The sequence below is a fragment of the Periophthalmus magnuspinnatus genome, chromosome 8 (genome assembly GCF_009829125.3).
Source record: "Periophthalmus magnuspinnatus isolate fPerMag1 chromosome 8, fPerMag1.2.pri, whole genome shotgun sequence".
In the NCBI taxonomy this organism is placed as follows: domain Eukaryota; kingdom Metazoa; phylum Chordata; class Actinopteri; order Gobiiformes; family Gobiidae; genus Periophthalmus; species Periophthalmus magnuspinnatus.
The window spans coordinates 641,047-700,972 of NC_047133.1; the positions used below are offsets into that span (position 1 = coordinate 641,047).

At 44.9% G+C, this 59,926-nt stretch overlaps 3 protein-coding genes and 2 non-coding genes across 5 annotated transcripts; 2 read left to right on the top strand and 3 right to left on the bottom strand.

The window, feature by feature from the left end:
- Nucleotides 1-237: 237 nt before the first annotated feature.
- On the bottom strand, nt 238-16,857 carry LOC129456429 (scavenger receptor cysteine-rich type 1 protein M130-like). Its single transcript, XM_055223479.1, has 7 exons — nt 16,789-16,857; nt 9,594-9,881; nt 9,142-9,420; nt 8,712-9,011; nt 8,219-8,497; nt 7,843-8,142; nt 238-3,110 (listed from the first exon to the last, which is right to left on the bottom strand). The coding sequence occupies exons 1-7, from the start codon at nt 16,853-16,855 to the stop codon at nt 2,758-2,760; spliced, it is 1,866 nt and encodes a 621-aa protein (XP_055079454.1). The 5' UTR covers nt 16,856-16,857; the 3' UTR covers nt 238-2,757.
- On the bottom strand, nt 15,274-15,347 carry trnan-guu (transfer RNA asparagine (anticodon GUU)). The gene has a single exon. It is a non-coding gene; the product is annotated as a tRNA-Asn (tRNA).
- Nucleotides 15,470-15,542, bottom strand: trnaa-ugc (transfer RNA alanine (anticodon UGC)). Its single transcript has one exon. It is a non-coding gene; the product is annotated as a tRNA-Ala (tRNA).
- Nucleotides 16,858-42,874: 26,017 nt separating the features above from the next.
- LOC129456461 (struthiocalcin-1-like) lies at nt 42,875-43,858 on the top strand. Its single transcript, XM_055223753.1, has 3 exons — nt 42,875-42,920; nt 43,351-43,604; nt 43,673-43,858. The coding sequence occupies exons 1-3, from the start codon at nt 42,875-42,877 to the stop codon at nt 43,856-43,858; spliced, it is 486 nt and encodes a 161-aa protein (XP_055079728.1).
- Nucleotides 43,859-47,244: 3,386 nt separating this feature from the next.
- Nucleotides 47,245-48,297, top strand: LOC129456462 (struthiocalcin-1-like). Its single transcript, XM_055223757.1, has 3 exons — nt 47,245-47,257; nt 47,790-48,043; nt 48,112-48,297. Exons 1-3 carry the CDS (start codon nt 47,245-47,247, stop codon nt 48,295-48,297), a joined length of 453 nt encoding a protein of 150 aa, XP_055079732.1.
- Nucleotides 48,298-59,926: the final 11,629 nt, after the last annotated feature.

The following is a 59,926-nucleotide window of genomic DNA, read 5'->3' on the forward strand; positions in this document are numbered from 1 at the left end:
TTACAAGGATAATATGGACACATGTATGTGTAATATCTGTATGGAACATGTACCGGGCCGGTTTAACAAAAGTACCAGAGTAACTCCAGGACAAGTTTAAATACACAGAAGTGTCTCTAAAAACATGAACATTCAAACAGGCAATAGAATTGTTATAAAACTGGTAACTAACTCTAGGGTGTGACTAAAACTAGAGTGTGAATAACATTAGAGTGTGACTAACACACACACACACACACACACACACACACAAAAACAAAACAAAAAAAACTGTTTGACCATTTCAAATTTTACTTCCTGGTTGGAAATCATGACATCACTCTAGGGAATTCCATAACTATTACTGATAAATGAATATGGAAGAAAACACCTTTATTTTGTTGGAATCATTTTCAAAGTGTTAGGGAAAAATATGTTTGTTCAAATTGGGACGAACTTTTGTACAGGATTCTTCCAGTGTGATGTCATCAGTGTGATGTCATCAGTGTGATGTCATCAATGTAAGATTCTCTAAATAAAACTTTACTTCCTGTAATTTTCAACACATTTTTCATGTTTTTTTTTCACAAATTGCTGCTTGATTTGTGTAAAAGTATAATTTATATTTAAACATGTTTTATTCTCCAGATAAAGTGGAAATGAGAGAATCATCCAAACCTGTTGGACACTTTAAAGTCACTCTGTGTTTTCACAAATGTACTGAGCATCCAGGAGCTCACATCTGAACTGGTCTAAATCCAGGTCTCACATGGATTTGAAATGGTCCAGGTCTCAAATTTTTAGAGGAAGAAGAACAGCGATGGAAACATTTTCAATTTAGAACGTTTTTAAGAGCTTAGAATATTCAGAATATTTTCCTTGTTTTTGCCAGGTCTAAACCAGGGCTTTGTATGTCTCCTGACATACAAAGCCCTAAACGGTATGGCCCCATCCTATCTGCAAGATGCTATTGTCCCGTACCAGCCAAACAGAGCACTCCGCTCTCAGAATGCAGGACTATTAGTGGTTCCTAGAGTGTCCAAAAGTACAGTGGGAGGGAGAGCATTCAGTTACCAAGCTCCTGTGCTATGGAATCAACTCCCTGCTGATGTTAAACAGGCCCCCACAGTCTCTGTATTTAAGACCAGGCTTAAAACCTTCCTCTTCGGTATAGCGTATGACCAGGTTACTTAGTGAGGGAGTTAGGGTTATTAAAACCCGGGATAAGATAAGCTGCAGTAGGAGTAACTAGCTGGGGGAAGTATGGCAACCTGAGCACTATCCTCTACTTTGCCCTATTTTCTCATCAGCAATGCTATTCACATGTTGTCCCCTGTCCCACTCCCCCTGTGGAGTGTATCTCTTTCAGATGCCCCGATGACAGTTGGACCTCCTCCTTGCCTGGCTCTCCTCCTCCTCGCCCGGCTCTCCTCCTCCTCGTCTGGTCTCCTGGCCGATTTCTTATGTTGTCTGATTTTTCCTGTTGTGTCTGATTTTTCCTGTTGTGTCTGATTTTTCTTGTTGTGTCTGATTCTTCCTGTTGTTTTGTTTTTTGTGTCTTGGCGGCACGGTGACTGAGTGCCATCACTCATGTCTCACAGCAAGAAGGTTGGTTCGATCCCCGGGTCACCAGGCCTTTCTGTGTGGAGTTTTTCATGTTTCTCCCCGTGTCTGGATGGGTTTCCTCCGGGTACTCCGGTTTCCCCCATCAACCAAAACATGAACGCCCTTCGAGACAACTGTTGTTGTGATTTTGGGCGTTACAAAAATAAATGAATTGAATTGAATTGAATTAAATCAGGTCTAAACCAGGTCTAAGTCAGGTCTAAGCCAGGTCTAAACCAGGTCTAAACCAGGTCTAAACCAGGTCTAAGCCAGGTCTAAACCAGGTCTAAACCAGGTCTAAACCAGGTCTAAACCAGGTCTAAGTCAGTTCTAAGCCAGGTCTAAACCAGGTCTAAACCAGGTCTAATCCAGGTCTAAGCCAGGTATAAACCAGGTCTAAACCAGGTCTAAACCAGGTCTAATCCAGGTCTAAGCCAGGTATAAACCAGGTCTAAACCAGGTCTAAACCAGGTCTAAACCAGGTCTAAACCAGGTTTAAGTCAGGTCTAAGCCAGGTCTAAACCAGGTCTAAACCAGGTCTAAGCCAGGTCTAAACCAGGTCTAAACCAGGTCTAAGCCAGGTCTAAGCCAGGTCTAAACCAGGTCTAAACCAGGTCTAAACCAGGTCTAAGCCAGGTCTAAACCAGGTCTAAACCAGGTCTAAGACAGGTCTAAACCAGGTCTAAGCCAGGTCTAAACCAGGTCTAAACCAGGTCTAAACCAGGTCTAAGCCAGGTCTAAGCCAGGTCTAAACCAGTGCTCAAACAGGTCTAAACCAGGTCTAAACCAGGTCTAAGCCAGGTCTAAGCCAGGTCTAAGCCAGGTCTAAACCAGGTCTAAACCAGGTCTAAACCAGTGCTCAAACAATTCTAAACCAGGTCTGAACCAAGAATAAACCATGAGTCTGAAGCTGCAACACAAAAGACCCAGATCAGTTCAGGACCAAGACGAAGACCAAGACCAGGACTGAGAAAAGAACCAAGATCAAGACCAAGACCAGAACCAAGAAAAGAACCACGTTCAAGATCAGGACGAAGACGAAGACCATGACCGGGACTGAGACCAAGACCCCTGTATGACCCCTGACCCGCACATGACCCTGTGTGTTCCCTGACCCTCACATGACCCTGTATGACCCCTGACCCTCATATGACCCTGTGTGACCCCTGACCCTCACATGAGGCTGTTGCTGGATGTACCTCCCAGAGAGAGCTGGAGGCTGGGGCTCTGAGAGGAGAAGCTGTGGTTGAACACATGCAGGTGGTAAACACAGGTGTAGTTTCCTTTGTGGGCGGGGCCAGTGTCAGAGAACAGGAAGTGTGCGGAGTGATTGACAGCAGGCAGGGTGTGGTTTTGATCGAGGGGAGCAGTGGGAGAGAGGAGCTCGAAGACACCTCCTGGATACTGTGGCTCCACAGAGCATTTGACCTTGAACTTTGACCCCAGCAGCAACTGGACCCCCTGTGGCCGGGCCTCGGAATCCCCATCAGACACAGACAGAGAGATGACCGGACGATTCAGTAAGTCTGTGGAGAGAGATGATTGGACAGTTCAGTCTGTGGAGAGGAGTGTGTGATACAGAGGAGTGTGTGTGTCATGATCCGCATTTTTCCTGCTCCATGTTTTGTCTCCTACCCTGTTCCTTCCCTCCCCCACCTGCCGGAGCTGGGCGGAGCTCCTGGCTCCTCCCGCATGCACCTGCAGCTCGTCAGCTCAATCATCTCCACCTGCGGTGGATAAGAGGAGCCAGGACCAGACACTCGGTGCCAGATCGTCCACGTGTCCATGTGAATATTCTAGCTTGTCTTTGCATTTTGCTTTTTGTATCCTGCTTATTGGAATTTTTGTATGCCACCCTTCAGATCCTGTTCTCTTCACCATCCTGGCTCCCGCGCTCCCGGCTCTGCTCCAACCCTGCCTCCCAGTCCTGGTACAGTCTTGTCTCGTCTTGTTCCCCGCACTCTACGTCTCTGGACTGCGCTCCGCACCCTGCTCCTTGTTCTGGCTCTGGTCGCCCTGTCTCCGTCCCTGCACTTCACATTCCCGGACCCTGGCTCCCGCTTTCCTCCCCGCCCTGGCGCTGCCGGCACTGTCGGCCCTGCTGCACCCCCCCCTCTGCCCCTGGATCCTGGCCCGCACCCCGTCTCCTGTTCCCCGCCAGATCAACTCACTTTATTGTACTTTTATTCACTACTTGTAAATAAACACTGTAAACCTTCCCCGAGTCTTGCATCTGTTGGTCCTAATTGCCCGCATTACGACAGAACGATCTGGCCAACCATGGACCAAGCCGACCCGGACCTCTACTCAGGTCAGCCCAGCCTCTGTCAGGGCTTTTTGTTTCAGTGTATATCTGTTTTCCAGCAGTGCCCAGGTCGCTTTTTGTCAGACGCCACTAAGATTCGCTATGTCTGTGGACTTTTAAGAGGGTGAGCCCTCCAATGGGTGGAGGCTAAGTTTGCACAGACTGAGTTAAACCAGATGAGTTTTGTGGATTTCCTCAGAGACTTTAAGCTTGTGTTTGATCACCTGCATTACCAGACGGACGCTGCTTCCCGCCTGCTAAGCCTGTCCCAGGGATCTAAACCGTTAGCTGATTATACAATCGAATCTTGGACTTTTGCCGCTGAGGTGGACTGGACCGACAGCGCTTTAAAAGCGGTGTTTTTAAGGGACTAAACGACCGCCTAAAAGATGAACTTGTTTCCCGTGATGAGCCTCCTGATTTGAAAACTCTCATTGCCCGGACGAACAGAATCGATAACCGCTTGCAGACCCACCGGCGGGAGAGACGCCAATCCCCAATCCGGGCCGAGGGGTCCCCCTCACCACCCATCGCTGAGGAACCTATGCAGCTGGATCGTGCTCTCCTCTCGGCCGAGGAGCATCTGCATCGCCGCCTGGCGGGGAGTGCCTGTACTACGGCGAGAAGGGGCACTACATCGCCTCCTGTCCGGTTCGGCCAAAAGATCGAGCCCACCAGTAGCCCTGGGAGTACTGGTGGGTCAGCAGGCCATCCCAGAGAGAGAAAACAAACTGCTTCTCCAGGCCACGCTATGCTATCATTCACAGACTCTACCTATTTCCGCCCTCGTCGACTCCGGGGCCGAGGAGGATTTTATTGATCTGCAGTTGGCCGAGCAGTGGGGAATAACCTTGGAGCCCTTGGAGCGTCCCCTCACCGCACTAGCTCTCAACGGACAACTTTAGCTCAAGTCACGCATGTTCCGGAACCGGTCACACTGATTTTATTGGGCAACCACCATGAGTCCTATAGCTTCCACGTTATCCCCTCCCCTTCCGCCCCATTGGTCATGGGATATCCCTGGTTAAAAACCCACAACTCCACCATTGACTGGGTCCGGAAGGGGGTGTCGGGGTGGAGCCCCCTTTGCCGCTCCCACTGCCTCCAATCAGCTCTGTTGCCGCCCGGGGGGGCGTGCTCTGCTTCCAACCAGCCCCCTGAGGCACCGGACCTTTCCTAAATTCAGGACTACCACAACCTGAGAGAAGTGTTCAGCAAGAGCAGGGCGCTCTCACTTCCTCCTCACTGCCCATACGACTGTGCCATCGACCTGCTGCCTGGAGCCCCCTTACCCGCCAGTCGGTTATATAACCTCTCCAAGCCTGAACGTGAGACCATGGAACAATATATCCGGGATTCATTGGCTGCTGGCATCATCCGCCCGTACTCTTCCCCTGTAGGTGCTTTGGAATGCCTATCACCTGGTGAGTTTTAGGGAGGGGGATGAGTGGACGACCGAATTTAAGACCCCCCTGAGTCACTTTCTCAACCGTTTTGTGTTTGTCTGTCTCAACGACATCCTAATCTTCTCCCGGTCTCCGCAGGAATACCAGCATCACGTCTGATTAGTTCCCCAGCGCCTCCTTGAAAATAAGAAAGCAGAAAAGTGCGAATTCCACTCAGAGGAGGTCAGTTTCTTGAGGTTTATTGTAGGGAGGGGCCAGGTGAGAGCAGACCCGGAGAAAATCAAGGTGGTGACCAATTGGCCCACTCCCAATAATCGTAAACAGCTCCAACGTTTTATCGGGTTTGCTAATTTTACAGGAGGTTTATCCGAGATTTCAGCTGTGTTATTTCGCCTCTCACCAAACTTACCTCTCCTTCTCAGCAGTTCTTCTGGTCCCCTGAAGCCCAGGCAGCCTTCGACCGACTTAAGAGCCTGTTTACCTCCGCCCCCATCCTGCACCAGCCCGATCCCTCTCGCCAATTCATTGTGGAGGTAGACGCATCGGACACCGGCGGGGGCCATCCTCTCCCAAAGGTTTGAGCCAAAGAACTGCCTTTTTCCCTGTGCTTTCTTTTCCTGTCGTCTATCCTTGGCCGAAAGCAACTACAACGTGGGGGATCGTGAGCTGCTGGCGGTGAAGCTAGCCCTGGAAGAATCACGCCATTGGTTGGAGGGGGCGAAGCGACCATTTGTGGTATGGACTGACCACAAGAATCTGTCATACATTCAGTCAACTAAGCGCCTGAATTCCCGCCAGCCTCGTTGGTCCCTGTTTTTTAACCGCTTTGAGTTCACACTCACCTATCGTCCAGGGTCCCGCAACATTAAACCCGAGGCTCTGTCCCATCAATGTACCCAGGAGGAAGGCTCCACCGTCCGGGAGCTCATCGTTCCAGCCTTTCGAGTTGTGGTGGCCGTCAGGTGGGAGATCGAGAACCTGGTCTGGGAGGCCCAACAGAGCGACCCCGACCCAGGTAATGGCCCACTTGGCACTTTATTTGTCCCTGACTCTGTACGTTCCCAGGTCCTGAAGTGGGCCCACGGTTCCCGGTTCACCTGTCACCCCGGAACCAACCGCACTCTCTCTCTGCTGAAATGGTATTTCTGGTGGCCCACCATTGATAGGACACTAGGGCCTATGTCTCAGTGTGCCAGGTGTGTGCCAGGGGTAAGCCCTCACATTCACCACCGTCGGGGCTACTCCACCCGCTCCCTGTCCCGAGGTGTCCATGGTCCCACATGGCGGTGGATTTTCTCACCGGTCTTCCTCGATTTCAGAGCAACACGGTAATCCTTACTATCGTCAATCACTTTTCCAAGGCCACCCACTTTGTTGCCCTGCCGAAACTCCCCTCTGCCAAAGAGACAGCCGACCACCTCACCCGCCACGTGTTCCGTCTCCACGGGATCCCAGCCAATATAGTGTCGGATTGTGGGCCGCATCCAGGACTGTCCGCAGCCGTGAGCCTCATTTCAGGCTTCCATCCCAGACCAAGCGGGCTAATCAGGATCTGGAGATGGCCCTACGGTGCGTGGTATCCTCCAACCCGGTAGCCTGGAGCAATTTCCTACCCTGGATTGTGTACGCCCATAACTCCCTTGTCAGCTCGGCCACGGGCGTATTTCCATTCTAGGCTTCGTTGGGCTACCAGCCCCTGCTCTTCCCTTCGGAAGAAGAAGACCTGGCTGTCCCTTCTATCCAGCACCACCTCCAGCGCTGCCGGCGGGTCTGGGGAAAGATGAGAGTCGCACTCCTCCATAGAGGGGCACGCACTAAGATGCCCGCTGAGCGGCACCGTGTCCCCGCTGACCGGCCTGGTCAGTCGGTGTGGCTATCGTCCAGGACCATTCCCCTCAAAACAGACTCCCGTAAGCTGTCTCCCCGATTCCTAAGTCCCTTCACCATCACCAATATTATCAATCCATCTGCGGTGTAGCTCCAGCTCCCCCCATCTCTCCACATCCACACGACCTTCCATGTCTCCCAGCTCAAGCCTGTCCGGACCAGCGACCTGTGCCCTCCGTCCGATCCCCCGCGTCCCGCCCGGGTCGTGGACGGCCACCCGGCCTTTACTGTCCACCGCCTTATCGATGTCCGCCGGTGTGGTAGGGGTCTACAATACCTGGTGGATTGGGGTGGGTCTGATCCTGAGGAGCGTTCCTGGGTCCCCAGGGCATGGATTCTGGACCCTGACCTCATCAGAGAATTCCATCACACGCATCCGGACAAGCCTGGTGGTCCACCAGGAGGTGTCCCTTGTCATGATCTGCAGTATTCCTGCTCCATGTTTTGTCTCCTGCCCTGTTCCTTCCCTCCCCCACCTGCTGGAGCTGGAGCTGGGCTGAGCTCCTGGCTCCTCCCGCGCGCACCTGTAGCTCCTCAGCTCAATCATCTCCACCTGCCGTTTATAAGAGGTGTGTGAGTGTGTGTGTGTGATACAGAGGAGTGTGTGCTGAGAGAGAGAGTGACAAAAAAACATCTGACAGTCTAACATCAGACTTTTACCTGAACACTTCACCTCCAGACCCGAGGAAGAGGAAGAGAAGAAATCATCGACACATTCTCTCACTGCAGACTTCTTCACACAGTCATGTGAGACTCTCCACACTGGACTCTGTGGAAAATCAACTCTCTGTTCTCCATAAACAGCAGAGCCACAGTCCAGGTCTCTGCACACAGCAGCTGTGTGATCCAGGAACCAGGATCCAAAGAGTCTATAGGGCACCACCCGTCTCCACTCTCCTCTGTGTCTCACCTCCACAGTCCCAGCACAGCGACTGGCCCCTCCCACCAGCCTGATCGGCTCTGAACAGAAGAGGAAACAGAAGAGACAGAGTGAACCCCGCCCCTTTACCTGAGCCGTAAAGCTCCACCCCTTTACCTGAGCAGGTGAGGTTGACAGCGGCTCCAGAGGAGCAGGTCTCTGTGCCGGAGCGAGGACAGTCCATCAGAGCAGACTCATGGCCCTCACAGTGGAACGTCTGCTCCAGAGGAGAGAGCGCCCCCTGGAGGAGAGAAGGAGCCCCACAGCCCAGCTCCCTGCACAGCACCTCTGCCCCCTGCTGGTCCAAGGCCCCTTCACAGACCCAGGTCCAGGACTGGTCCCAGATCTGCACTGATCCTGAGCACAGACTAGGCCCCGAGACCAGACGCACCGAGTCTGTGGACACACATGTGTGACATCACCGCTCTGAGCCAATAGGACACACACAGGGCTGTGACATCACCGCTCTGAGCCAATAGGACACACACATGTGTGACATCACCGCTCTGAGCCAATAGGAATGTCTGTGTGTGTGTGTGTGTGTGCTGAGAGAGACTAAAAAAAACCAAAAACATGTGAGACACTTAAAAATGTAAGATCAGACTTTTACCTGAACATTTCACCTCCAGACCCGAGGAAGAGGAAGAGAAAGAGAAGGATGAACCATCGACACATTCTTTCACTGCAGACGTCTTCACACAGTCAGGTGAGACTTTCCACACTGGACTCAATGGAAAATCATGTCTCTTTTCTCCATAAACAGCAGAGCCACAGTCCAGGTCTCTGCACACAGCAGCTGTGTGCTCTAGGGCCCAGGGTCTATAGGGCTCCACCCGTCTCCACTCTCCTCTGTGTCTCACCTCCACAGTCCCAGCACAGCGACTGGCCCCTCCCACCAGCCTGAGCGGCTCTGAACAGAAGAGGAAACAGAAGAGACAGAGTGAACCCCGCCCCTTTACCTGAGCCGTAAAGCTCCGCCCCTTTACCTGAGCCGTAAAGCTCCGCCCCTTTACCTGAGGAGTGAGGCCCCGCCCCTTTACCTGAGCAGGTGAGGTTGACAGCGGCTCCAGAGGAGCAGGTCCCTGAGCTGGAGCGGGGACAGTCCATCAGAGCAGACTCATGGCCCTCACAGTGGAACGTCTGCCCCAGAGGAGAGAGCGCCCCCTGGAGGAGAGAAGGAGCCCCACAGCCCAGCTCCCTGCACAGCACCTCTGCCCCCTGCTGGTCCAAGGCCCCTTCACAGACCCAGGTCCAGGACTGGTCCCAGATCTGCACTGATCCCGAGCACAGACTGGGCCCCGAGACCAGACGCACCGAGTCTGTGGACACACATGTGTGACATCACCGCTCTGAGGCAATAGGACACACACAGGACTGTGACATCACCGCTCTGAGCCAATAGGAATGTCTCTGTGTGTGTGTGTGTGCTGAGAGAGACTAAAAAAAAACAAAAACATTTGAGAAACTTAAAAATGTAAGATCAGACTTTTACCTGAACACTTCACCTCCAGACCTGAGGAAGAGGAAGATGAACCATCGACACATTCTTTCACTGCAGACGTCTTCACACAGACAGATGTGACTCTCCACACTGGACTCAGTGGAAAATCATGTCTCTGTTCTCCATAAACAGCAGAGCCACAGTCCAGGTCTCTGCACACAGCAGCTGTGTGATCCAGGAACCAGGGTCCAGACTGCTCCACCCGTCTCCACTCTCCTCTGTGTCTCACCTCCACAGTCCCAGCACAGCGACTGGCCCCTCCCACCAGCCTGAGCGGCTCTGAACAGAAGAGGAAACAGAAGAGACAGAGTGAACCCCGCCCCTTTACCTGATCCATAAGCCCACCTCTTTATCTGAGTATATCCTTCTTTTGTTAGTGACAAACGTTTTAGTGCAGTGGTGCCCAAATTGACCCTCCAGGGGAGGTCTGTCAGGAGATGGAAGGAGGCCAGTCCTGTCAATTTCATCATTTTTAAAGTCAATATAATCTCATGTTTCTTATCAGAAGAAAATGTTTCTGTTCAAAATTTTTGGCTCTCAACCCGCTAATGCATATTCATTTTGGTCTGCCTTGGAAAATATTTTGGGCATTCCTGTGGGAAGAGATAACTACACTAGCAGGCTCCTCCCCTCAAACACATGTAAGGCAGAGTCCACCTGTAATCTGAGCAGAACTGAAGAAGCAATCTGACCAGAACTCCATCTTTTCATTTTCTCCCACTTATCGAGGGCCGGGTCGCATTGAAGTAATCTAACCAGGGACTCCCAGACTTCCCTCACTACAGACAGGTCCTCCAGCTCCTCCAGTGGGGCACCAAGAAGTTGCCAGGCCAGCTGAGATATTTAGTCCTTCTAACTTGCCCGGGACAGGCCCGGAACACCTCCCTAGCGAGGAGTCCATGGAGCATCCTGAACAGATGCCCGAGCCACCTCAGCTGGCTCCTCTCACCGTGGAGGAGCAGCAGATCTATTCCAAGCTCCTCCCATGTGACTGAGCTCCTCACCCTTTCTTTAAACAGGTTTGGGCACATTTGTATGCCTTTGCTTCCATGTAGACATGCTGTGGGATTAAACAGACAATAAAAAACAACTGCTGGGCTCCTGTTTAGTAGACATGCACTGTCATTTACTGCTCCATCTTTGCAGAATGATACAACTGTTAATATACATTCTTTCAAGCACTCCAATAATGGAAAGGGGAACCGTAAATGGTTAGATTTGACGGCTTTTTCATTTGAGCTAATTCCGTCAGGCACTTCTGTTTACTAGACCTATACTTTGGCCAAGCCCCTCCCCGAACCGCCACCTTAACGTGGTGGAGGGGTTTGAGCACCCGAATGATCCTGGGAGCTATGTTGTCGGGGGCTTCATGCCCCTGGTAGGGTCACCCATGGCAAACAGGTCCTCGGAGACGGGTCTGACTAAGAGCGGTTCAGAAGCCCTTCATGAAGAAAAATACAACAAGGCAGTTTACGTCGCCCGGACTGGCGTTACCGGGGCCCCACCCTGGAGCCAGGCCTGGGGTGGGTGCTCGGCAGCGAGCGCCTGGTGGCCGGGCCTTTCCCCACGGGGCCTCGGTCGGGCCCAGCCCGAAGAAACGACGTGGGGCCGTCCTCCCGTGGACCCACCACCTGCGGGAGGAGCCATGAGGGGCGGGTGCGGAGAGATCCGGGTAGCAGTCGAAGGCGGGGACCTCGACGACCGGATCTCCGGACATGGAGACTAGCTCTGGGGACATGGAATGTCACCTCGCTGGGGGGGAAGGAGCCTGAGCTTGTGCGGGAGGTTGAGCGTTACCGGCTAGATATAGTCGGCCTCACCTCCACGCACAGCTTGGGCTCTGGAACCCATCTTCTTGAGAGGGGTTGGACTCTCCATTTCTCTGGCGTTGCCCGCGGGGAGCGGCGGCGAGCTGGTGTGGGCTTGCTCATTGCCCCACAGCTCAGCCACTGCGTGTTGGGGTTCACTCCGGTGAACGAGAGGGTCGCGTCCCTGCGCCTTCGGGTCGGGGACAGGTCTCTCACTGTTGTGTCGGCCTACGGGCCAAACAGCAGTGCAGAGTACCCGGCCTTCTTGGAGTCCCTGGGAGGGGTACTAGACAGTGCACCAACCGGGGACTCCGTTGTTCTCCTGGGGGACTTCAACGCCCATGTGGGTAACGACAGTGACACTTGGAGGGGCGTGATTGGGAGGAACGGCCTCCCCGATCTGAACCCGAGCGGTGTTTTGTTATTGGACTTCTGTGCTAGTCACAGCTTGTCCATAACAAACACCATGTTCGAGCACAAGGGTGTCCATCGGTGCACATGGCACCAGGACACTCTAGGTCGGAGGTCGATGATCGACTTTGTTGTCGTGTCATCTGACCTCCGACCCGAGTGTCTTGGACACTCGGGTGAAGAGAGGGGCTGAGCTGTCAACTGATCACCACCTGGTGGTGAGTTGGATCCGCTGGCGGAGGAGGAAGCCGGACAGACCTGGCAGGCCCAAGCGCATTGTGAGGGTCTGCTGGGAACGTCTGGCGGAGCCCTCTGTCAGGGGGGTCTTCAACTCCCACCTCCGGGAGAGCTTCTCCCTGATCCCGGGGGAGGTTGGAGACATGGACTCCGAGTGGGCCATGTTCTCCACCTCTATTGTTGATGCGGCTGCTCGTAGCTGTGGTCGTAAGGTCTGTGGTGCTTGTCGCGGCGGCAATCCCCGAACCCGGTGGTGGACACCGGAAGTAAGGGATGCCGTCAAGCTGAAGAAGGAGTCCTATCGAGCCTTGTTGGCTCGTGGGACTCCTGAGGCAGCTGATGAGTACCGGCAGGCCAAGCGTGCCGCGGCTCGGGCAGTCACAGAGGCAAAAACTCGGGGTTGGGAGGAGTTCGGGGAGGCCATGGAGGAGGACTATCGGACGGCCTCAAAGAGATTCTGGCAAACCGTCCGACGCCTCAGGAGGGGAAAGCAGTGCTTCACCAACACTGTTTACAGTGCGGGTGGAGAGCTGCTGACCTCGACTGGGGATGTTGTCGGGCGGTGGAAGGAATACTTTGAGGATCTCCTCAATCCCACTGTCACGTCTTCCGAGGAGGAAGCAGAAACTGGGGACCCAGAGGCGGACTCGTCCATCACCCTGGCTGAAGTCACTGAGGTGGTTGGCAAGCTCCTCGGTGGCAAGGCTCCGGGGGTGGATGAGATCCGTCCTGAGTACCTCAAGTCTCTGGATGTTGTGGGACTGTCTTGGCTGACACGTCTCTGCAACATCGCGTGGCGGTCGGGGACAGTACCTGTGGAATGGCAGACCGAGGTGGTGGTCCCTCTGTATAAAAAGGGGGACCGGAGGGTGTGTTCCAATTACAGGGGAATCACACTCCTCAGCCTTCCCGGTAAGGTCTATTCCAGGGTGCTGGAGAGGAGAATCCGACCGATAGTCGAACCTCGGATTCAGGAAGAGCAGTGTGGTTTTCGTCCTGGTCGTGGAACACTGGACCAGCTCTATACTCTCCATCGGGTCCTCGAGGGCTCATGGGAGTATGCCCAACCAGTCCACATGTGTTTTGTGGATCTGGAGAAGGCATTTGACCGTGTCCCTCGTGGTGTCCTTTGGGGGGTGCTCTGGGAGTATGGGGTCCGGGGCTCTTTGCTAAGGGCTGTCCGGTCCCTGTATGACCGGAGCAGGAGCTGTGTTCGCATTGCCGGCAGTAAGTCAGACCTGTTCCCAGTGCATGTTGGACTCCGCCAGGGCTGCCCTTTGTCACCGGTTCTGTTCATTATATTTATGGACAGAATTTCTAGGCGCAGTCAGGGGCCGGAGGGGGCCTGGTTTGGGAACCACAGGATTTCATCTCTGCTGTTTGCAGATGATGTTGTCCTGATGGCTTCTTCGAGCCAGGACCTGCAGCAGGCACTGGGGCGGTTTGCAGCCGAGTGTGAAGCGGCTGGGATGAGAATCAGCTCCTCCAAATCCGAGGCCATGGTTCTCGACCGGAAAAAGGTGGTTTGCTCCCTCCGGGTGGGTGGTGAGTCTCTGCCCCAAGTGGAGGAGTTCAAGTATCTCGGGGTCTTGTTCACGAGTGAGGGAAGGATGGAGCGTGAGATTGACAGGCGGATCGGTGCAGCATCTGCAGTGATGCGGTCGCTGTATCGGTCCGTTGTGGTAAAGAAGGAGCTGAGCCGGAAGGCGAAGCTCTCGATTTACCGGTCAATCTACGTTCCTACCCTCACCTATGGTCATGAGCTTTGGGTAATGACCGAAAGGACAAGATCGCGGATACAAGCGGCTGAAATGGGCTTCCTCCGCAGAGTGGCCGGGCGCACCCTTAGGGATAGGGTGAGGAGCTCGGTCACACGGGAGGAGCTCGGAGTAGAGCCGCTGCTCCTACACGTTGAGAGGAACCAGCTGAGGCTCGGGCATCTGCTCAGGATGCCTCCTGGACGCCTCCCTAGGGAGGTGTTCTGGGCATGTCCCACCGGGAGGAGGCCCCGGGGAAGACCCAGGACACGCTGGAGGGACTATGTCTCTCGGCTGGCCTGGGAACGCCTTGGGGTCCCACCGGAGGAGCTGGAGGACGTGTCCGGGGTGAGGGAAGTCTGGGAGTCCCTGCTTAGACTGCTGCCCCCGCGACCCGGCCCCGGATAAGCGGAAGAAAATGGATGGATGGATGGATGGATACTTTGGCCAAATGCTTCACTTTTGCAGAATGATACAACTATTGATATACATTTTGTCAAGTAGACCAACAATGGAAAGGGATACTTTAAAGTGTTGGATTTCATGGCTCTTCAGAAACAACTCATGACATCTGTATTTACTTGCAGACTGAAACTGTTGGTTGAAGGCATCGATTCTTTTAACGTAACACCTTACCTTTTTTCAAGTACTGTAGCAGCAGCTCAAAACTTGAGGTTGTATTTCACACTGAAAATTTCCCTATCAAATCGTCCCCCAGTGGATTCGAATCACCACCCTTTCAGTTTACAGCCGAGCGCATTGGCCTATTGCACCACAGAGACTGTTCTGTTGAATCCCTATGAAACAATGTTCAAGCCTTACCTTTTTCACAACCCCAATTGCCCTAAAAACTGGCAATCTACAGCCTGCTAATGGTTTTCTCTGCAAAAACACTAACAACTGTGGAGAATGAAGGCATCGATCCTTCTACCTCTCACATGCTAAGCGAGCGCTCTACCACTTGAGCTAATTCCCCTTAGCTTCTGGTGGACAAATGCCCAAATGGATATCTTTCACACAGGTGTAAGTTCCCTGTGTTTGTACCATTTATAAGGGTTTGGAGACATTTGTATACTTTTGCTTTCATGTAGAAATGCTGCAGGGTTGAACACACAATAAAAAGTTGCAGCTGGAATTCCAACCCAGGCCCTTCTGTTTACTAGACCTATACTTTGCTTCACTTTTGCAGAATGATACAACTATTGATATACATTTTGTCAAGTAGGCCAACAATGGAAAGGGATACTTTAAAATGTTGGATTTCATGGCTCTTCAGAAACAACTCATGACATCTGTGTTTAACTCTGACATCTGTGTTTACTTGCAGACTGAAACTGTTGGTTGAAGGCATCGATTCTTCTAACATAACACCTTGCCTTTTTTCAAGTACTGTAGTAATAGCAGAAGGAAGCAGAAGGAACTCAGAACTTGTGGTTGCATTTCACTTTTTTATCAAATCGTCCCTGGGTGGGTTTGAACCACCATCCTCTCGGTTAACAGCCGAGCGCGCTGGCCTATTGCGCCACAGAGACTGTTTCTTTCAAACCCCTATCAGAACAATGTTCAAGCCTTACCTTTTTCAAAACCCCAAATACATTAAAACTGGCAATCTACAGCCTGCTAATGGTCTTCTCTGCAAAAACAGTAACAACTGTGGAGAATGAGGGCATCGATCCCTCTACCTCTCGCATGCAAAGCGAGCGCTCTACCACTTGAGCTAATTCCCCTCAGGTAATTTCCCTTGAGCTTGAGACCTATACTTTGGCCAACTGGAACCGTAAATGGTAAGATTTTTTGACTTGATCATTTCAGCTAATTCCGTCATTTTGTTTCCCACAAATTCCCACATTTGCAGGACTGAACAGACAAGAAAATGTTGCAGCTGGAATTCCAACCCAGGCGCTTCTGTTTACTAGACCTATACTTTGCTTCACTTTTGCAGAATGATACAACTATTGATATACATTTTGTCAAGTAGACCAACAACGGAAAGTTGGATTTCATGGCTCTTCAGAAACAAGTCATGACATCTGTGTTTACTTGCAGACTGAAACTGTTGGTTGAAGCCATCGATTCTTCTAACATAACACCTTGCCTTTTTTCAAGTACTGTAGTAATAGCAGAAGGAATATAAGAAGAAGATAAATTCACTAACTGTAAATAAAGCACAGTAAATCTGCCCGAGTTCTGCACCTCTTTGGTCCACCTTTCACCAGCCATTACGACATTTGTTTGTTTGTTCATGTCTGTTCATGTTTGTTCATGTTTGTTCATGTTTGTTCATGTCTGTTCATGTCTGTTCATGTTTGTTCATGTCTGTTCATGTTTGTTCATGTCTGTTCATGATAAAATAAACATGTTTTAGGGGAGTTGTTCTTATGAGACTGTTGTGGTTTTCTCACTCTCTCCTGCTCAGTAAATTTGTTTTCTATCTGTCCAAATGTTCTTTTTACTTGTATGTGCAAATAAAATCTCATCTAATCTAAAGTAAAAGTATTAAAGTACCCATTCAAAAATGTACTGCAAGAATAAAAAGTAAAAGTATTTTGTGCATTTTGAGATCTAATAAAGCTTCAAATGTAGTGATTTTGATAAAGATTCAAGACAGAAACAACTGAATCGATATTTTTCTTCTGTTTTTTTTTGTTTTTTGTTTTGTTCTACAAACATGTTAAAACTCAATCCTCAGTCTTTTCAGCAAGTCTCAGACAAAAAAATTAACAAAAATGTTCAAAAATGCTGTGGAGAACAGATACCTGCTTTTAAATGTAGTGAAATAAAAGTATACACTTAAAAATGTGTTTAAAGTACATATACCTAAAATGTGTACTTAAGTACGATACTTCACTACTTTTACTCTTTTATCTTCCACCACTGTGCAAAATAATGAATAATCACAGTAAATATAAGCTCTTTATCCCACCACCACACTCTGCACCCCCATCACCCTCACCGCCCTCCCCCTGTACTGACCTGTGCTGTGGAGGTGCAGTAGTAGTAGTAGTAGTAGTAGCAGTAGTGTTCCCTTGAACACTTCCATGTCTGTGTGAGCTTTGTACATCTCCTGCCCAGTGCTTATCTCTCCTCCCCTCTGCTCTTACACTCCCCCCTCCCGGCCCCTGGACCCTGTTCACAGTAAGAGTACATGAAAGTGAAGTATCTCAGAGTGATTTGTTGACTTTACTGCGCTGCTACAGGTTAGGTTTACATTGGCTTTGAAATGATGTGTCATTCCGGGCAGACAGGTCGGGGAGGGGTAGAGAGCACGGGAGGACAGAAACAAACGGGCGTCATGACATGATGTTACTCAAACCTAACTAGTTTAGTTCTAGTTTTTAAGTTTACAGTTTCACTTCCTGGTTGGACATGGGCAAGATATGACACCTGTAGAGCCACATGAACACTAGGGATGGGACGATATACGATAATATCACTAATCGTGATTAAAAGGGTCGGCAATTAATTGTTCGTGGCATTTTTTAATGATTGTGATCATCGCGCACGATTATAATCGCCTTTATGCACCAGACTGTCTCATGTTTGGAGATTCAATACAATGTTTAGATGTTAGTTCTGGTGTTTGTCCACAAGGGGGCGCTCTGTCATAACAATGGCACTTGTAGCTTCGCGTTCCACTGCTCATTGGCTGTAAGGGGAAAACGTCCCTAAATGTGTTGAATGTGGCTGATTCTACAAGGGGGAGAGTGGGGCATAAACTTTCAGTCATCTGTAGCACTGATTCACTGTCTGGGGCTCCAGTAACCTCCACCTTATTGGCCAACACTGGTGTCTGTCAGAAGCTAAAGCATGTGCTTTGCACTGAGGAACAAAGTTGGCACTGTCTGAAGTTTATTATGACTGAAATAGACAAAAGAAATGCAAAAAAAGTGACGGAGCAAATTTCACTTTCCTGCAGCAGATTGGACATGGGGGATATAACTTATTTTGTGGACATAATTTCTTGATTGGATTATATTCTCTTTACCTGTACGGAACAAATGAGGCCAACTTCGTGTGAATATGTGGATGTTTGACAGAATCAGAGCCTCAAAGGTAAGTGAAGTCCAAATCCATATTTTTGACTTTAATTAAAAAACGTCTTTCCTGTCAGCACTGTGGTGATTGGTGATTTGCATATTTGGAAAAACGAGCACCGCAGCTTTCATTTGATGTGTAGATTGTTTGTGTGGGTGTCGAATTACCACAGTGATAGAGCAACTTTAATAACTTTTACCTGAGGGAGAGACACCAGTTAACCCGTATTAACAACCTATCAAAACCCTTTTACCTCCCAAGGTTGGATACCGGCCATTTAAGAAAAGTGCAAGAAAGTGAGGAGATTTACCTTACAAAAACCGGGTCCTCGGTGAGCCAATCTGCCAACTACTAAACTTTGTGTCTAGTTCTAATTAAAGGAGATCGAGTATCAGGACAAAAATGAGATGCAGTCAGTAAATGTCTTTTTTGGGTGTTTACTGCTCACGTTGGGCTACGAATGCAGGAGCTTTAATATAACTAATGACACGCATGAAAGCAACCCTTTACATCCGAAGCACGGAGGTTACTGTATAGAAACAGGAATCAATGAATTCCCAAGCGATGCAGCCCCCAGTGGACTACGAATGCGTCACCTTGAATTCACCCTGCCAACATGGAGTAGGTAGCGCAGAAGCTGATCCTAGCCCCACTTCTATACACACCAAGATTGGACGAGAGTCATGCAATACCAATTAGCCAGCGATTAATCGACCAGCAGCCCTGATTGAGGCAACACAGCAGATATCAGTGAGTGAGAGATACGTATTGTCCCTCATCAAAAACGATCTCCTGTGGCTCTTAAAATAGGCACAGCTTATATACAGTTACAAGGGACTTCCCCAGATCCAAGAGCAAATCAAATTTCAACTGTGAACATGGCCTGATCATAAAGTCCCTCCCACAATTACAAATATGGTTTTATGGACTTTCCAGATTCTCCAAATATGGTCAGTTCCTCTGCACTCAGTGAACTGAGAGTATGAGCTCATCTTGAACTCAGCTTGAACTTAATTTGAACTTTTGAACTTCATTTTAAACTTCAACTTGAAACAAATTAAACCTTTAATTTAATTTGAACTATAGTCAGCCCAACCAAAACAATCTAAATCATCAAATAATGATATTGCAATCGTCTCCTTGTTATCACAAGCACAAGCAAAAATTAAAACATAAAACAAAAACCATCAAAGTCATTAAAAGACAAATATGAATATATGATAATATGCAATTAGATCTAATCAACCAAATCTCTACTTAAAAAGCATCATTAAATCAAAAGTAAGCTATAAGGTCAATTCATAAAAATAGCAAAATAAGCATATATGATGTTTAACCAAGCAGCCTTAGCAAGTTAAGTAACTTAGCCATCTCATTCAGTCATTTTCAACAAATCAATTTCGTATAGCTGCTACTTTAGAAGTATCTTAACTACTATAGCATCATAAGCAAATCAAACATAAAAAATGAAAGTAAAGCTATCAAAGTATACATTTAGCAAGTAAATCTGCATTCAATTATTTTAGCTATGTTAAGCATTATTAAACAGTGTGACGTCACGTTCACGCACCCTTTGGCGACCCCTGCTGGGATCCTTCAACAGTGGGTGATGCAGATGTGCACACACTCACCTAAAGGATTATTAGGACCTGTTCAATTTCTCCTTAATGCTATTATCTAATCAATCACATGGCAGTTGCTTCATTTAGGGGTGTGGTCCTGGTCAAGACAATCTCCTGAACTCCAAACTGAATGTCAGAATGGGATAGAAAGGTGATTTAAGCAATTTTGAGCATGGCATGGTTGTTGGTGCCAGACGGGCTGGTCTGAGTATTTCACAATCTGCTCAGTTACTGGGATTTTCACACAGGGTTTACAAAGAATGGAGTGAAAAGGGAAAAACATCCAGTATGCCGCAGTCCTGTGGGCGAAAATGCCTTGTTGATGCTAGAGGTCAGAGGAGAATGGGCCGAGTGATTCAAGCTGATAGAAGAGCAACGTTGACTTAAATAACCACTTGTTACAACCGAGGAATGCAGCAAAGCATTTGTGAAGCCACAACACACACAGCCATGATGGGCTACAACAGCAGAAGACCCCACCGGGCACCACTCATCTCCACTACAAATAGGAAAAAGAGGCTACAATTTGTGCGAGCTCACCAAAATTAGACAGTTGAAGACTGGAAAAATGTTGCCTGGTCTGATGAGTCTGGATTTCTGTTGAGACATTCAAATGGTAGAGTCAGAATTTGGCATAAACAGAATGAGAACATGGATCCATCATGCCTTGTTCCACTGTGCAGGTGGTGGTGGTGGTGTAATGTGTGGGGGATGTTTTCTTGGCACACTTTAGGTCCCTTAGTGCCAATTGGGCATCGTTTAAATGCCACGGGCTACCTGAACATTGTTTCTGACCATGTCCATCCCTTCATGACCACCATGTACCATCCTCCTCCTCTACTTCCAGCAGGATAATGCTCCATGTCATAAAGCTCCAATCATTTCAAACTGGTTTCTTGAACATGACAATGAGTTCACTGAACTACACTGGCCCCACAGTCACCAGATCTCAACCCCATAGAGCATCTTTGGGATGTGGTGGAACAGGAGCGTCGTGCCCTGGATGTGCATCCCACAAATCTCCATCAACTGCAAGATGCTCCTCAATATGGACCAACATTTGTAAAGAATGAATCAGCTCCTTGAATCAATGCCACGTAGAATTAAGGCAGTTCTGAAGGTCAAAGGTCAAACACCGTATTAGTCTGGTGTTCATAATAATCCTTCAGGTGAGTGTATACACTGCTGTAAAGTTGTAAATTAGGCCCGTGTCGTCAGAACATTAACAGGTTAATAATTATCATGATAATATTGTTAATCGTGATTATTTTGGCCACAATAATCGTGAGTCTAAATTTTAATATCATCCCATCCCGAGTTAACACCTGGAACTATAGTGTTAATGAGGACCAAAACGTATGATTCATGATGAGTTATGATTATACTAAACTTTATTGTGTTAAAAGATTAAGCTGTTAGAAAAATGCCTTCCTTGTGCATAAATTGTCTCTTCATTTTGGATGGATTTGTCCATGTTCGATGACATAGAGGGATTCTGTTTTAAATCCAATCTTGACAAAATGGCGACCACCAAGTGTTCACAGATCACAGCCGAGATCTTCTCGCTCAAACTGAAACGTGGCTCCTGACAACTATGTCAGACTAAATGACTCTACTCCACCTGGTCACTTTGTCAGAGCTCCAGGACCACAGGCCGAGGTGGTGGTGTCATTTCACAGTCCAGTTTACTACTTAGTCCTAAAACTAACACCACATTTAGCTCATTTAAGGCCTTTTACTGTCATGTGTCTAAACTGGAGAAACCAAAAGGCAGTTTTATTCATAACAATTGACCGACTTCCTGGTCCCTGTTCAGAGTTTTTGATTGAGTTTTCTTTATATCAAGTCTTGTGTCAACCTGGGAAAGGATTGTAATAGTTTGAGATTTTAACAATGTTGACAATAGCATTGACAGCCTTGGTAATTCCTTCAGTGCACCACTAGATGGCATCAGTTTTACCCAGAATGTGAATAAACCAACCCACAGTCACAAACACACTCTGGATCTTGTTCTAACACACGATGGAGAGATCAGTGACCTCAAAACCCCATATTATCTGAACATTTTATAGTTACATTTAGTTTATCTTTAAAGATGACCCTGCTCCACAAATAAAACTACAGTGGTCCCTCACTGTATCGTGGTTCACCCTTTGTGGTTTCGCTGTTTCGTGCATTGTGTTCTGCGTCCCGACTGGCCAAGGCACTGCAGACCACCGTCAGTCGATCTCCTCCGAGCCGCGTCTCACAGAATGTGTGGGAGCAAGTTTAATTCATATAAAATAATACTGCAAATTGAGTTGATTTTTTGTTATAAATGCTGTTTTATGTTTACATGAATCATTTCATATTGAAAGATTTAATATTTGATTTATAAACATAAGCTACATTTATTTTATTGCACCAGTGTTGATGTTAAAATATCTTAGAACTGTTATTATTTAAGTTTTATGTAAATATGTTACTGTCACTTTAAGAGCAACAGCATGCATGAGGAAAAGAGCACACGCCTGGGAAACGAGCTGAGACGTCGCATAAAGATGGAACCAAACAGTTTTCTTAGCGTAGTTTTGTTTATTTTTGAGAATGACTTGGTTTGATTATTTCTGTAAAAAAGGATTTTGCAAAGTTGTGAATTAAAATTTTGTAACTCTCTTTTTACATCGGAGTCCAGTGGAAGTTATTTTCTCCTATTTCACCTTTCAAAGTATTCTTTCCACCCCCAACAACATCCCCAGTTGAGGTCAGCAGCTCTCTGCCCGCACTGTAAACAGTGTTGGTGAAGCACTGCTTCCCCATCTTGAGGTGTTAGACGGTTTGTCAGAATTTCTTTGAGGCAATAGTCCTCCCCCATGGCTTCCCCGAACTCCTGATAACCCCAAGTTTTTACTATCGCAACAGCACAAGCCGCAGCACGCTGGGCCCGCTGGGCCCGCTGGGCCGCTGGGCCCGCTGGTACTCGTCAGCTGCTTCAGGAGTCCCACAAGCCAACGAGGCTCAGTAGGACGCCTTCTTCAGCCTGACGGCATCCCTTACTGCTGGTGTCCAGCACCACCGGGTTCAGGGATTGCCACCGCGACAGGCACTAGAGACTTTGCAACCACAGCTACGAGCAGCCACATCGACAATGGAGGTGAAGAACATGGCCCACTCGGAGTCCATGTCTCCAGCCTCCCCCAGGATATGGAAGAAGCTCTCCTGGAGGCGTGGGTTGAAGACCCTGCTGTCAGAGGGCTCCACCAGACGTTCCCAACAGACCCTCACGATATGCTTGGGTCTGCCAGGTCTGTCTTTCTCCTCTGCCAGTGGATCCAACTCACCACCAGGTGGTGCTCCACAGCTCTGCCCCTCTGTTCACCAGAATGTTCAACACATGCGGCCGGAGGTCAGATGACATTTTATGTTAGTGTGTTAGTGTCTATAACAGGGGTCGGCAACCCGTGGCTCCGGAGCCACATGCAGCTCTTTCAGCTTTATACTGCAGCTCAACGTGGCTTGACAAAATAAATTATAAGTATTTAATTGAAGTGTGTTTTATTTGTGTTAGCTCTTTTTTCATTGTAGTTCTAAATTGGACCTAAATCTTCATTTTAGATGTCCAAAAGTATTTGTGGCTCCCAGTGTTTTCTTTTCCGTGGAAACCATGTCCAAATGGCTCTTTGGGGTTAAAGGTCGCCGACCACTGGTCTATAATAAAAGGTTTACCTTGTCAGTATTTTAAGATGAGAACAATGATTCTGTTTTGTAAACCATTCCGAATGACTGTGAAATAAACAAAGCTGCGTTTCTTTATTTATTTCACAATATAGATTTTTAGAACACAACTGCTTCATATGTTTATACAAACATCAATAGGGTTTGTCATTAAGTTCAGCCCATGTCCTTGTTTACGTGCTTAAAGTTGAAACAAATGAGCTATCTTTGCATGTCTCTGGAAGTGCATTTGTTTACCACGGAAGGAATGGTACGTTAACTCCTGTCTGCTCTGGGTGATGGCTAATAGAGAACTGAATGTTTCAAGGTTAAACTGGACTGATGTGCTGCTACTGCAGGCAGCACCATATTGATTAGGTCACTATCAAAAAAAGTGAGATGATGTAATCTGATTCATCAAAAAGGCCAAAGTTAAATCTGTCAACTGGGCAAAAAGTTGTAGGAGTGAAGACATCTCAAACCGTTTCTTCCGTCCTGGTCAGATTACTGCTGGACACTGCCTTATATCTATCTGAAGGAAGGAGGTAACTACACTGAAACAGCTATTGTTTACAGTTTCAGTCTTTATGGGCCTACTGGCTAGCTCTCTTGTTCTCTTTATTTCCTTTGTTTGCTTTGGGTCTGCAGATAGACTTATATGTGGGGGACAGGTGATGTTTAAGGACCCTCAAGTTCACACAGGAAGAGGCCAAGGAGAACAAACTGGACCAGTGTCTCCAGGTAGAAATCTTCAGGAAACCAACACACACTGACCAATACCTGCTGTTTGATTCACACCATCCACTGCAGCACAAACTCAGAGTGATCCGTCCTCTACAACACAGAGCTCAAGCCACAAACACAGAGGGAAAAGTCTGAACCAAGATGGAAAGGTGTAACTATTCCTTACACAGCGGGTGTGTCTGAAAAGCTTCAGAGAATTTTCAGACAGTTTGAGATTCCAGTCTATTTCAAACCTACAAACACTTTAAGACAGAAACTGGTTCACCAAAAGGACAAAACCCCAAGACATAAACAAAGTAATGTGGTCTACTCCAATGGTCCCCAACCACCGGGACCAGTACCGGTCCGTTTCGTATTTGAACCAGGCTGCACAAAAACAGCAAATAATTTATCACTACATCTTCTCTGACGTACCTTTCACCCGTCGCCCATGACGCACTAATAAGCTCGTCCGTGGATATATAATGAAAATCCTGAGAGGAATCAGAAATCTGTTTGATACAATGGCAGGTTTTTTATATCTGTGCTGGATCTGCTCTTGTCTCTGCGATCACGTAAAACACATCAGACACATCGTACAAAACTAGAGCCACAACAGAGTGAAAATGAGCCAAAACAAAAGTCTTTGGAGAGGTTTTTAACAAAGGGGAAAAGGACAACTGAGGAACCAGAAGAGGAGACTACGACCTCCAAGAAAAAGAAAGATCAATTTAACAGACATCACCAGGAGTCCTACTTAAAATATGAGTTTGTCTCTACAGATGAGTCACGCACAGTCCGCTCTGCGTAATATGCGGGAAAAGCGAACGAGGCAATGAAACCTTCAAAACTGCTTTGGCACATGGAGAATAAACACCTGGATTAAAAAATAAGCCTTTAGAGGTTTTTTTTAAGAAACAAATGTGAACAGGAAGGAAAGAAGAAACAAGTGCAAGGCTCCCACTGATTCAGCGTATGGTAAGTTGTATTTTTTATGCACTTAACTTATTTTTGCCATATTTATCTGCCACGTTGAGAAGGCCAGTCCGTGAAAATAAAACCTACATTATTCTGGTCCATGGTGCAAAAAAGGTTGGGGACCCCTGATCTATTCCATTCAGTGTAGTGCAGAGTGCAGTGAGCGTTACACTGGAGAAACTAAACAGACACTCCATACGAGAATGAACCAACACCGAGAGAGAGCAGCTCAGGATGGCGTCTTAATGGGAGCCGTAACATTTTGATTGCAAAAACAGAGTCCAGATGACCAACGATGAAATCTTGTCTACATCAAAGAGAAGAGTAGAGTAGAAAATGATCAAAGTAAAGGACACATGTATAAATGAGACATCGTTCGTGTCATTCCAGTGTGTGTAAAACTGTATTGATAATGTGGTTGCTCAGCTCTTTGTTTCTATCTGTTACAGTGATGTGTTTCTGATACAAACACCTGGCTGCAGGCGGAGTTTGAAGTGTGAATAGATGTTAAACCAATCACACTGTTCCTCATGTCCAGAACACTCCCCCTCACTCTTTTCTTGAGTCCTCCAGGTCCGTCCCAGTTTAGCAGCTCTGTTTGAAATATGTTTGTGGGCGGAGTTTAGGTGTTTAGTCACACTTTAAATTCTGGCCCTTCTTAACCCCGTGGTGAAGTAACGCAGTGACATACCAGAGCCACATTCATACAGAAATTAAAGATTTAGTCAAGAGCATCAGAAGAAGAGTTCACTGAAGACATCTGCACTTGAACAGCACTGATTTGTTCTGAGGTAAGTGAACGCAACACCACAAACTAATAATAAAAATATTATACTTATTCCCTATATTCTTTAAACCAAATTGTTTAATATTTTCTTTTTATTAGAAGCTATTTAGATGTATTATCACCTTATATCTATTATAAAAATGTTCTTTCTTTTGCATCATTTTGTGGATTTGTCTCCAACGACTTATGAGCTGACTCTGACTATGGAAATATGCTTCAATCACACTTTATGGTTAAAATAAATGTTTTCCCACTGTTTTAAAAACTGCTTAATTTTACTCTCACTGTCTGCTTTAATAACTCCACATTTCACATTTCCTGAACATCACTATACTGTTTTCTGCAGTGATAAATGATTTTCCATGTGTCCTCAGGTGCAGCTCTTTAACATGGGAGGACTGGAGCTTCTCCTCGCTCTGCTCTGGGTGACGGGAGTCAAGGGTCAACAAAGAATCGTATATGTGGAAGAATCTTTTACCTGGACTGATGCTCAGTCCTACTGCAGGGAGCACCACATTGACCTGGTCACTATCAAGACTAACGCAGAGAATAACCAAATCGATAAGGACAGTTGGCTTGGGCTGTACCGGGACAATTCATCAGCCGACTGGAAATGGTCCAGAGGAGACGAGCCTCACACGTTTAACAATGAATGGCATAATAACGGTAACTGTTTAAACTGTTTGTGTTCATCTTGACCTCGTCCTCTACAAATATCATTGTGTGTAACTGAGTGGCAGGGTCAAAGTAAAATAAATCAGTAACACAAGTGGGATTTAACTAAGAAAACTTTTGGTTTGTTCATTGAAAAAGGTAAGTTCCATTTTTAATAAGTTCACATATATATTGAATGCCCACAGTGGGAGGAGTTTGATGATGCAGTTCTATGGATTTGTGGTAGTTCACTGTGTCCACCAGCTGGAGGCAGAGATGAGCACACCCCACACTGCCACATACTGTGACCCATTAGGGACGTGACCAGATTTGATCTAGTGCACTGGATAAACGTTCTCCTGTGCCCTTTGTTATCTCTTTTTTTGGTTTTGGAATGGAAACTCGCCATGTTCCCCAAATGCAGGAAGCAAACAGCTCCATAGACACATACTGCTCCCACAGAGGTGAATTTTAACTTTCAGTCACTTTTTATCTTATGTTGATGACAAAAGGAATGACAAAAATATGAACTTTTTAATACACTAAAACCAGACTGTAGAAGTCGGACTGCAGATGGCGCTGTTGTCTTGCCTCCACCGGTAGGAATCCAGGGCTGGGTCGCGGAGGCAGCAGTTTCAGCAGGGAGCCCCAATAACCAAAAACAACCTGGAGTTGTTTTCGGTTATTGGGTATCAGCCAATCAGTCATGGCTTTAATTTTCTCTGGGTCAGCTCTCACCTGTCCATGCCCCACGATGAATCCCAGGAAACTGACCTCATCTGCGTGGCACTTGACGTAGATCTTATTTTTAAGACGACGTTGGAGGACATGGCGTACATGATACTGGTGTTCCCGCGGGGACTGCGAGAAGATCAGGATATCGTCAAGATACACAAAGACAAAATGGTTCAGAAAACCTCGAGGGCGTCATTGATAAGTGCCTGGAACACTGCAGGGGCATTGGTTAGTCCAAAAGGCATGACCAGATACTCGAAGTGTCCCAATGGCGTCTTGAAGGCAGTCTTCCACTTGTCCCCCTCCCTTACGCACACCAGGTGGTACGCGTACGCGCATGGTATGCGTTCAGGTCAAGTTTTAAAAAAATGGTGGCTCTGTGGAGTGGTGTAAAGACGGAGTCAATGAGAGGAAGAGGGTATTTATTTTTTACGGTGACGTTGTTGAGGCCACTGTAGTCTACGCATGGACATAAGGACGGTGTCCTTAAAAACATCCTTAAGATCATGGTATTCCTCCAGTATAGAGGAGAGATCCGGCGTGTCTGGGGGAGGATTAAGGACTGGGTGTCCCCTGCAGAAGACAGGGCTGATTGTAAGCAGTGGGCGTGACAAGAGGAACTCCACTCCAAGACCTTTCCCTGGGCCCAGTCCAGGACGGGGTTGTGAGCCAGCGGAGAGGAAGGGGTGGAGATGACATGGAAATGTCAGGACTCGTGGTGATTGCTGGACAAAAAAAGACTGATAGGTTCTGTGATGTGCGTAACTCTGGCTAATTTAGAGCAAGAGCTGTGAGGGGTTGTTTGAGTGGCTCCAGCCTAATTGCCGACTGCTCCGCCACCTGCTGGTCAATAAAATCCTCCTCTGCTCTGGAGTCTATGAGAGCTAGGACGGGTAAGGTAGCCGAACGAAAGCACAGTGTAGCTTCAAGCTGAAATTTATTGTCTCTCTCTGGGATAAACTGTTTACCCACCAGTACTCCCAGTGCTACTGGTGGGCGTCCCCTTTTGGTTAAACCGGGCAGGAGGCAAGAAAGTGTCCCCGCTTACCACAATACAAGCACTGCCCCACCTGGCGGCGTTGCAGATGTTTCCCGGCAGACAAGCGTGTTAGATCCAGCTGCATAGGCTCCTCTGGGGGCGGTGTTGAGGAGCGTATCTCGGTCCGGGCTGGCGCGTCTGCAAGCGGTTGTCAATTCAGTTGGCTAGCAAAATCGAGGATCTCAGGTCAGGGGGTTCATCGTGAGAAACAAATTCATCTTGTAATTGATCACTGAGTCCCTTCAAAAAGACGGCCTTTAACGCATGGATCTGGATCTGTGCCCCTCGACTCCAGAGGACCCAGCGGTGCCATGGTCCCGGTGGAGGCGGGAGTGCGAGTAGCGTGGCGACCTGATTGGTAAGCTGAGAAACTTGCTGGGCAAGGGTCTGGTTAGAGTCGAGTAGAATCCGGATTGTCTGTTCGTGTTGACCGATTATCACTCCGGGATGCGTAAACACCTGGTGAAGTGTTTGATCCAGCCCCGAGTCTGCTTGGTCCATGTTTGGCCAGATCGTTCTGTTGTAAGTTTAGGCACAAGGGACCAAACGACAGAACTTGGGGAAGTTTTAACAGTGTTTATTTACAAAAGTGTAGAAAGCCAAATGACGGTAGATCAGTCTGTGTGTCGGGAGTGAGGAGCAGCCGTGGTCCAAGGGAAAATGAGGAGCTGAATTTTAGACGAGGAGTATGGTACTGGTACGGGGAAGCAGGGTTGAAGACGGGAGAGCTGAGCTGGTCCAAGGAGCAGGATCTGGTGAGGAGCAAAAGGTTTCCAGTAAGCAACATAAAAAGCAGGAAAAACATGAACAGAGCCGAGCAAGATATCATCACGTGAACACGCGGACGATCTGGCGCCGAGTGTCGGGTCCTGGCTCCTCTTATCCACCGCAGGTGCAGCTGATGATGATTGTTTCCAGGTGTGCACGGGAGGAGCCAAGATCTCCACCCAGCTCCAGACTCAGACATGTGAGGGAGGGGGAAAGGACAACAAGCGAGGCAGGACAGACCGGGATCATGACAGAGACGCATTTTCCAATTTCAACAAAGTACTCCCTGTTTTCTAGATAGCACCACTTTGGTGCAGTACCACAGATGCCCTCCCAGTCCTCTAGTCTCTGTAAGAGGATCCCATGATCCACAGGGTCAAAGGAAACAGTCAGATCTAACAGGATCAAGACTAAGAAAAAGCCACATAGTACTGTCACAGTGATGCAGGAGTTCACCTTCCACACGGCCATTTTCATAATCCAACCACTTCTGATTGTGAAGTGAGACTAATAAACTGACCTCCACAGGTACAGGTATGAATTATGAACCTCTTTTTTCAGATGATCCTGATCCTGGTGAAAACTGTGTCTACAAGAAGGCAGGGGATAAGGGTCCTTGGACAGGCAGTGTCTGCTCTGGTACTCAAAAGTTCTTCTGTCTTGACAACTCTCTGTTTTTGGTGAGTCAGATGAAGACATGGGAGGAGGCTTTGGTCCACTGCAGGTCTCTGAGCTTTGCAGATCGCAGCTATGACCTGGCCACTCTCCTCACTGTGGAGGACCATGACTTTGTGAAGAGCCAGATTTCAGACAAGGTAAGACCCTCTGCAGCAGAACAGTGTTGAGTTGTGCAGTTCATTTATGTGATTTCTGTGATGTGCAGGTGTGGACTGGACTGAGGTTCCTGGGAGATCACTGGGTGTGGGTCGGTGGAGAGGAAGTCCAGTATGATGATCTATCAACTTGTCCAGAGAATAAGCGTTGTGGTATGGTGGACAAGAAGTCCACAGAACTTTATAGTATCGCTAACTGTGAGGAACAAAGGCATTTCTTCTGCTACAAGAAATCTTTTAGTCCCTAGTCTAGAGCTGTGTATTGTTCTCGTTAGGCCCAAGGTGAGGGACTAATTCAAATTGTACTAAAGAGCCAGGAATCACAATGTGGCAGTGACTGGGATCAAAAATTTGGATAAAAAATTTGAATATTTTAGTAAAGACTCTGGGACAAAAGGCTGAAAGACAAACTCAGTTGGTCATGTCAAAAATGTATTTTCATGCGGCCAATGGCAGCCTGGACCAAAAAAAAAAAAAAGTCAAGGTAAAAATCTGAAACTCAAAAAGCACAAAAAATATATTATGTCCCAACATGTAAAAAAACATCATTATGGCCTCGCCCTAAACTCTACAGGAACTCGGCCATATTGGATCTAACCAGGGACTGACACAAGTGCACACTATCACACTTCTGACATCTTAACAACGCTTTTCATTAAAAACAAGTCAAACTTGGCCAAAAGTCACAAAACCCAAAACTCATTAAAGATTATCAATTAGACACATTGTTCCATGTGGTCATGGGGATTTAAATTTAATATTATTATTTCAGTTTGAAACAAAGAGAACAATAGAGTGAGCCAGGAGGCCACAGATGTGAAAACACCCATTAAGAGTTGTATGAATGTGCTAAATATGTCTCAGGCACAGTGCTCACTTAGTGTAGCTCAATAGACCTAGCTTACATACAGAAACTGTAAACAAAAGCTGTTTCCAGTTTCAGTGTCGTTAGCTCCTCCTTCAGACAGATATAAGGCAGTGTCCAGCAGGAATCTGACCAGAGCTGAAGAAGAGACTTGGACGAACAGTCAAACGTCTTCAGTCCTACAACTTTTTGTCCAGTTGACAGATTTTAAAGAATTTAAAGGACATTTAAGTGAAAGGCACCACTCTGGGAACTGAACCTGAGACCTTCTTGTTGGGGCAGAGGAGATAACCATATTAAATGTGTCATAGATTCAATAACAATATTCAGTGATTCACTTTCTTATGTATTTTTGCTGTAGAGGTTAAGTTACTGTACCAAATTGTCTGACTTAATAAATTCTTATCCAAACGTGTCTGTGTGTAAATGTGCCTTTGTATAACTTTAACATAAAGATGATGCATCCTTCTCAGGAGCCTAGTCAGCCGAGTCAACATATGAAAATCCAGAGTCAAGGGCATGACCAGAATACTCAGATTCACTGTTTACTCAGAGCCATCGTTCTTTGAAAAGACAAGGTGTGTCAGTCGATTTCATCTCAGGTAAGTCAACACAATTTATGTTATAGTTCAAAACATCACTTATATATTGTTATTAGTTGTTTGATTATAAAGTGAGAATGAAAGTTAGGCATGTGGATGCAGTTTATATCTGTGTATTGCTAAGTAAATGTTAACTAAAGCTGCACTATGTAATGTTTTTGGACGGGGAAAATCCACCAATAGAAATGTTATTGCTTTGCCTGAAATATTCCGCATTATGGCATTGGACGTCTCTATTTCCATGGAGTTGGTGATTCAACTAGACCAAGTTACAAGTCATATCTGTGTTTAAAACATTTTTGTTATTAGCCTTTTTTTTCCTGTGGCCAAAAAACCTATAGTTTAAAGTACAGTGGCAGTATACTCCCTGCATGACTCAATGAAAATAAAAGAACATTCTTCAAGGAGATAGATGTGTTTTGTACCAAACTGTGGAACATTATACCCAAAGTAACAACAGTTCTACGCAGACAGGCAGGATGCCCTGTTCCAGAGGAAGTGAGAACAAATGCATTGCCTAAGTCCAAGATCACACTCCTGTACTGAGATTAGATGAACTGATTTGCTACTACAGCTGCTTTATTGGTATGGTATGACATTTTTCATGTCATACCAGGTTTATTTAGCTTTCCATCATTTAATATAAACTCAGTCTACTCTGTAAACATCAACACAGTTTGTTCTGAAGTGTTACCTGGACCTGGCCCTGGGGAGGGGCTTGTTTCCTCTGTGTCTGTTCTGCCTCTCCTCTTTTGTGCAGATCTACCCAGCAGTTCTTGCCGCCGTGGCCCTGCCTGCTGCTCCACCCACAGATGGTGTGGGACTATAAAGGCCTGACCGCCCTCTCCGTGCTCCTGCCGTGTCTGTCTCGCCCTGCCTCGCTGCTGCCGGCCGCCTCATGTCCGCTTCCTTATCACACACTTGAGTTTTTCTTTTGTTTTCATTCACAATACACACTCTGCACCACTGATAATAACATACTCATAACCTCATACCTTTGTCTTTGTACATATCATAATTTAATCCTTCTTTTTGAGCATTTTTACTCTGTGTCGTCTCCCCTTTTTGTTGTGCACCTGAGCCAGGCATCACATTAAGTTTAGGTCATGTGCATTTAAAGCTCAAACAAATGATCTCAGCTTTGCATGTCTCTGCAGGTGCATCTGTTTACCATGGAAGAGGTGGTGCTTTCCCTCCTCTCTGCTCTGGGTGATGGGAGTCATGGGCCAACAGAGAATTGAATGTTTCAAGGTCTTTAAACTGGACTGATGCTCTGCTACTGTAGACAGCGTCATATTCACTCGGTCTGGACTTTTCAGACCTTGATGGTTGTGTGATAGCTGAGAATTCTGCACATATGTTCTCCTGGTGTGAATGTTTTGCAGTTAAATCTTACGTTGGAGTACAAATGTTGAGATGAAGAGCATAAATTAGAGCTGATGATTCCCCTCTAGACTCTAGACACAGTTCATGAAATACAGGAGAATTATTTGTGAAATTCATTAATAAATGTCTATATTGTGTAACTGTGTTTTTGTTTATTTTGTTTTTTTGAGTATTATCACCAGAGAATGTGTGAAAATATGTCATCTTTTGTTTTGGGTTGATAAGAAAACTGACAATACTTCTACACCCTCCCTTATTCATGTTAGACTAAAGTGCGATACTTTGGTTTGAGTTTAGAGATTTTTCATTTCAACTTCACTCCATAGAGCTCGGAGGAGGAGGAGGTGACAAATTAATACAAATAAATATGAGAACGAAACAGGAGCAGGAAGAAGAAGGGAAGACTCATCAGAGAAAAGGCAGACAGAGGAAGATTTGTCAAGATTTGTTTCTCCTTAACCTCCAAACTATGTTCTTTATGGATGATATAAAGATAAATGTTCACTTAGCCCAACTAAATACTATTTAAATTAAAAAGAAATAATGGCATATTAAAATCAGTGTCACGCAGCTGTGATTGGTGCAGTCTCTGTCTTAATAATCACATGGAAATAAGAGATTTAGTCAAGAGCATCTCAAGAGGAGTCCACTGATGCAGACTTTTTGGAGGTGGTCAATTTCCTCTGAGGTAAGTGAACACAACACCATCAGATAATACAAATAAATGGAAAAAAATGTGTGTTCCCACGCTCTTTTACCTTGTAGTTTTTAGGTTATATTTTCTTAGATTTGTATTATTATTATCGTAAACTGTTACTCTTTGGAATCTACCAAGGCTGACACATTTACCTCACTGATGGCTCTGATAACGTCACATTTCACACTCTTTTAATTTCAGTATATTGTTTTCTGTAATAATGTCAAAGTGAAATCAAAACAAATATTCTTAGTTTTCCATGTGTCCTCAGGTGCAGCTCTTTAACATGGGAGGACTGGAGCTTCTCCTCGCTCTGCTCTGGGTGACGGGAGTCAAGGGTCAACAAAGAATCATATATGTGGATGAGTATTTAACATGGACTGATGCTCAGTCCCACTGCAGGGAGCACCACATTGACCTGGTCACTATCAAGACTAACACAGAGAATAACCAAATCGATAAGGACAGTTGGCTTGGGATGTACCGGGACAATTCAAATGCTGAGTGGAAATGGTCCAAGGGAGACGAGCCTCACACGTTTAACAATGCATGGGACAGTGGTAAGTGTAGAATTTGAAAAGTTTGTGTTTCTAGGCCTCGTCATCTCAATCACAAACTCCTGAATGAGCAATAATTAAAAAAATCTACAACAAACAAAACTGACTGAATGAAGCTTGGTGTCACCCCAGTGCTGCATCTTTTTAAAATACCCACAATAACTACCACAGCTTTTTAATACACACATGTTCTAAAGTAAAAATAGTGTTCAGTTTGTGTTTTAGATTGTGATTTTATTTGTGTGTAGATTCCTTAAGAGTTTATCTATTTTACTGTCTTTGCTGCTCTAATGTAAAATGAGCAGCAAAGACAGCTCCCCGGGTAACTGCGATCACTCGAGCAATTATCATCAACTCCTCTGCTCCTAATATATATCTCACTGGGGGTTTTCCATGGATCAGTTCAAATATCTGGGTACAGGGTAAGTATAGGGTATCACTAGCTTAAACCCATTCTGAGTTGGAGTTTTGGTTAGTCCATAGCTTTAGGCGAGGCTTATTGTGCCAACTTTCATGCCACAAGTGAAAGCAGAGGAGCTTTGGGACTCGACCCACCTGCTTTACTTGTTCTCAATGAATTATCTGACCTGCCCACATCCCACAGGTCCAACGAGTCTCACATGGGTCCCACAGCTAAAATCAACCAGATGCCCTACATGAAACATTGGAAACAGCCAAACAAAGGATCCAAGCCTTGGCCAGCCGCCTAAAGAGGGACAGTCCCATCCAACTATTGGCCAATAACCTGTCTCTCCACAACATGGAAGCTCATGTCAGGCATTATCACGGCTCATATAAGTGACACATGGATCAATACATGAGCATAGCGCAGAAGAGCATCAGCAAAGACACCAGGGGAGCCAAACTCCAGCTCCTGGTTGATCGAACAGTCAACTGAGACCCCAGTCTGAACCCCAACAGCCAAATCATCAACATCGCTGGCTATGGATACCAACTCAGGAATGGGGCCACCATCAGTCACCTCCTCTACATGGACAACATCAAGCTGTATGCTAAGAATGAGACATCGACTCACTGATCCACACCACCAGGATCTACAGCACAGAGAAGTGCATCAGGATGGTGACAAAGAGAGGGAAGGTAGTCCACACACTGTGTCTACAAGAGGCCAGGGGATAATGGAGCCTGGAAGAGTGTCTGCTCTGACACTCGAAAGTTCTTCTGTTTTGACGACTCACTGTTTTTGGTGAGCTAGATGAAGACATGGGAGGAGGCTTTGGTCCACTGCAGGTCTCTGAGCTCTGGAGACCACAGCTGTGACCTGGCCACTCTCTTCACTGAGGAGGACCATGACTCACTCCCAGAAGGAACAATAGCAGACATTAAGGACAGTTACAAGTATCCCATAAGCAAATGGCAACAAGAGCAAAAAGGAAAGCAGCCACGGCCAAATACCTCTGATGAGTAAAACAAGTCCTAAGGAGTCAGCTCAATGGTAAGAACAAGACCCAGGCAATAAAGAGCTACGCCCTGCCAGTAATCACCAGCAGGAATCATCAGCCAAAGGAGGAGATACAGACCACAGATATTAAGACCCAAAAGCTCTTGACCTTCATGGAGGGTTCCATCCCAAATCCAGCATCATGAGACTGTATGCGAGCCGTTAAGAAGGAGGCCGAGGACTAGTGAGTGTGAGAGCCACAGTCCAGGATGAAACATCCAAGATCCATAAGTACATCAAGGACAAGGCCCCAACTGGACACTGTGGAGGTGGGTAAACAACAGCAAAGCCGTTGTGGTGGATGTCGCAGAACTAAGTGATGGGAACATCAGGAAAAACGAACATGAAAAACTAGAGAAATACCAGGGGCTCAAAGATGAGCTGGAGAAGACCTGAAAGGTGAAGGTATCAGTGGTGCCCGTGGTCATCGGAGCACTCGGGGCAGTGACCCCCAAACTGGAGGAGGCTACAGCAGATCCCAGGAAAAACATCAGATATCTCCATCTACAAAAGTGCAGTACAGGAACAGCAGAGATACTGTAGAACCCTCAAGCTCCCAGGCCTCTGGTAGAGGAGGTCCACCCGCGGAGAGTGAGGATGAGATTGATATTTATAATTATAACATGGTTCAAAACTCTTAAGCTCTAAATGAATTGATTCTGAACGTTAGGTCCCCTATAAAATAAGGAATTGTTCTTTATTGGAACAGAGCGATATTCTTAACTGGGCTGGTAGTTCAATCATATCCCACTGTATGTGATTAAAAGGGAGTATTGTGTGTTGCTATTTGGAAATAATAGAAGACTTGTTGGTCTGGCATGTTCAGATGATCCTGATTATGGTGAAGACTGTGTCTACAAGAGGGCAGGGGATAATGGCGCCTGGAAGAGCAGTTACTGCTCTGACACTCGAAAGTTCTTCTGTCTTGACGACTCTCTGTTTTTGGTGAGCCTGAATAAGACATGGGAGGAGGCTTTGGTCCACTGCAGGTCTCTGAGCTCTGCAGATCGCAGCTATGACCTGGCCACTCTCCTCACTGTGGAGGACCATGACTTTGTTAGGAGCCAGATTTCAGACAAGGTAAGACCCTCTGCAGCAGAACAGTGTTGAGTTGTGCAGTTCATTTATGTGATTTCTGTGATGTGCAGGTGTGGACTGGACTGAGGTTCCTGGGAGATCACTGGGTGTGGGTCGGTGGAGAGGAAGTCCAGTATGATGATCTATCAACTTGTCCAGAGAATAAGCACTGTGGTATGGTGGACAAGAGGAGTTCAGAACTCTACGGTATCGCAACATGTGAGGAACAACAGCGTTTCTTCTGCTACAAGAAACAAGCAGTCTAGAGTTGTCTGAGCTATTTTTGTGGTTAGATTAGCACTAAAAATATAACAACGTTATGTATGTTATGTGTGAGTTCATGCACTTTCATGTTGCTTTGTTCACCAATTGCTATTTTTCACCAACCTTATTTGTTTATCCTGAACTGGTCAAGCACAAGAATAATCTGATATGATGTCCTCATTTCAAAGGCAGTTATTTACCTTATGCAGTAATTACACACGGATGCTGTATTGTAAATGTTTAGTAAGGTTCCTGCTCATGGACAGAATGGGCACAGACACAACCGTAAGAAAAGCATGACCTCAGGGAACACAGTAGTCAAAAAAGTAATTTGCCTGTGATGCATGGATTAATGTAAATTCAGTGAGGTGTGTCAATACCAGAAAAAAGGAACAGAAGAAAGCTGTAAACAACGCATTGTAGACTTAATACATTTATCAACAATCTGTTCTTTTACTGTGATTCCAGTGAGTGGTTTACAATTATGTAACTGAGCACAAAATATTTTACAGATAGTTCTATTCTCTTCTGTTAGTTCAAACTGTTCTGTAACTTAAACAATCTTCCTTAAGAGGAGAAAGACAAACACCAAGAGGAAACTTTGTGCTGGACAGAACTGTGAGACTAGTACGTCTAATACAGATGCTGCCATTTTTATACTGGCTGAACATTTTCGCCAACATTTCTTGTTGTTTGAATGAAGTAAAGTTTAGATAACATAGAGTTTGAAAAATAAATCTTGGTTTGTCTTGGGCAGCTGATTTAATGTTATGTCTTTAAATCTTCAACGGAGGACATCAGTGAGCTTCAGGACTCCTCATAGTAATAGTAAATTTAAAGGGTACTACAACCACCTGAATCTGGGTCTATGGACAGGCCTCATGTGAGACCTCAGACCTCCAGACTTCTCCCATCGAGCTGCAGAGGCTGCACTAGTACTGACTGATGATTGGCTGCAGGGACTGGGGTTTAGGTAGAAAAGGATTCAGATCAGAGAGTCATTTTAGGTTGTTTTTACATCTCATGCGGCTCATAGTATTTGGGGTGGATGATGCGCAGTGCGTGTGAACAAGGAAAGACCTAACAGTACAGTAAACAGATCGAAGTCAAGAGCCACTGGGGTCCCTCCTCAGAGCAGTAACATGTGTGAACTCTGTGGATGCTGTCAATATTAGGCTCATTCTGTTTTCCGAGAGGGTCATTGTTTTAAGAACCAAACCTTTGCCACCATGTCTTTGTAAATATGAATAAACATTATAGCAAACAACGAAGTTAAATCTGTCAACTGGACAAACCTTGTAGGAGTGAAGACGTTTCTCTGCTCATCCTCTCCTATTGTTACTGCACAATCTAAAAAGGCCAGTTTGTTCTCCTTGGCGTCTTCTCATGTGAACTTGATGTGCAGTAACAGTAGGAGAGGACAGGCGACTCCAGGTAGATGTTTCCATGAAGCCTACACATGCGGACCTGCTGTTTGATTCGCACCATCCACTGCAGCACAAACTCGGAGTGATCCGGACACTACGCCACAGAGCTCAAGTGGTGCCTACAAACACAGAGGGAAAAGTAAAGGAGGAGCAACATGTGGACAAAGCCCTCTCTGCTTGTGGATATCCAGAATGGGCCTTCAATAGATCTAAGAGAGAGAAGAGGGGAATCTGAACCTAGAAGCAGAGGTGTTACCATCCCTTACACTGCGGGTGTGTCTGAAAAACTTCAGAGAATCTTCAGACAGTATGAGATTCCTGTCTTTTTCAAACCCACAAACACTTTAAGGCAAAAATTGGTTCACCCTAAGGACAAAACCCCGAACCATAAACAAAGTAATGTGTCTGCTCCATTCAGCTGCTCCATAAGAGGATGATCCAACACCGGCGGGAGAATTCCTCTGGACCCCAGTCCGCCGTGCATCTCCATCTTAAAGACACTAACCACCTCCTTTGAAGATAGTGAAGTTCAGATCTGAGCCAGAGAAAAGAAATGGTTTGAGAGAGGAGTTAAAGAAGCTATTTTTGTTAGGAAAGAGAATCCTTCCTTAAACAGAAATGGGGCCTCAGACATAATCTCTCCCCCATCTACAACTCCATCCTCAGACCCAGAACAATGAGAACAATCGCAGGGTCATTAAGGCTGAATAGGGTCGTTTTAGCTGAAACTGGAGACAACAGCTATTTACAGTTTCAGTGTGGTTAGCCCCTCCCCTCAGACAGATTTAAAGGCAGTGGCCACCAGCATCTGACCAGAACTGAAGAAGAGACTTGGATGAGCAGAGAAACGTCTTCACTCCTACAAGATTTGTCCAGTTGACAGAGTTAACTTTGTTGTTTGCTCTGGATCAGACCTGGACGACTGAGGGTCTACACAGACAATAAACATTATAATTGTTCTCAATGAAAACAGTATTTGATTTGAACATCTCTAGTTCCTATTTGGGGACAGTACATATTAATCACTTGCTCCAGAATTGATAGATTATAATCAAAGTTACTCAACATACCACCGTGGATGATGCTAATGAAACACTCCATTCACAGCAAACTCAGATAAGGGATTGACCAGAGAAAAAGAAATAGAAAACACACAGCTTTTTATTGTTTCAGGATCTGTATCAAATAATTCAATTTAAATTATAAGAATTCAGTACCTCCTCAGTCACCCGTTCACACTCTTAAAATAGACCAGCTGACAGAGAATGAGCCAACACCGTCGAGAGAGCTCCTCAGGACCACAGTCTTCTGTACATCTCCATCTCAAAGACACTAACCACACATTTGAAGAGAGTGAGGTTCAGATCTACAGAACAGGAATGAGGGCCTTACACATAATACATCCCCCATCTATAAGTCCATCCTCAGATCCAAAGCAAACAAAGCAAACAAAGAGAACAATAGAGCAAGCCATTAGGCCCATTAAAGTTGAATGTAGGCTCATTAGGCTGAAACTGTAAACAATAGCTATTTCCAGTTTCAGTGTAGTTAGTTCCTCCCTTTAGATAGATATAAGGCAAACCTCCTCACTCCTACAACGTTTTGTCCAGTTGACAGATTTAACTTTAACTTTTACTAACATTTATTTAAACCACATGTCCTATCAGGAGGGGACAAGGAAGGGGCAAAGGAGAGGCCACTGCCTTTTCATTGCTAAATGACACATTTTTGATGTTCAGAACCATGTGTAACAAGATATACAACACACACACACAGAGGACAAGGCAGAAAAAACGTGGTCGTGTTTTTGATACATGGAGTTATAATCAAATCTGGAAGGTGAACCCAAGATGTTGTTGTATTGTTTTCAATGGCCTGTGCTCAAATAAATGTTCTCCTCCACATTATTTCCTTCGTACGGGCTAGCACACCGGTTCCACCCCTCGTTCCTCCATGTCTCAGCTACCAATTAAATGTGCCATGTTAAGTGGTGTCCCAAAGGTCAGAGGAGGCAAAGGAAAGGAAACCACTGAGGAAACATGAGAGTGTTCAAGAGGCACACATCAGATAAAATAAAACAACTTTATTTGTCTCAGAGTGAGAAGTTTGTATAGTTGCATCAATATAAGTACAGCAGAAAAAGATGTTTGACATGTTGCATAATCCTGAATGTGTTATTGATCCTGGCCCTAACCCTACTGTACTTTAGTCCTAGAATAATAATACAAGAGCAGCCTTAGCACAGGGGTCACTACAGGGTCATTTTGGTCAGAACAAGTGGCTGAGGAAAGGCTGTGTCACTGACCCTTAGCTCATGTCTCCTCCAGCCTCCCTCCTCTGCTTCTCTCTCCTCCCTGTGTCTCCTCTGTGGGTGGGACTTTCAAACCCATTTCCTGCAGAATCAAGGAGAGAAATGGAGAAGGAGGCAAGGAAAGACAAATGAGACGAGGCCTAACAGCCCACCCAGTGTGAGTGTAGCCGGGCGGTTTAGGCTGTCCGGCTAACACCTTCTGCGTTGTGTTGTACAGACAAACTGAGCCACACACAGGGGTCGGCCATTCAGGGGAGGGTTTATTATCTGTGTGAAACAAATAAAAATCAAAATACAGCACAGTCCAGGTCTGCCAATCCCGCACGTCTCCCCTCTGCTCTCCTTGCAGCAACTGACATTTTTTTTTATAATTAACTAATTACAAATTGAAGCTTATAACAATTAAATTACATTATAAGTTGACATACAAAAATAACATTCACATACCTGTGTGAAACAAATCAAAATCAAAATACAGCACAGTCCAGGTCTGCCAATCCCGCACGTCTACAGAAAGACAAAGTATCAGACACGTGTGAGATCGCACTTGCTAACCCAAATTCACTCGCTAGCCTTACTTCTCCTAAGTGCTGTATTTACATATAAAACACTGTTCACACATATCTTTATAACAGGAATAATGGCGAAGGCCTTACAAATCAGGAACAAAACACAAAAGGTACTGTCACGAACTTTCTATGAACTATTTTAACTGTAGACACGGGAACAAGTCCACTCCTTACCTCCCCTCTGCTCTCCTTGCAGCAACTGAGGGGAGCCGCGCGGCCCCGCGGGAAATGCAGGCACCGCCAAAATAAAAGCCTCCGACAAAACAGCTCAATAAACTTAAAGTACAATTTCAATAGTAAACAAAACAAGATTTTGGTGAAATAAAACAAACATAAAGACCACATGGGCTACATGAGCACCTGACAATCAATGACTTTTTGAGTTTGTTAACGTTAGCTCAGACAGCTAGCTCCTGATGACGGGCTGTCCGCAGTCAGCGGCGCGTGGCGTCAGAGGTAAGAGTTGGATCACGTCATGGACCATCTTTTACAGGGCACCACCTCAACTCAGGCACAATTCAGAGGCTTTTTAGGCCATCCTGCTACACCTAATTTCACCTCATTTAAATCAAGTTAAAAGAATGTCTTAAATGTGGGATCATATTGACCCGTGCCCCACTCTTTTACTGATATTTACATGTTTGGGTCATAAGCCAAAGCTACACTGGTCAGAATTCAATCAGTGCTCCACCTCAGGGTCTTGAATGGGAGGTCTAGCTGTTGAGATGCTGCTTTTCAAAATGAACACCAGATGGAGACATGGCAAGATCACAGAACAGCTGTGAAGATAAACCCAACAGTACATGTCTATCATCACATTTGTGTCGAAGCTTAAACATCAAGCCACCAGAGGGAGCAGTGCTGCCCCAGCCTCCCCTCAGACCAAAGAGACACACATCTGTGATTGGTGCAGTCTCTGTCCTAATAATCATATGGAAATTTGATGTTTTTTTAGTCAAGAGCATGACAAGTCCACTGAACATATGTGCACTTTCTGAGGAGCATCGAGGTAACAGGACACAACAATCGCATGAAGATAATTTGGACAAAACACTGAAATGAGTTTAATGATGATTATAACGAGAGAAGATGGAATTACGATCTTAAACTGATTCCATCATTTAAGTTATTTTTGAGAACTTTTGATTTTTGTCTTCGTGTAGTAAAATACTGCTCTCTGGATAAAATATTACCCATTATTTTTTGCACTGATATATTCACTATTTGCAACTATATATTTCACTTTTTAACTTTATAATTCTCTGTTCTTTAATATGATCAAATCAAAACAAATATTCTTAGTTTTCCATGTGTCCTCAGGTGCAGCTCTTTAACATGGGAGGACTGGAGCTTCTCCTCGCTCTGCTCTGGGTGACGGGAGTCAAGGGTCAACAAAGAATCATATATGTGAGCCAGTCTTTAACCTGGGCTGATGCTCAGTCCTACTGCAGGGAGCACCACATTGACCTGGTCACTATCAAGACTGATGCAGAGAATAACCAAATCAATAAGAACAGTTGGCTTGGGATGTACCGGGACAATTCAAATGCTGAGTGGAAATGGTCCAAGGGAGATGAGCCTCACACGTTTAACAATGCATGGGACAGTGGTAAGTGTAGAATTTGAATTTGTGTTTCTAGGCCTCGTCATCTCAATCACAGACTCCTATATGAGCAATAATTAAAAAATTAACAACAAAACAAAAATGAAGCTTGGAGTTTCCCCACTGCCACATTTTTTTTTGCTCCAAATTAAAAATAGTGTTTAGTTTGTGTTTCAGATTGTGATTTTATTTGTGTGTAGATTCCTTAAGTGTTTATCTATTTTACTGTGAAACAAAATGTAAAATGAGCAGCAAAGCGAGTAACAGTGATCACTAGGGCAGGTATCATCGACTCCTAATACTTTATGTGACAGGTTAAAAAAAGGATCTAACACTGTTAAATAAGAGACACTGCTGACAACTGAGCTCAATATGAGCCAGCGTCGGCGTAGACGTCATCACAACGACGTCTCCAGATGTAGATCACATTAGCAAGTTGTATTTTATCATTTGTGTCAAAATGGCAACATGATGCTGTCAAGTCCTAGACAGTATCACAGATTAAGAAAATTAGGAGCGAAGTAAATAAAAAGCAGTGTGTGTGCAATAGTAGCACTGAGTAGATCAGATGCCTATTCAAATACAGAAGGGTCCGGAATCAGACCATAGAGCAACCTCCGTCCTGACCACAAGCTCCTATAATTTATAGCAAAAAGTTCTAAATCAGTCGAAATAAGTTCTGCATATTAGGCACCCTGTAAAATAAGGAATTGTTCATAATTGGGACACAGCGATATTCGTAACTGGGCTGGTAGTTCGAACATGCACCACTATATGTGATTAAAAGGGAGTATTGTGTGTTGCTATTTGGAAATAATAGAACACTGTTTTATGTTTGATATGTTCAGATGATCCTAATTCTGGTGAAGACTGTGTCTACAAGGGGTCAGAGGATAATGGAGCTTGGAAGAGCAGTGACTGCTCTGAATCTAAAAAGTTCTTCTGTCTTGACGACTCTCTGTTTTTGGTGAGTCAGATGAAGACATGGGAGGAGGCTTTGGTCCACTGCAGGTCTCTGAGCTCTGCAGATCGCAGCTATGACCTGGCCACTCTCCTCACTGTGGAGGACCATGACTTTGTGAAGAGCCAGATTTCAGACAAGGTAAGACCCTCTGCAGCAGAACAGTGTTGAGTTGTGCAGTTCATTTATGTGATTTCTGTGATGTGCAGGTGTGGACTGGACTGAGGTTCCTGGGAGATCACTGGGTGTGGGTCGGTGGAGAGGAAGTCCAGTATGATGATCTATCAACTTGTCCAGGGCATAAGCGTTGTGGTATGGTGGACAAGATGTCCACAGAACTTTATAGTATCGCTAACTGTGAGGAACAAAGGTATTTCTTCTGCTACAAGAAATAGCAAAAGAAAACCACATTTTAGAGCCACATAAATCTTGAATTTATCAAAAACAATGCATTTTTTTGTTACTTTTACAACAAATAGAATTGTAGTTGTAATGGATAATTATATCATATGAAAACACATATTTATGATTCTCTGTTCTTGCAGTTTCTTCTGTTTCATGACATTATGATGATAATGCAGTAACATGAAAGTCTTTGCACAGTCTCTCGTTGAAATGTGTAACTGTCTCAAATGTCCTGATTTGAATTGTGCTCTACAGATACATTTCCCTGTGGACTAACAAACCACCATTCCTCCATTCACTTTGCTTTCATTCAAAGCAGCTCTCATCTTCTCATTTACATTGTTATTTTATTTGCAAAATGTGTCATGCTAAACATTTATGAATGTAAGCAGCTACTGTTTCTGTTGAAATGCACAAAACAGACCTGAACTCTGCTCGTCTTTCAAAAGGCATCAGAAAAGAGCGTCTGTGTCGTACTTTATGCTTGAATTATGATTTATTTAAACATTTTTATTTTATGTTCATTAAAACATATTATCTGTAGAGTTATTCTTTGTGACCTTTTCTTGTATAGATCTGCTTTATTAACAGGATGTAACCAGTTCACAAAACTGTAAGAAACACAGAGAACACGACAGTCTCAGAAACCATTTGCCTGTGACGCATGAATGAATGTAAATACAATGAGGTGTGTCTTAAAGCTGGAGGAATATGAAAACTCCAAATAGTGCAGGGTTAAGTTCACGATGTGTTTAATTGTCAAGAAGGTCCACAAAAGATGCCTTAGTCTTAGTGATATGGAGTCACATGAGCTGGTGTTGTGTTGGTGTAATCCCTCAGTCGTTTAAACTGGTGTCGTACGAGTTCAGATCGTTTTAGATTTCAAACTGATTCATCTTTTCTTTGTCATTTTATTAAAATGGTCTCACATTTCAGTGGATCTTGACAGGAAAAATTAATATTAAATGGAAATTACTAATTTGGACAAAATAAATGTTTTTCTCAGTTTAGACTTTGTCCTGGGCAAAATAAAAAGTTGTTTACCAACAGCTTATTAACTTTCTCCAAAAGAACAACTCCTTTGGTGTTTTCAGGTTTTAGACCCACCACAGCACTGAGACTGCTCTTATCAAGGTGACAAATGACATCCGCATGAACACTGATGCAGGCTGATCTTTCTGTGTCTTTTTTGACATGTCTGTTATCCCCAAACCAGCTGGTTCAAAGGAGACACAAAAATGATAACACAGGTGCACTGTTCATGGAAATGATACAAAGTGTACCATTTTTCATGAAGAGTGAGCCTGTGTTATCAGCCGCTGTTTTAGGAATAACAGACATGTCAAAAAAGACACAGAAATGATAAGGCAGAGCAACATCCACCACATTGACATTTGAAATATTTACTCCTTTTGTAATGAGCAGGTCCAGAGTGTGTCCTCTGTTGTGGCTCACTGACACACTGAGTCAGACCAAAGGTTTCACAGAACTGAGCTCTTTAGTGTTTCTGTCAAACACATTATCCACATGTACATTAAAATCACCTGTAATGACTAAACCACCAAACACTGCATACAACTGAAAGCATCTCAATAAAAAGTTGAAAGTTGTTTTTCCTCCAAACACTGATCTGTTGATGCAGTGAGTGAATCCATTGGTCCATATTCACCTGCTGCAGTGAGACATAGATCTGAGTGTCATCTGCAGAGTTGTGACACAGGATTGACCCCTGGGGCACCCCACAGGTCAGGTACATTTTAGAAGTTTGTATAGTTGCATCAACATAAGTACAGCAGAAAAAGATGTTTGACATGTTGCATAATCCTGAATGTGTTATTGATCCTGGCCCTAACCCTACTGTACTTTAGTCCTAGAATAATAATACAAGAGCAGCCTTAGCACAGGGGTCACTACAGGGTCATTTTGGTCAGAACAAGTGGTTGAGGAAAGGCTGTGTCACTGACCCTTAGCTCATGTCTCCTCCAGCCTCCCTCCTCTGCTTCTCTCTCCTCCCTGTGTCTCCTCTGTGGGTGGGACTTTCAAACCCATTTCCTGCAGAATCAAGGAGAGAAATGGAGAAGGAGGCGAGGAAAGACAAATGAGACGAGGCCTAACAGCCCACCCAGTGTGAGCACCTGACAATCAATGACTTTTTGAGTTTGTTAACGTTAGCTCAGACAGCTAGCTCCTGATGACGGGCTGTCCGCAGTCAGCGGCGCGTGGCGTCAGAGGTAAGAGGTTGGATCACGTCATGGACCATCTTTTACAGGGCACCACCTCAACTCAGGCACAATTCAGAGGCTTTTTAGGCCATCCTGCTACACCTAATTTCACCTCATTTAAATCAAGTTAAAAGAATGTCTTAAATGTGGGATCATATTGACCCGTGCCCCACTCTTTTACTGATATTTACATGTTTGGGTCATAAGCCAAAGCTACACTGGTCAGAATTCAATCAGTGCTCCACCCCAGGGTTTTGAATGGGAGGTCTAGCTGTTGAGATGCTGTTTTTCAAAATGAACACCAGATGGAGACATGGCAAGATCACAGAACAGCTGTGAAGATAAACCCAACAGTACATGTCTATCATCACATTTGAGTCAAAGCTTAAACATCAAGCCACCAGAGGGGGCAGTGCCGCCCCAGCCTCCCCTCAGACCAAAGAGACACACATCTGTGATTGGTGCAGTCTCTGTCCTAATGATCATATGGAAATCAGATGTTTTTTTAGTCAAGAGCGTGACAAGTCCACTGAACATATGTGCACTTTCTGAGGAGCATCGAGGTAACAGGACACAACAATCGCATGAAGATAATTTGGACAAAACACTGAAATGATTTTAATGATAACTGACTCCAAGTAACGAGAGAAGGTGGAATTATGAGCTCAAATTGATTCCATCATTTAAGTTATTTTTGAGAACTTTTGATTTTTGTCCTCGCGTGGTAAAATAAGGCTCTCTGGATGAAATATTATCTGCACTGATATCCTGTATTTGCTATTTGGCAACTTCATATTTCACTTTTTCTTGACTTTGTAAGTCTCTGTTCTTTAATAAGATCAAACTGAAACAAATATTCTTAGTTTTCCATGTGTCCTCAGGTGCAGCTCTTTAACATGGGAGGACTGGAGCTTCTCCTCGCTCTGCTCTGGGTGACGGGAGTCAAGGGTCAACAAAGAATCATATATGTGGATGAGTATTTAACCTGGGCTGGTGCTCAGTCCTACTGCAGGGAGCACCACATTGACCTGGTCACTATCAAGACTGATGCAGAGAATAACCAAATCGATAAGGACAGTTGGCTTGGGATGTACCGGGACAATTCATTAACTGACTGGAAATGGTCCAGGGGAGACGAGCCAGTTACATATAACATGGTTAACAAGGGTAAGTGTAACATTTATAGATATTTGTTTTTTCTTGACCTCAGGATCTCAAATAAGCAATTTCCATTTTTACCCATACAGTTTTTATATTTACTGTTTATCGTTTCTTGTGGTGAAATGTACCTGGATTTGCCTTTAGAGAATATATATAGTCCATAAAGGCCATACACAAAACTTATACACTGCCTGGCCAAAACAAAAAAAGTCGCTACCTGGATTTAACTCAGCAAACAGGTCGTCTCCTCCTGCAGTTGGTCCGGTCTAAGTTCAGCAGAATGAGGTCAGCTGACACCTGAATATCCTGAATGACCAGGTTATTCCATCAGTGGATTTTTGGGCATATTCCAAGACGACAATGCCAGAATTCATTCGGCTCAAATTGTGACAGAGTGGATCAGGAGCAGAGACGTCATTTTCACAGATGGATCATCCACCACAGAGTCCAGACCTTAACCTCACTGAGAATCTTTGTGCTGGAGAAGCTTTGATTTAAAAATGAACTGTAGAAAATGGCTTCTGTTTATGTTTTCCAGAAGATTCTGGGGATGTAGGAAACTGCGTTTACAAGAGGATAATAGATGATGGCGTCTGGAAGAGCAGTGTCTGCCATGTGAGCCATAAGTTCTTCTGTCTTGATGACTCTCTGTTTTTGGTGAGTCAGATGAAGACATGGGAGGAGGCTTTGGTCCACTGCAGGTCTCTGAGCTCTGCAGATCGCAGCTATGACCTGGCCACTCTCCTCACTGTGGAGGACCATGACTTTGTGAAGAGCCAGATTTCAGACAAGGTAAGACCCTCTGCAGCAGAACAGTGTTGAGTTGTGCAGTTCATTTATGTGATTTCTGTGATGTGCAGGTGTGGACTGGACTGAGGTTCCTGGGAGATCACTGGGTGTGGGTCGGTGGAGAGGAAGTCCAGTATGATGATCTATCAACTTGTCCAGGGCATAAGCGTTGTGGTATGGTGGACAAGATGTCCACAGAACTTTATAGTATCGCTAACTGCGAGGAACAAAGGTATTTCTTCTGCTACAAGAAATAGCAAAAGAAAACCACATTTTAGAGCCACATAAATCTTGAATTTATCAAAAACAATGCATTTTTTTGTTACTTTTACAACAAATAGAATTGTAGTTGTAATGGATAATTATATCATATGAAAACACATATTTATGATTCTCTGTTCTTGCAGTTTCTTCTGTTTCATGACATTATGATGATAATGCAGTAACATGAAAGTCTTTGCACAGTCTCTCGTTGAAATGTGTAACTGTCTCAAATGTCCTGATTTGAATTGTGCTCTACAGATACATTTCCCTGTGGACTAACAAACCACCATTCCTCCATTCACTTTGCTTTCATTCAAAGCAGCTCTCATCTTCTCATTTACATTGTTATTTTATTTGCAAAATGTGTCATGCTAAACATTTATGAATGTAAGCAGCTACTGTTTCTGTTGAAATGCACAAAACAGACCTGAACTCTGCTCGTCTTTCAAAAGGCATCAGAAAAGAGCGTCTGTGTCGTACTTTATGCTTGAATTATGATTTATTTAAACATTTTTATTTTATGTTCATTAAAACATATTATCTGTAGAGTTATTCTTTGTGACCTTTTCTTGTATAGATCTGCTTTATTAACAGGATGTAACCAGTTCACAAAACTGTAAGAAACACAGAGAACACGACAGTCTCAGAAACCATTTGCCTGTGACGCATGAATGAATGTAAATACAATGAGGTGTGTCTTAAAGCTGGAGGAATATGAAAACTCCAAATAATGCAGGGTTAAGTTCACGATGTGTTTAATTGTCAAGAAGGACCACAAAAGATAATAATGCCTTACACTTGTAATGCTCTTTACAGTCTTGTCGAAGCCTCTCAAAGCTCCACACTACAGTCATTATTCATTCATTTCCACACTTGGTGATGGTAAGATACTATTGTAGCCACAGCTGCCCCGGGGCAGACTGACAGAAGCGAGGCTGCCAATCTCCGCCATCAGCCCCTCCGACCACCACCATCATTCACACACACACCTCATTCATACTAGGGGTGAATGTGGGTGAAGTGTCTTGCCTAAGGACACAATGACAGAACTTGGTCTGACCAAGACTCGATCCTCCGACCTTCAGGTTGGGACCAACACTCAACCACTGAGCCACTGTCACCCCAAAAGATGCCTTAGTCTTAGTGATATGGAGTCACATGCTGGTGTTGTGTTGGTGTAATCCCTCAGTCGTTTAAACTGGTGTCGTACGAGTTCAGATCGTTTTAGATTTCAAACTTCACATTTCAGGGGACGGCTCCTGATGTGAACGGTAAAAATGGATAAATGTAATTCTGAACTGCGACAAGTCTGAAGTCTGAAGACGTCTCGCAGCTACCATCCAAAACATGTCAACCTTCTAAATACGTCTCCTACTGCATTGTCTTAAAAAGAATCCAAGTTGGTGGTGTTTTGTCTTTAACTTTCCAGCAGGAGGCATCAGCGAGCTTCCATGAACCCCATGTGCACTTTCCTTTAGATTTGGAAGGCTCCTTTTTGTCAAAGATTTCAACTGCAACCAACTACCTAAAACACAGGATATGCAAATGTTTGGAGACAGAATTGGTGTTAATTGTTACTTTCTGAGCACATATAATTCACTGCAGAGTAATTAGTAATATTAGACAGACAGAAAGAAAGAAAGAAAGAAAGAAAGAAAGAAAGACATCTAACTTGGGTCATTTTTGCTCAATAAAAGAGTTGTTTTGAAATCATCCTCTAACTGTGCGACTCAACAGACATTAATAAATAAGTATAAATCAAATACTGTCCAAGAAAACACAAGTTCTATCAAAGAACTTTTCATTTTAAGCAGCATGTGGCACGTTAGCGTTGAAAAGTCATGTTGTTTAGTTACTGGCTAACGATGCACCACTCATGGAAGAAAGTTTGTACAGATTGAGGCAAGAGTAGCGCTAAAAATATAGTTAGAAAGTGTGAGAGAGGAGGGTGAGGACACAGAGGGAAAAACGATTAGAAGTGGGCTGGAACTTGAGGTATGCTGGGGGCAGGCACAGACAGGCTGCAGAGGGCGGAGCGGCGGAGGGAGGAGCCACACTGAGCGAGCTGCTGGATCACAATCACACACAGGACTCATGATGGCTTTTTCCTCAACTTTATAGTGTTTACTACCAGTCAGAAGGACGCAGCTTCTCATTCTTTATGTATACTACTTCTTACATGTGGAAATACATATGAAAATAACTCTGAAATGACAGATTCCTTAAAGCAGCCAGTGAATGTTTCCAAATTCTCCATTCCCCACTATTACAGAGGGCAGTGACTTATTCATCTGAGCATTCCTCAAAAAAAAGGGAAAGCTCACAGGCTGTAAAAGAAAAAAGAAAGGTGAAGGTGAAATAGATACAAAGCATTTTAATCAGCACCAAATCACACTTAACATTAATAATATCGTCGAAAAAGAGCCAACTGTTTTCATTTTTATAAAAAGATTAATGAGATGAATTCAAAACTGATTAAAAATGCCTTTTCTCATCTGGACTGGCATTCATGGCGTCTTCACTAAAGGAAACTCGTCGAACAGTAAAACTAACAGAGCCAACAACAACTGGACATGCACATCCCAAAACACGCTCTGACTTTAGTTACGACACAACAATCTCTTCAATCTCTGATCAAATTCACTTTCACTGAATCACTGGAGTTTTTATTAGAAGCTGACACGACGTTTGTTCACCAAATCTCATCTAAAAATAGGAAAAACACACACTTTTTCACTGTGACCTGACGCTAAAGGTAAACGGAGTCATACATGTGCAAAAAAGAGATGTGTGGATGAAGAAAGTCCAGACGTAAAATAATAGAACTTTCATTGGCCCTAAATCCACTGCAATGACTTCAATAGAAAATCAGCCAATCAGACAAAACCTTTGCTTTTGCTCCGCCCGTTTTGCCAGAGTCACTCCTCGTCCTCACATCTGCTGCCCCGGTGCTGGTGTAAAGTGTCCACATCATTAGGAGGATGAGCCATTAGCCCCGCCCTCTCCACTGAACCTCTGAGCAAAGCTGCTGGAAATACACGGATATTTTTGTAGGCAAATGCTGGGAAGAGCAATTTCAGATACAGCCAACGTGAACAGTTAGAAAGTTTTTACAAATGGCCAGTACAAACAAAAATATCTGATTCTTAAAAGCACTGAATAGAATAAGTAATCACCCATCATTTATACTGAATCAGCAGTGTTTGATACAGCAAAAAACTCAAATTCCAACATTATAAATAAAACTAGAGGACTTTTCAAAGCTCGTGACTGTGCATATTTCAGTAATTATACATATTTAGCCCTTCCAGAGTCCAGAGGTGGGAGTCTATGAGTCTTTATGTACATTTAATGCATCCAAAACTATAATAATAACAAAATTAGTTCATATTAATGCATCAAACACCAGCCTCAAGTGGAAATACATAGAGGAGGCGTCACTGATTGCAAAGTACAGTTATCGTGTCATGGTTCACTTATAGAAAAGCAGCTTAAGTACTTTATAAACTAGAATAAACAATCATCTCAGAGGTTTAAAACAAGTTAAAATAATGCCATCAGGAATACTGTGATTACAGAATGTGGCGTCTGACAAATCGTGTATCATTTGTTTCCATTTGCAGAAGGACCGCCTTGACCTTAGCCCCGCCTCTTTAATGCCCCGCCTCGTATCCTCTCTCAGACCATGGGCCTCCCTCCTTTTCCAACCCATCACCCTCCAGTACCCCAAATCTGCCCCATGTTTGGCTCCCTGATGTTACCTGTGAGACAGAGCCGTTTACCTGCGCCTCGTCCCGTCGCTGATGAACTCTGTCCCAACTCAAACGGTGTCCATCCCAGCGCAGACGGTCACAGCACTGCCCGTCCCACACCAGGGTCTGCCTGTGTGAATGGAAGTTCTGGTTTTTGATGTGTTGTGTGTCAAAATGACCACCAGAGGGAGACATGGCTGGACCGCTGGGACAATCCAACAGTACACATCTGAAAGTACAAGTGGCTGTGTGGACGTTATGAAGTTCAGATGCCATTTTCTTCCTCTTATCCGGGGCCGGGACACGGGGGCATCAGTCTAACCAGGGCCTCCCCAAACTTCCCTCACCCCAGACATGTCCTCCAGCTCCTCCAGTGGGACCTCAAGGCGTTCCCAGGCCAGAGAGACATAAACCTTCTCCTCAGAAACCTTTGGCCTTCTCTGCGTTTGTATTTCTTGTGGTAATACCTGAAATAATGTGTTTGGTAAACCTTCAAACCCATAGTTACAACCACAGACTGTATCATGTGTGTGGACATATCAAACCTGCTCGTCACCACCTTCCAAATAGACAATGGGCTCCATCAACTCTGGCTCCAGTTCACTTTCTATTGAAAAACTGTGTCCTCTCTCTGCACCTGCTGCTCAGACTCGTCATTTTGGTCTTAAATTGTTCATATTAATTTGTGCTACGTGATCCTAAGGTTTTTATTTTGTCTGTAAATCACGACATGAACATTACTAAGACCCCAGTGAGGCGCCTCGTACCTCAGAGTCGCTCTAGCTAGTGTTAGCGACAGGTTTGATCGACAGCGTTGCTAAGTGCCAGCTCCCAGGGGCGTTACTTTTAACAGCGTCGTTCCGGATTGGCTCTTCTGACTCGGAGTCGGAGCTTCATTTGAGACAAACGCTGTGGGTGACGTCGCGCTCACTTAGTCCACGTCAGTCTGTGGATATAAAGAAATCAAATATGAGAAATGGAAACAAACACAAGCCCCACATCTGCAGCAGGATTCAAGGAGAAATGTAGGTTCTATGAAACGAAAAACACCGACAGCTGGAGTCAAAATTGCCAAACTGTTTACTGGAGTTAAACTGATCAGAAGGATGCATCCTCACAACCTCCTGAGGATCCATGTGCACGGGCTCCCACTGCTGCCATGGCGCCGTTAACCAGTGGTTCAGACCAATCACAGAGCAGCATTGTGGTTTGGGCGGACGCCAAAAGTGAAGCGCCCAAACGAAGCAAAACAAACAAGGCGACGTGGATGGACGGACAAACTATTTTATTTTTGAAAAAACATGCAGTGGATAAGTGCCTTTTGTGTTTGTGTGGATTTAACTGGATGTGATAAAAGTTTTAAACCTCATTTTGTTCTGCGGCTGTGACACGTCAACCAATCAGACTCAAACATCCGTCATGACGTTTCATCTTTTACCGACTTGACTTCTGCCAGAGCCATTTGTTTTAGATTAACGTAGGCATCAGTTTACACGTGCAGAGGTTTTGGGTCAGACCCGTTCATCCTGGTGTGATTCGGTGTTTTAGAGTAAACTGGAAAATACTTCTGGTTTATTGTCATCTTTTTGTGCGTTTATTTCAGATCAGAATCTCTTCTCTCTTCTCCTCTACACCATTTGAACGTCTGACATGAGTTAACTGTAAAAGTGTTAGCTCTAGCTTTAAAATAACTTGAAGATGCCCAACAGTCCACTCTGGTTAAACCTGGAGACATAAGCCCTGAGACACACAGGTCCAATCCTAATTAAGTATTACATTCAGTTATAGTTGGCAGCTTCAATTAACAAGGAGAGACTTTCCCCTGGCAGATATTAGACACGCTCATAATTTACAATGACATTTGATGATTAACAATGGCACTAATTTGAAAAGGTAATGAGAAATTATGCAACTGGTCCATAAAACAATGGGCTGTTTGGTTGGGCAGCTGGTTCCTCCACCTCTTGACCAGCTCCACAGTCCAGTTTGCCCCGGTGGGCCTGTTCCTCATCACGTCCCTTCTTCAATGTCCTCTCTCCTCATTATAAACCTGGATTAAACAGTCTAGAACACATTTAAATGATTGTTTTAATTGACAACTAAATGATAAAAGCATTGATTGACTGACTACTGCTTCACTTCAGACCAGACGGCTGAAGTCAGTCGGACTCAGAGCTGAGAGATCGATGTGCTCAGGTCATGCTCTGGTGCACAGAGATAAATGTAGAGCTCATAAAGTCTCTTCAAACAGAAGCATCAAACCTGCAGATCCTCCAGTGAGTTCAGTTACTTAAAGAAACTGCCGCTGCTCAAGGTGAAAAAGAAAATAAATCTAGACACAAAAGACAAGGCGAGTTTATTTATAGAGCACAATTTGTACACAAAGTAATTCTCCAAAGACCTTTACAGAATAAGAAAGACACTAAAATAATAAAACAAACAAAACAGAAATGATCATAAAATAAACATTAAAAGAGAAGAGACAGAATAAAAGCTTAACAAAACCGTTTGAGACTGGATTTAAACATCGTCAAAGTAGAAACGCTGATTCCCCGTGTTTAGTCCTGGTTTAGTCCTGAGAGTGTGAGATGGTTCTTGTGGCTCATGTGGGGGATGTTCTTTGGTGCTGGTCCATGGAGAGACTTGTTCACACTGAGCTGCTTTAAAGTCTCTGAGCCACAGGAGCCACAGGACACATGTGCTCGTACTTCCTGGTTCTAGTCCTGACCCGAGCAGCAGTGTTCTGGATGTTCTGGATGTTCTGGATGTTCTGGATGTTCTGGATGTTCTGGATGTTCTGGATGTTCTGTTCTGTGGCTCGTTTGGAGAGTCCAGTGATCAGGACGTTACAGTCGTCTAACCTACTGGACACAAATGCAGGATAAGTCTGAGTCTGGGTTTGACAGTTTACCTTTGATTTTTGATGTTTTTAGATGTAAAAAGCTGCAGATGTTATTGATTTGATGTGTCTGTTAAAGTTCAAGTCTGAGTCCATTTTTACCTCTAGATTTCTGTCCTGAGTTGAAGGTTTTAGAGAGAGAGACTGGAGGTGACGCTGACACTTTCTCTATGTTTCTGTGACTTGAGTCTTGTCTGAGTTTATCTGGACAAAGTTGTTTTTCCTCCACACACTGATCTGTTGATGCAGTGAATCCACTGGTCCATATTCACCTGCTGCAGTGAGACATAGATCTGACTCGTCTGCAGAGTTGTGTGTGACACATTATTGTTGTGTATTAACTGTCCTAACAGCAGCATGTAGAGACTGAACAACAGGGGCCCCAGGACTGACCCCTGGGGCACCCCACAGGTCAGGGACATTTTATCCAATTTCAACAAAGTACTCAATTTTTCTAGATAGGACTTGACCCAGTTTAGTGCAGTACCACAGATGCCCTCTAGTCTCTGATTTTTGACGTGTTTTTAGATGTGAAAAGCTGCAGATGTTATTGATTTGATGTGTCTGTTAAAGTTCAAGTGGCACTAACACAAAGCACTCACTGGGTCTTGAGGAACAAATATGACAAGTTAAAATGACAAAGAACCTTGACCTTGAAGCGTGAATCCAAAGTGACCAGCACCTGAAAGAAAACAAAGGCCAGAGAATGAATAAATCAAGAAAACAAACTCTTAACGTATTTTAGAATCTGTCTTTCCTGCAACACAATTATTGCACAGTGAAGTTCATCTCCTCCTTAGTCAAAGCAGACCTGGGGTTGGTGCATGTAGGTCCCTTTGAGCCGCTACTCACCCCTCACCCTCCAAACACAGAGGTCTGGGTCGGTTTGCCAGGACCTAACCTGACTCAATCTGCTCGGTACCAGCCTGATGGAAAAGAACCTCCAAAGAATGAATTTAGTCCGTTGAAGGCAGATGTTTATAAAGGAAACAGCTGATGTCCCTGTCCGTCTATTCGTCTCGTGTTTTAAAGCACCGTGGCCTCTTTTTCAACAGGTTTCAGCAAGAGGCGTTTGACAGGAAGCTGAAGGAGGAGATCTGCTGTCGTCCAGAGAGAAAGAGTAACAGCTCCAGACTATTCTAAGTCTAAAATACTGCCCATGTTTAATCTCTACCCTCATCTTCCTCAAACCTTTTTCCTGGATAGGGAATAAACTTTACTGAAAATTCTGTGACAATAAACAAAATCTGATTATTTCAGTGGTTTTGAAGCATCAAATTGTGATTTTTTCTTTACAAATATGATTGGAAAGTTCTGAGATGTAGAAAGTGCCTTTAAAACATTGCCATAAAACTTCAAAAAGCTGCAGGCCCAAACTCTCCAGTTCCCCTTGTTCATCAGTAAATGGAGCAGCAGCCCCCTGCTAACGTGGCTAAGTGCTAACAGAAAACAGCAGTGGCTTTAGAGGTGTGTGGGGCCGTCGTTAATTGGGGCACAAAGCTGCTAATATGGAAAGAAGCGCAGTTTAAAATTTGCTGACAGGGGTAGAATGAGCAAGATTAAAAGAAAAGAAAAAAGGAGGAAGAGGTGACCCCGGCCCCCTGCCGAAGTCAAACTGGAAAGCGGTGGAAGGGGGCCGCGTTAAACCCACTCCATAAAGGGCTGCAGAGGGTTGGGGGCCAGCGTGGCAGGTTCTGCTGATCTGACACAGTTTATTTTCTGAATATATTCGACAATAGGTGAATTTTTGGTGACTGGCACGACGGGTAAATCTGCATTCAAATATTCACACCAATATCAAATAATTATATGTAAAATACCATCTGCATTGATTAATTATGTCATTCATTATTTTTATGTGACATTGACCAGATAAACCTGGACATGATCAAATCCATGAGGTTGACATCCTGGTTTTAAGGAAATCCAGAATAACTCAAAGCAGTAAACTTGGCTCTGATTCTTGAGTGTAAATGAAGTTTTCAGGTGTCGTTTGGACGGAGGATAAGAGTCGCGTCACGTGGAGCCGGTCGTCTACCTGTTCACATGGCACTCAGATCTTTGCTGACTTCACACAAACTCACAGAAGCTCTCCAGTTTAAGGATCTGGTTTCCAACAGAGCCGTAAACACAACAGGTATCCCAGCATGCTCTCTGTTCTCCTCCTTGATCTTGTGCCATGTACGACGTGTCGCCGACAGCACCAGCTTCTGGAGCAAAGACACGAGGGGAGGGCGGAGCCGACCCTGAACTACAGCAGAACTCGGCCCATCTGCAAATCCTTTTTCAAGATCACTGATGGACTCATGTTTTATTTTATTACTCAGTTTATACATTTGCATTATTGAATATTTACATTATTTACCTTTTTCTGTTTTCTCATATCTTGACCTTAAGTTGACTTATTTTTTTGGCTGTGCAGAAAATAATATGAGGAGCAAAGATCTAAGGCCTGTGTTTTGGTTTTTACCTTTTGGTGTTAAACTCAAATGAAGCTCAAATATGCACCGATGACATAATATAATGGCTACCCAAATGCAAAAGAAATATAGACTAGAGTAGAGCAAAATGCAACTTAGAACTAAAAGCACAAAACAGCTGTTTCTGCAGCAGGTTACAGTGTTCAGGCTTCCTGTAATGGAGGTGCTCCAGTGCGAGTAATGTTAATAGCAGCATGCTAACAGGCTGTTTGAGCACTCACCGGGCCTTCTCTTTCTCCTTTTAGCAACTAAATGAAAAGGTCCAAGACTTTGAAACGTTGCATCACATCTGTGTCTGTCCAGTTCGATAAGTGCAAGGATGCTCCTTGTTGATGGACATAAATGTTTTTAAATTTCTTTCTTAAACAAAATTGGGTCATTTTATTCTGAATGTTAGAGCCTCTACAGCTCTTGTCTCACAGCAGGTTCTGCTGTGACCCGTCACCTCGGCCTTTCTGTGCAGAATTTACATGTTTCTATTGTGATTTTAATGTCTTTTTTATTCTGTAAAGCTCTTTGAAGCACAAAGTCGTACTTTGTGTATGAGTTTCTGAAAGATCAAGGTCAAATGCAGAGGGGAAATTGTCCTGGACATGGATAAAAAGTGAATGTTAACTTTACTCTAGATAAAAGAATCAGTACAAACATGTACGACAGGCTCCTCTAGGGCCATGACTCCCCTAAAAAGATGGGGGAGTGGGACTTTCCTGGTTTAATAAAGGTCAATAAATAACAGAACTGGGCAGTGTTACCACCTGTTTTCTTGTTTTATTTTAGTTTTATTTTATTTTTAGCTGAGCTTCCACGTGTAAATCTCTGATTTCTTTTAATAAATGTGGCATAAATTCACATAAATAACCGTGACATGCATTTATACATCACAGAAACTCAAAACAGAAGTTGAGATGTGTGTTGTTTACATGTTGCATCAGTCTGTCTTCAGTAGGTGCTTTGCGTCTCGTTGTCCCTTTAGGAGAAGGACTCTGTTCATGCAGGTCTTCCATCTCCACTGAGCAGCTGATGCTCCAGTTCTTCTGTCCTTAAGTTGAGGCCTGTGCCTGGAGCTGCTGTGGCGTCTGCTGCCACTGATGTCTAGAAGTCAGTACATAAAGGCCATTGTCACATATGATGTAGTTTGAGTGTGTGTGTGCGTGTGTGTGTGTGGGGGTGTGTGTGTGTGTGTGTGTGTGTGCGCACCATTAGACTGAGCACACATACACACTCCATGCAAGTCTCTAATTTAATGTGTATTTTTAGGCGTGAGTGGCCTGGACTCCACGCTGGATACAGCAGATTATACACTGCTATTCCCAGACTCCCTCACTCTTCCTCTTCTTCTGCTCTTATTCTGAGGGAACAAGAAAAGATTTTGGCAAAGTATGTTTTCCACGAAGTTTGTTAATTATGTTTGAGTTTTATGTGTAAAAGAAAATGACATTTACTTTGGCATTTGTGAGATTTAAAACAGGCCTGTTGTAGAAGAAAGGAGGCCGCTTGTAGCTCGCTCTTAGAGACAGAGGGTAAAATAGAAGTTTATGAACAAGAGAGAAATATTCAGGGCACGTCTGGTCTGTCGTTCCTCCCTCACCTCTGGTCATGAGCTCTGGGGAATGAGCCAAGGGACAAGATCGTGGATACAAGTGGCCAAAATGAGTCTCCTCTGCAGGGAGTGTAGTAGCTCCCTTAAAGATCAGGTGAGGAGCTCAGTCGCACGGGAAGAGCTCGGAGTAGAGCCGCTGCTCCACGTCGAGAGGAGCAGTTGAGCTGTTCAGGATGCCCTGTGGACACCTTCGAGGGAAGTCTGGGAGTCCCTGCTTCGACTGCTGCCCCTGTGAACTAGCCCCGGATAAGAGGAAGAACATGGATGGACCTCTGGCTTCTGGTTTGCTGTAATCATTTTATCACTACCAGAGTCTTCTTCAGGGCAGGAATTTGCCACAATAACTTAAAAAAAATGACAATACGTGTGTCCGTGGGGGGTTTTATCATTTTGTGGCGACTAAATCTGTGCTCACACATCATGGGAAGCTGCCGCCTTTATGGGAACAAACTCAGGTCCCCTTGACGTAAAACCTTTATTATCGAATCACCAACATGATTTTAACATTCAGGTTAAAAAAGTAATGACTATGGTTAAGGTCAGGATCTGTCTACAGGGAATGAATGAATGTGTATCATCCTGAAAAAGCATGGAAATACAGCAGTGTGTGAGTGTGTGTGTGTGTGTGTGTGGGGGGGGGGGGGGGGGGGCAATTAGACTGGCAGCTGTAAGACCCGAGACACCACAGCCAACCTTAAGGAAGAAAATACCAGTTCTTTTCACATTTCTCTCAGCCTGGTCGACATTATGATGCCGTCACTACGTTTCACATTTGAGTTTTACACAAAAAACCCTGTAGCGTTTACGGCTCATTTTAAAGTCCACTAGAATGCAAACAGATTTCTTTGTGGTCCGAGCTCCGTCCAAAAGGGCAGAGCTCACCACAGCCCA

Bases quoted from the DNA above. Each gene is read 5' to 3' on its own strand.
- LOC129456462 (XM_055223757.1), top strand. The intron at 48,044-48,111 runs GTAAGACCCTCT...TGTGATGTGCAG, and splicing joins AGAGCCAGATTTCAGACAAG to GTGTGGACTGGACTGAGGTT.
- LOC129456461 (XM_055223753.1), top strand. From the start codon at position 42,875: ATGAGCCAGCGTCGGCGTAGACGTCATCACAACGACGTCTCCAGAT. The intron at 42,921-43,350 runs GTAGATCACATT...TGATATGTTCAG, and splicing joins TCACAACGACGTCTCCAGAT to ATGATCCTAATTCTGGTGAA. The intron at 43,605-43,672 runs GTAAGACCCTCT...TGTGATGTGCAG, and splicing joins AGAGCCAGATTTCAGACAAG to GTGTGGACTGGACTGAGGTT.
- LOC129456429 (XM_055223479.1), bottom strand. From the start codon at position 16,855: ATGGAAGTGTTCAAGGGAACACTACTGCTACTACTACTACTACTACTA. The intron at 9,882-16,788 runs GTCAGTACAGGG...TCTTCTGTTCAG, and splicing joins ACTGCACCTCCACAGCACAG to AGCCGCTCAGGCTGGTGGGA. The intron at 3,111-7,842 runs GTAAAAGTCTGA...CTCTCTCCACAG, and splicing joins TCTGGAGGTGAAGTGTTCAG to ACTTACTGAATCGTCCGGTC.